This window comes from Pyrus communis, chromosome 10 (assembly GCF_963583255.1).
Source record: "Pyrus communis chromosome 10, drPyrComm1.1, whole genome shotgun sequence".
Taxonomy (NCBI): domain Eukaryota; kingdom Viridiplantae; phylum Streptophyta; class Magnoliopsida; order Rosales; family Rosaceae; genus Pyrus; species Pyrus communis.
In genome coordinates this window covers 11,199,327-11,270,265 of record NC_084812.1, presented here as the reverse complement: position 1 = coordinate 11,270,265, position 70,939 = coordinate 11,199,327, and the positions used below count along the sequence as shown (strand labels likewise).

At 36.5% G+C, this 70,939-nt stretch overlaps 6 protein-coding genes across 9 annotated transcripts; 4 read left to right on the top strand and 2 right to left on the bottom strand.

Moving 5' to 3' along the window:
• Window positions 1-2,314: 2,314 nt before the first annotated feature.
• On the top strand, window positions 2,315-5,140 carry LOC137747571 (SUMO-conjugating enzyme SCE1). The gene is made up of 5 exons (XM_068487701.1): window positions 2,315-2,509; window positions 2,603-2,686; window positions 3,976-4,128; window positions 4,241-4,354; window positions 4,785-5,140. Exons 1-5 carry the CDS (start codon window positions 2,441-2,443, stop codon window positions 4,845-4,847), a joined length of 483 nt encoding a protein of 160 aa, XP_068343802.1. The 5' UTR covers window positions 2,315-2,440; the 3' UTR covers window positions 4,848-5,140.
• Window positions 5,141-15,456: 10,316 nt separating this feature from the next.
• On the top strand, window positions 15,457-18,883 carry LOC137747702 (RNA-binding protein L-like). 2 transcript variants are annotated; one of them, XM_068487862.1, is made up of 10 exons: window positions 15,457-15,805; window positions 15,959-16,021; window positions 16,446-16,530; window positions 16,637-16,705; window positions 16,951-17,023; window positions 17,268-17,319; window positions 17,778-17,890; window positions 17,975-18,044; window positions 18,347-18,432; window positions 18,535-18,883. In XM_068487862.1, exons 1-10 carry the CDS (start codon window positions 15,473-15,475, stop codon window positions 18,575-18,577), a joined length of 987 nt encoding a protein of 328 aa, XP_068343963.1. In that variant the 5' UTR covers window positions 15,457-15,472; the 3' UTR covers window positions 18,578-18,883. The 2 variants fall into 2 exon arrangements, with proteins under 2 accessions (XP_068343963.1, XP_068343962.1); XM_068487861.1 differs by having other exon boundaries at window positions 16,948-17,023.
• A 9,359-nt stretch (window positions 18,884-28,242) lies between these two features.
• On the top strand, window positions 28,243-29,148 carry LOC137749018 (ethylene-responsive transcription factor ERF008-like). Its single transcript, XM_068489197.1, has 2 exons — window positions 28,243-28,808; window positions 28,888-29,148. The coding sequence occupies exons 1-2, from the start codon at window positions 28,346-28,348 to the stop codon at window positions 28,905-28,907; spliced, it is 483 nt and encodes a 160-aa protein (XP_068345298.1). The 5' UTR covers window positions 28,243-28,345; the 3' UTR covers window positions 28,908-29,148.
• Window positions 29,149-33,821: 4,673 nt separating this feature from the next.
• Window positions 33,822-34,462, bottom strand: LOC137747850 (uncharacterized). Its single transcript, XM_068487990.1, has 2 exons — window positions 34,211-34,462; window positions 33,822-34,145 (listed from the first exon to the last, which is right to left on the bottom strand). The coding sequence occupies exons 1-2, from the start codon at window positions 34,460-34,462 to the stop codon at window positions 33,822-33,824; spliced, it is 576 nt and encodes a 191-aa protein (XP_068344091.1).
• A 2,704-nt stretch (window positions 34,463-37,166) lies between these two features.
• On the bottom strand, window positions 37,167-40,921 carry LOC137748599 (CBS domain-containing protein CBSX1, chloroplastic-like). The gene is made up of 8 exons (XM_068488768.1): window positions 40,582-40,921; window positions 40,235-40,322; window positions 40,077-40,141; window positions 39,772-39,820; window positions 38,177-38,229; window positions 37,755-37,870; window positions 37,620-37,677; window positions 37,167-37,538 (listed from the first exon to the last, which is right to left on the bottom strand). Exons 1-8 carry the CDS (start codon window positions 40,780-40,782, stop codon window positions 37,464-37,466), a joined length of 705 nt encoding a protein of 234 aa, XP_068344869.1. The 5' UTR covers window positions 40,783-40,921; the 3' UTR covers window positions 37,167-37,463.
• A 20,811-nt stretch (window positions 40,922-61,732) lies between these two features.
• LOC137747604 (floral homeotic protein APETALA 2-like) lies at window positions 61,733-65,540 on the top strand. 3 transcript variants are annotated; one of them, XM_068487744.1, is made up of 10 exons: window positions 61,733-62,680; window positions 62,827-62,852; window positions 62,974-63,004; window positions 63,096-63,183; window positions 63,662-63,810; window positions 64,003-64,047; window positions 64,142-64,233; window positions 64,343-64,524; window positions 64,647-64,868; window positions 64,988-65,540. In XM_068487744.1, the coding sequence occupies exons 1-10, from the start codon at window positions 62,082-62,084 to the stop codon at window positions 65,198-65,200; spliced, it is 1,647 nt and encodes a 548-aa protein (XP_068343845.1). In that variant the 5' UTR covers window positions 61,733-62,081; the 3' UTR covers window positions 65,201-65,540. The 3 variants fall into 3 exon arrangements, with proteins under 3 accessions (XP_068343845.1, XP_068343843.1, XP_068343844.1); XM_068487742.1 differs by having other exon boundaries at window positions 61,736-62,680; window positions 64,982-65,540; XM_068487743.1 differs by having other exon boundaries at window positions 61,737-62,680; window positions 63,665-63,810; window positions 64,982-65,540.
• Window positions 65,541-70,939: the final 5,399 nt, after the last annotated feature.

Below are 70,939 nucleotides of genomic sequence, written 5' to 3'. Positions count from 1 at the left end.
AAATTGTGTTTCAACACGTCATGAGCGAGATAATTAGTCTAGATTACATTGATCTAAATCTAATTGATTAAAGCAAACTAAGACCGCTAAAAATCTAATTCTTTTGTTAGGGGGTCTCCATTGCAATAATAGTGTAGGCTTCATCCCCTTCCATATCTGATTGCCCTACTTTGAAAATGGTACTTCTATTCAACCCAATTAATATCTTGAAATTTCTTACTGGTTAACACCAGTTACTATTATTTTTCATCACACATATTGATTTAAACTCTTTTAAAGTAAAAATAAAAAAATAAAATTTCTCAACATTCGAATTTGACCCTCTCTCTCTTTCTTAAAATTTTGCCGGCTTCAATATTGTTCAATTCCGGTACCAAGTTCCCTTTGATAAATGTAAGAGGACATAGAATATGTGCTTGAGAGCTTACGAAGGGAAATGGCTAAACTACAAAAGTATAATTGAGTTATACTACCAATTTGAGAACCAAACCGAACCAATACAAAGTATGATGTTAAATAGGGACTGGATACGATAGATACATTTACTTAGTACAATAATCTAACGGTCAAATATGCAATATAACATAGCAAAGTCCAATACGTTATTTTCCAGAAGGGGAGTTTGCTCGACCCATTCCCTAGTTTCCCACATTGCTCAAGTAAGTTTGAGACTCCGAATGAGAACCTCCTTCCCTTCCGGCCACTCTCCGTTCACACAATTCTCGAAGCAAAGGAAGAAGGGTGGGCATCAGGTGCCACAAGCCCTTTGTCCCACACATCTATCCAGAAGCAAGTGTAGTTCACTGGTTCCACTGAATGCTCCTACCCCTATACTCGTATATAATAGAACATGTTGAGGCAAATCTTCTTCATGTACATCCTACTTTATTTAGATCGGGAAAATTTTACAGTTTTCTAAAGCCATGTGTTGTGGCTCTAATCCATAGCCAATTCTATTTTCGTATAATTTGTCTGTTTGAGGCCTAACCTAAATCGAATCGGATGGATCGCACCCCTGACGTACAAGGGAAACAAAAAATAAATAAAAAATAACGGGCCTGTAACTATAGTCCAATCATTAAGTCCATGTAAAATTCCGCAAGAGATCATATGATCTTAGTCTAATGGGCTTTTAATTCATAACAAGGCCCAACCCATTCTGGTAGGAGCCTTGGTTACGGCAACAATGTTACGTCGTACAAAAGCTGCTGCACAGAATTTGACAATCAAAGCACTTACAGCGTGGATCACGTGAACAATATACCATGGCGTGGTTCTCACGCGAGAATTTGACACGTAAATAAATTTAAAATGCCACCAGATGTGATTCCCTTTATTTGTAAATAAGAATAGCACTTCGATACGAATTCTGCTATTTCTTAAGATTATTTTTAAAAGAGATGTTAAATACGTCAATTAAGATTAGAAGGCACCATATTGTTCTTTAAAGGAGATGTCATATAATAAGTTATTTGACTTCCTTACTTTTTAACTGTCTTCTTTTTACGGTAAATAAAGACAAAATTAAACTCCGTCAGTGGTTAATTTAACATCTAATCTAACAAAATTTATCGTTTGACAAAAAAAAAAGTTTTTTTTTTAACGTAAGTCTTATTGACAACCAATAAGATGAAAACAAAAATTACTTTTAATTATTTTTATTAGTTAATACAACTGGATTGAAAATTTAATAAAATAAATATTTGACATATCAATTAGAAAAGAAGAAGATATAACATCTATATTTAATTTGCCACATAAATAATAAAATAAAATTTGAGAAATGCTAATAGAACTTTCTCAAAAGTGAGACCATCTCAAAAATGGGACTCTCAACTACCTCATTTGTTGACACAGTGATGTTAAATTGTGAAGTGTTGCGACTTAGTATTACGGTCTAACAGTATTCTTCTTCTCTTGTAAGTGAGATATTTTAGGTTCGATTTTCGACAAATGTGAATTTGAACCATATTTTTGCTGGCCTATTGTGAAGCTTAGTATACTCCCCCACCCTTTTAGCGTAAATAATAAAAAAATAAAAAAAAATAAAACCATAAAGCGTCAGAGAGTGTATGAAAGTTTCACTTTTGAGAGAAATTTTTTTAACGTTTTGCCTAAAATTTTGTTGAATTATTTAATATCTTTTTTCGAGATGCTCTGATGAGCCCGCTATTAACAAAGAAATAGCATACTTTTGTATTTAAAAAATAAGGAATTTCATTGACTTTGGGGACCAATACTTCGAAAAAAAAAATGTAAAAATTACATAATTGATTGGAAGCCCCACAAACCATAAAACGAGAATCGCACCTCCCTGGCAATCCATTCGATGTTTCGTACTACCAAAATATAAAAACACCAAAAAAGTCTTCGATTTTCGCCCTCTAAAAGAACCCCAAAGGAGACGACTCGGAGACCCACAACCACAAGCGACGACGCCATGTCTGGAGGTATAGCTCGCGGCCGTCTGGCGGAGGAGCGCAAGGCCTGGCGGAAGAACCACCCTCACGTCCGTACACCCACCCCCCCTCTCTCTCTTTGCGTCGTGAATTACTGTTTAAATTGGGTTCTGATTTTTGTGGGTTAGTTTTTGTGTTTGTAGGGTTTTGTTGCGAAGCCGGAGACTTTACCAGATGGGACGGTTAATTTGATGGTTTGGCATTGCACGATTCCTGGCAAGACCGGCGTAAGCTCTCTGACTTATCGGGCACTTTTAATTTCACTGTTTTTATGTATTTCTTTTGTCCTGATGAAATTTTGGGTTTCTTATTTCATATGGATTATTGGGTTAGAGGAAATGAACTGTTTGAGATGGGTTTTTTTCTCAATTTTGTTTGAAGTTTATAGAAACTACTTTTTTATTAATCTATCATACGATTACAACTGAGAAACTTTCCCGGAAAACTTTTGTAGCCGAAATTGTTTCCCGGAAAACCGTAGGTTAGTCGTTTCACTTGTTGGGTAATGTTGTATTGGCACTTAGTTTGGTACAGTCTTATACTCTTATTTGCGAAATTTTCAATTAGTATCATTAATGAGGTGAAATCATGTTTGAGTGCACGATATCGATGTATGCCACACCAAATTCTCTGACGAAGGAAGAGCATTAGTATATATTTTGTTGAGAATACTTGCGTGCGACTTGATGTGTTATGTTACTTGCGTGATTTTAATTGGATTTAGTTTGCATATTGAGCACTTTCATCTATTACTTGGTTCATGGATTATAATGAAAATTTATATTTACTACTTTTTTCTTACTCAATTTGTGAGCAAATCCATGTTTTATGCTGGATCTGGTCCCTGAAGAATGGTGTTGCAAAATATTTGAGCCATTTCATGCATGTTTAAAAGATTTGTAGGGATAAATCACATACGTACTTTAGGATGGAATTAATGACGTTCTCAATCCTATTTAACTTTTGGCTAAATCACTTGTGCATGAATCAAGGCCTTTTTGTTTATTAACCAGTGAGATGGAATGCTTATGCATCTTCGTGTTATATTATGCTTCTGTCATTTTGTACCATAATGCAGAAGCTTGTTTTTATTTTAGGGGAAGACTCGGCACAAATGTCCTTCTTTGAGGGCTTTTTTTCTTCTAATATCTCCAAATCATTTTATCTCAATTTTTAATTGTGGATTCTTATTTCCTTTATCCTTTTCAAACTCAGGTGTTTTGTTTATTGTTTTTATGTCATTCAACATGTTTGTAGTAATTATATACTCGGTAGTTATATCAAGAGTTTGTCTACTTCAGAGAAAGTTACGACAAGAAGAAGATTTGTTCAGGCAATATGCAAGAGACATTTTGGTTATTTATTAACAGAAGGATGCCTTTACTGTCCTCCATTTTTTTTTTTTTAACCAGATTTTAAAGTGAAATTTGAAATGGACACTGGATAGTAGATATGAAGAAATAAAATTTGATGTTTTCTTTAGGTATTCACTTGTCTTCGTAATCTTTTGTTGCAGACTGACTGGGAGGGGGGTTTCTTTCCACTTACACTTCACTTCAGTGAAGACTACCCTAGCAAGCCTCCAAAATGTAAATTCCCGCCAGGTTTCTTCCATCCCAATGTATATCCATCTGGAACTGTCTGTCTGTCAATTCTTAATGAGGACAGTGTAAGTGCCTTTGTCTTGTTTAAACTCTTTAAACATAAGGAGGCCACTTCTTTGGCATGGAGAGTTTAGATTTTAATCTTATGGTACTAAGCATTCTTCGTCTTCCATGTAGGGTTGGAGACCAGCAATAACTGTGAAGCAAATTCTCGTGGGAATTCAGGATTTGCTGGACCAGCCAAATCCTGCTGATCCTGCACAGACAGAAGGGTATCACCTCTTCATTCAGGTATTCTTCTACTTAACAACTTTGTGTTTAACCATTGCTCCACAGATTTTGAGGTAAGGTTCTATGTTTATGTAATGAATGTAAAGAAAGAATAATTGTAGTATGCATGTATGTAACTTTGACGGTTGCATTCGCGCATTTTCTGAGGTTATGCAATATCTTGGGCCGTCCACTAGGCAAAGGATTCAGTATCTTCTTATTTGTTTATAAAATATACGCTTGCTTCACTAGTCCTGGAAGTGGGAATTAATTTGCATCAGAATTCACCCTGCGTGACTGCAACTCAAGGGTTGCCATTGTTGTGCTATCTATTGGGGGCCATAGGATTGATTAAATGCCGAGAAGTGACCACCTGTTACGAATTTAACCGGGTTTAATTTATGTTTGCTTAAGTTTCTGTTCTTATACTCTTCAATTTGGCTTAATGCAGGATGCCACAGAATACAAGAAGAGGGTTCGGCAGCAGTCGAAGCAATACCCACCTCTTGTCTAATGCAAAATTGGCCTTCTAGTCCAAGAAAGTTCCGGTACTTTGGAAACTGTTGGTTGCTGCCTTTTGTTTAATGTTAAAACTGCTTATGTCAACAGTTGTTTGGAAGTTATAAGCAGTTTTAGTTAGCATCACACAAGGTTGAATTTATTTTCTGCCATCATTTGGATTAACTTGTGTTAATGAATGACACTAGTACGAGTGGTCTGGTGATACTCATGTCAATGAGAAACACAATCGTAAGTGTTGAGACTATGTCATTTGTGTTAATTTATGACAATCGTGGTTCATGGTTTTGATTGCGTGTATATCTTGAGTAAAGCTACAAGCACCCAATGTTTCTCGAAATTTATGATACCAGTTGATGTTGATCCGATGGTTTTTCATTTGTACGTTTTTGCTCACTTTTGATCTCATTTGTCTAGCAATTAAAGTTTAATGGACGATCGGTTACACCAGTTGGTGTCAAGAAATCAGAAACGCTTTTGGTGCGTGTAATACGTGCGTTATGTCGAAGTAGTTGGCACCAGATTCATGGAAAACTGAATGAAGTGCATCCAGTGTTGTTATATCCTGTCTTTCCAGGGACCATGGAAATCTGGCACTCAACAGTTTTAGGGATGTAAATCAGTCGCTTATTTCTGCAGTCTTTCTTCTCTCATGGTTTTCAGTTCACCAAATTTCGTTAATATTTTTATATGAAGTCGCCTATTTTTATTGAACTTCTTATACATCTTAATTTGATTCAAAACTACCATTTAAGTTAAATTCTTTAATCAACAACTTGGTGGATCCAACAAATGGTCACACTTTGTTTCTTTCAACCAAAACTTTAAAGAAACTGTCACTTTGTATTTGTACGTGAAAGGTATGAGGTTCAGATTTCGTTAGTTATAAGTTTGATATCAATTTATTTATTCACCACTTTGTCAAATACATTGTTATGTGAAAGATAAATATGTACTTTGACGTGTGTACCTTTTCTCTCGTCTATCTGATCTCTATATGTAATTTGTATTTTCTAATGGACATTTAACATAGAGAGAAACTCGAGTGATATTTGCTGTAGTTGCGCCTCCACCACTCTAAAAGCTGAGTAAGAAGTTTCCAGGGCTGAAAAATCACTTTCGTACTAAAACTTACCAACGTATTACATCACCATGGCTTAATCCTAATTTAAAATTTTTGGGTAAATTACAAAAAACTACCTCAACTATTGGGTTAACTACAGTTTCATATCTCATCTTTTAAACATATCAATGTCATACCTTATCTTACGAATTTGTTGCAATGTCATACCTCCATCACTTTGTCTGTCAATTTATCTGTTAAATGCTGACATAGCTTATGCTAGGTCTCACCCTCTCCACATATGGACTTCCACGTTGTACTGCCACGTAGATTTCCCGCCAAAAAAAATTCCACGTCATTTTTAAAAATAACTTTTGATTTTTTTTTTTTTGAAATTTTAAACACTATTTTTTCCTGCTAAAACTATTCCACGTCAGCAAAAAAAATATTTAAAAATAATTCATTTTTTAAAGGGTCCAATTTTGGAAGATAATACAACCTAAAATATCCAAATCCCACGTCAACACATGATGTAACCTAAAGATGAACACAAATCCCACATAAACACATGATATAACCAAAAGATGAACACAAAATCCACTTCAAAATTAACAACTCAAAACATTTGCAAAGACCAAAATATGAACTGCAATTCATATAGCATCCTTAATCCATCTAACATTTACAAAGATATGCATTAGACATCCTTAAATATCCAAAAATGCACAGTGCACTGATTCAAAAAATCTACTGAAATCCATCTAGTAAAACAGTGCAAAACAGTGCATTTCCAAGGTTACAAATCAGTTCAAAAAACCAAAAGAAATTCAATGTTTGTGATGTCTAATTCCAGAACCTAGGTACCATAATTTTAGTTCCTATTGCACATAAAACATGATGCAAAAAACAGTAATTTGTTACAATTTATGGCTTCTTTAGGTCTTGGTTTGCCTTGTCTTTCTCTACTTGGTGGCTCTCGGTGAATGAGCTTCAAGATTTGCAGATGAACCATCCTCTATTTGTGATGCCTAATTTCAATGTTCATTACAAAAGGTCAAATGCATAACAAGGTTTTAAACTAAACTTGATGTTGTACACTACAAAGGAGAGGATTAGGTTTTTACCTTAGATTTCCTTTGTCCTCTTTCTAGGTGCAGCTTAGGCTGATGATGATGCTCTCCCTTGTGTTGATGTGGATGCCTAGAACAAAATGTAAAATCATTAAAGGATTAAAGGATTAAAGAAAGTACAAAATGTTACATGTTTGTCCTTTGGAGGAAGATGTCGATGATGAGTCTTTGAATTATGTCCTTCTTGCTTGCATATAATACACTTCAAAACACCTTGCCATTTCTTTCCTAGCTTAAGTGGCTTAGGAGGACCTTCAGGATTATTTGGTGGGTTTGTGGAAGTTTGTTCAACATATTTCTCCAATTCACCAGCTTCTTTGTTTATCTTCTTCATTGGTCTTCCAGGTTGCCTTGTATATAATGGAGGCAAGATTGGTGGGTTTTTAGTATCCTCCCATAATGACATACCATTCATTGGCATTATTAAGTGAGAATAAACTTCCAAGTATTGTGCCTTTGAATAGTAAGTGTACACATAATCCCCAGTTTTTCTCTCTTGAAATGGATGGCAGCATTTGCATGGTTGCAAGGTATTCCCGTCAAGCCATACTTCCTACAAGAGCATGTCTTCTCAACTAAGTCCACCACATATTGTTCCCCACCTCCAGCACCCATTTGAAATTTGGTCCATCCTGACCATTTTGCAATGCACCTGCCACTTAAGAGTTTGGCTTCCTCAAATTTCTTCTTAATCTTAGGGCAGTGATCTCTTACTTGCTTCATCATTATACCTCGCCTCATTTGAATTTTCTTCATCAACATAGTGTGAATCATTTGTAGCACAGTTATAATAATCTTTTGCCTTGACACTAGTATGACTGCATTGAAGGATTCACATAAATTATTCAGCAACATGTCACACTGTGGATAGGTTTCAAAGTGTGACTGGCTCCATTGAGTTACAAGCCTCTTCACTAGCCAATTGTAGGTCTTCTCATCTAGCTTATTCACATCCTCCATTGTCTTTTTGAAGTGTGGAACCATTGTTGTTTTGGCAACTGCCCATAAAGCATCATTCAAAGTTTTTTCCTTGAACAAATTCCTATAGTTTGTGTACAAATGCCTCACACAAAATCTGTGGTGGCATTTGGGGATAACCTTTTGAAATGCTGGAATTAGCCCCTTTTACTTGTCACTGATAAATGTCCACCCATTTTGGTTTGCAATACCTACATCATCAGCTAAGAGTTTTAAGAACCAAATCCAAGCTGCTTTATTTTCCATTTCCACCACTACATAAGCAATAACTCATGCCTCATCGTTTAGATTAATGCCCACAACACATAGCAACTACCCTCCATGTAAAACCTGTAAGTGGCATCCATCTAAACCTATCAAAGGTCTAAATCATGTCTTAAAGCCTTTTTTGCATGCCCCCAAGCAAACATATATCCTCTGAAACCTTTGCCCATCCAATTTTAACTTCATAGTGCTTCCAGGGTTAGTCATCCTTACTTCTTCAGCAAAATTCCACAGTTTTGTATATTTCTTTGCATGTTTCCCTTCAATAATCTTCAAAGCCCTATCCAATGCCCCATAAGCCTTCATCCTTGCGCACCCATGATTCTTCTTGGATTCCACAGTGGCTAAAAAAGAATCCATAAGCCATGTGGGACTAAACTTTATCCGATCTAAGTACAAATCTGTGAGTAAAAGAGAAGTCATGTTCTTATTTGCCTAAGTCCTCATCTTTAGAGTTTACACTTTCCAGATCATCATAATTATAATTTGGTTCATGAACTAGATTCACCTCCCCATCTCCAGCTTCTTTAACCTCTTCTTGTATTTCCTCTTTTGTCTTCTATTACTTTGCCCACTTCTCCTTCATTTAGCTGCTCTTCTTCTCCTTCAGTGCTCTCCTCAGTTTGCCTTTTGTTTTCTTTTCTTAGATTGCCTTCCTTTTCTTTGCTCATATTGCACCTCATCTGCGTGCTGAATCCCATCAAACTTGACAAATTTTGGGTTATCTTCATCACTTCTATATTCACTTTCTACAAAGTCACTGTCTTCTTCAGCATCTTCTTCATCACTTTCTTCATTGTCTCCTTCAAAATCGACAAGTGCATCAAAGAAAATACCACCGTCTTCCCCAACACCTTCTTCATTGTAATCTTCAACATGTACATCTTCTAAACCTATTTCTAATCAAAGAAGATATCACCGTCTTCCCCAACACCTTCTTTATTGTAATCTTCAACATGTACATCTTCTAAACCTATTTCTCAAGCAACTTGTACATCTTCAACCTCAACAACACTTGTACCAGCCACTTCTTCTTGGTGTAAATCATCTTCCGAGCATATCAACCACCTCTTCTTTAACAGACACCCCCTTATTATCCGGGGGCATTCAATAGCTAGCAATCCTTTTCTTTTTCTTGGTTTACAAGTTATTGCCCTAATACCCCTTTGTTTATCACTTAATTCCTCAATAACCACTATGCTTGGACCTGTGCACTCCATAGGCTCCATAAATTGTTGTTCCTTGGTGAAGGCTGTTAGGAATCTTGTAGTAGTAGTTCATGAACATCTCACTATATCTTAGAACTTTCACCATATCATCTATCATAGGGAGTGACATTTTGTCCTTGTCACAATAATCTATATATGATATATAATAGGACTTCAACCATTAAATTACTTGGAATTTAATTGGCAAAACAGGCTTTTGTTTGACATATACTTGAAATTGTATATGATATATATTAAGGATCCTGTGAATGGAGAAAAATGTTTATGTTTGTTGTTGCACATATTGAAAAAAGAAAAATTTTGGTTTTTGTGATTTTTTTAGTTTATTTTATTTTAATATTTGTAGCAAAGGTCTGTGTTTGAAAAATAATTTAATACAGAAAGGTTCATGGTTGTGGTTTAATGGGTGTAGGTTTATTGATTGTAGGTTTTTGTTTAGACACATAGCTTGGATAGTTGAAGCTATTCTTTTGGTTTTTTTGTTAAAGTTTTATAGGTGAGGTTTTGTGGGTGAAGCCTTTAGGTTGAAGCTTTGTAGGTGAAGTTTTATTGTTGAAACTTTGTAGGTGAAGCTTTTAGGGTGAAGCTTGGTTGAAGTTTTGTAGGTGAAGTTGTTTGGTTGAAATTTTGTAGGTGAAGCTTTTAGGTTGAAGCTAATTGTTGGGCACAATAAAATGATTTTGCTTCACACTATCTTGATCAAGAGTGTGTGAAGCTTTTACATGTAGTTTGGACACCATGAATTGATTTTGCTTCACACTATCTTGATCAAAAGTGTGTGAAGCTTTTTACATTTATAGTTGCCTCCTATGTGTTGAAGTTTTGTTGGCCTTCTTCACCTGTCATAATTAACAATTAATTAATTGCTTAATTAATAATTATCAAAAATAATTATTAATTAATTACTTTCTGATTTTTTTTGTTAACATAATTTTTTTTTTTGGCAAACTTTTTTTTAGCCCCCTTCCTTTTTTTTTTATTTTTTTGAACTAGGGATAAGAAAATGTGGGAGAAACATATATAGATTTTGCTTCCACACTCTTGAGCAAGAGTGTGCGAGGCAAACCACACATTGTAGCAGTTGAAGGTTCGAAGGAACCATATAAATTGATTTTGCTTCGCACATTCTTGATTAAGAGTGTGCAAAGCTTTCTATGAGTTGTAGTTTTTGCATTGTTATAGAGGGGAAATGTCTGGAGCAGATGCAAGAGGGTTGAAGAGCTTGATCTTTGTATACCATGTAGTGAAGCCCTTTTTGGCTTGTAATAAGATTTGTTGGTGACTATAACCTTTGTTGGGCATAAATGCTCCCCCAATTGGGTTGAGTTAAGCTTGCTTATCCCTTTTTTAAGCTGTAAAGCTTGAGGGTTTTTGATTATTTGTGAATGCCAAGAGTTCACATGTACAAGTTGTACCACTCCTCATCTAGTTAGTGGGAAGAATGGTGAGTTGCTAAGGCAAAAATGTTTATCAATAGTACTAGTTGTACTCTTCATCGCTTGGTTGGTGATATGAAGGTGAGTTCTTTCATCACCTAGTTGGTGATAAGAGTGGCAAGTTGCTGAATGATATTAGAGTACGAGTTGTACCTTTCATTACCTGGTTGGTGAGAATAAGGGCAAGGTGTCGAGGCACATTGTAGCAAGTGTCGAATGACAAAAAGTATGTTGACACCCTTTTGAAGCTTAGTTGGATTATGTATAAATGTGTTGAAATGTATAATGTTTATGTTGATTGACATGAGTGATGCTTATGAATGTTTTGCTATGCATGAACATGCTTTCGATATGTGAACCATGTTAGTTGTAACACTTAATTTCACTTACTTTGTGTTAAAGTACGCATGTTGAAGCTCTGAGTTAGAGTATAGAGGTAGGCCAACATAGACCAAGTGTTCAGTGCCAGGAATGTAAAAGACTTAGATGAAGTTGTCTGAGTTCCCTTTTCATTAAATATTTGCTGAATGGCTTAGGTTACAAAAGATCTTAAACGGTTGATGGTCAAAACATTTGTAATGTATATGCCTTCTTATAATAGTGTTTCCTTCAGCACCTAGTCCCCCTATTTTGAAAGAGTGAGGCTTGACCCTACGGTCATAATAGTTGAAGCTACGTTCACCCCTGGTTGTCTTGATACGAACCTTTATCCCTCTTGTTGTAATGAACTTGTTGAAAGTAAAAATCCTTCCTCTTACCAAGAGATGAATATGTTTGGTGACTTAGCGAGTAGCTAAATAAAGCAGGAGAGGATGCAATGAGTGTCTGAATGGTCAAAACCTCCTCACTTGGCAGAACTTGACTTTCACTCCCTACTAATTTATAGGGGTAGGGTTCCATTGGCATGTCCTTGCCTCGGCAAATGCATGATTGTAAGCTTGCATCATTACGTCAGAGTAAGTCTTCCAAGTGTTAACATTGACTATGTACTTGAAGAAGCATTCACGCATGCCTACCATGAAGGCCCTGAGTGTTGTTTTATCATTTGGCTCAGTGCAACGAGAGTACTTGTGGCTGGAACGATCGGCATATTCACGCAATGACTCATCTGATTTCTAACGAATGATGTATAATTCATCAATGGAGTGTAAGCGATCAGCTTGGAAGATGTGTTGAGCCACGAAGAGTCTTCTTAGCTCAGCGAATGAATCCACAGTACTAGGTTGAAGACAACAATACCATTGAAAGCTCCACCATAAAGAGTTGAGGGGAATATGAGACATCGTTCTTCATCATTGTGTCTTCAGTATGTCATGGTAGATTCAAAGACGTGGATATGCTCAATTAGATCTTCCCTCCTGGTATATGATTGTAAGCCAAGTTTTTGTTTAGTTTTTTCTTGTAAAGGGGTGTAAATGATCATCCTTGTTAGTGGGCCTGGACTTGGCTGATTCCAGTAAGGTATTTTGGCCTGACGATCGATCTTCAGCCTGTTCAATTCTTCGATGAGCTGCAAGATAAGGGGGTCATGAGTGGAGTCAGGCATAATTAGAACTTTTCTTCATAAGTCTCATTTATTCTTTGGAAGTATGGAAGTTTGGTTAAAGGCATGTGGCCTTTCCCTGAATTCACCATACTCGTTTTCGGGACGTGTTTGTTGGAAGTCCCCCGAGTCTCCTACATCTTCTTGTCCCTCAAAGACTTGTCGTTCTTTTCCTTGATTAGGGGTTAGCCTACATTGTGGTAGGAGACTGAGCCATTTGATGACCTTTGGGTTTTTGATCCTTGAGCTTATGTGAATGAGGTTTTCTCGACGCTGCCTCAAGAAGTCTCGATAATCGCAATAAACAGTTTTTGATCCTTCCACCATTTCTACAAAGAGGCACCTTCCTCCACTTTTCCTGCTTCGGTTCAAAGCAGTTGGGTTGAGAGAAGTCTTACGTTGATCAACACATTGATGAGTAGCTCGCTTCTTATTAAGAGTATCCATGTTGAAGATCAGTGACCCCCCTTTTGGGGGGTACCCAGGTGATAATTGACGTCCACAGAGGCAATGGGCTTGTGTGACCGAGTATGCTTAGCCTCATGGAGCATTTCGAAGAGCTTCTCATACTGCTCTAAGAGGATTTCATTTTTCATTGCTATCTTGTTGTTCTGAACCTTTAGCTCTTTGACTTTAGCTTGAAGAGCAAACTTTTTTCGTTCCTTCCTTCACTGCTTCACACTAGGCATAAGGGGAGTGTCATTCTGTGTGCTATGGCTTGCTTCGCTTCTCATGTTGGAGAGGGATGCCTGATCAAAGGAGAGTGTGTACGAACGATGGAAACTAGCTTACAAAGCTGGAGATAGTAGGAATAAGTGTCGTTTCCCACAGACGACACCAAATGTTGATGCACAAAATCAGTAAAGACTTTAGAACAGCGTAAAATGTCAAGTTTGTCACCTTCGCTCGGTTGCTTCGGTCACCTGGTGCCGATAATATGTAAATAGATAGATATAAGGAAGCAAACACAAGATGTACGTGGTTCACCGTAAGTTTGGCTATGTCCACGGAGTAGAGGAGTTCTCATTAATAGTGAATGATTTGCACAAATACATAAGTTTAAGCATAATTATCGTCAGTGGGTTCTAATGACTAGTTTAAGTACAATAATGACATTCGGGATTAATTGTAGGAGAATGGTCTTCTTTTATAGTTGAGAAGAGCCTCTAGATTTTGTTCGCGGTCGATGTGGGACTATATGAGATTTATTATGATGTTGACATGTGTCGTGCTATGATTGACCTCTTGGTTGAAGGGAAACTTTTGTGCTTCGGTAGGGGTGCCTCAGCATGAACCCCTCAGCGGGTCCTTGAAGGTATGAAGTTAACCGATGCTTGGTAGTTTCGGGATTGGTCAAGTATGGTACAAACATGCAACTTCCCCCCCCCCCCCCCCCATAGTAGTATTCATGACCGAGCTCCCCACCATGATGCAAATGAATGGAAAATAAGTCTGGATAACCTGAAATTCACTAAAAAAACAAAAAAAAAAAAAAAAAAAAACCTAGTTAAAACCCTAGTTAGTGAAGCCAACAAACCCTAGGACCACACATCACAGAAAAAAGCATAAGAAGACCCAAAATGATCCCCATTTTCTAACAAATCAGTAAGCATTTTGAATAAACAAAGAAAAGACTACATCTTCTTCACCAACAAACAAAGCACCAAAAAGACCATATTTAGTGCAGCCAACAAACCTTAAGACCACACTCACCCCAAATGTAAACAATTGCAATTCAACATATTCAACAGTCAACAACAAAGCAAAGGACAAAGCAGATCACAGAAAAAAGCACAAGAAGACCTAAAAAGACCCCATTATCCAACAAATAAGTAAGCATTTTGAATAAACAAAGAAAACAACCCACCCATCTCCATCAAACAAAGCACCAAAAGGATCCACCATTATCCAACATTGGAATAAACAAAACAAAAATTAGAACAAGCACCAAATTTCTTTTTAAAACAATTATCCAAAGCACAGTAAACAAACTACCTTTTTCTCGACAATAATAAACAAAACACCTAATGGACCCCCATTCTCCAACATATCAGTAAGCATTTCGAATAAACAATCAACAGAACCCACCCATCGCCAACAAAGATTTTGGAATCAACAGACCCAAAAGAACCTGAATAAAAAAAGGGAAGTAACAAAGCACAAAACGAACTAAAATTTGTATTTACAGTAGGTAGGCGTCATTTCCTCAGGATCCTCGTGCACATTCCACCCCATTTCGAATCTTTCAAATACTGTTAAATCCTTTGAAAACCAGTGGAGCTTAGGGTTTTCAACAAAAATGAACAAAGGGAAGGTAGGTGACGATGAAACGAACTTAAGGTTTTCGCTGAACAGACTATTGATTGCAATTTGGTGTGAGTGATAGGAAATTAGGGTTAGGGTTCTTCTTTGATTTGGGAATTGGAGCGAAATAATGGAATTGCACGGTTGGGGCTTTAGGCTTCAATTCAAATTGCATGGTTTACAAGGCAATTTTTTTTTTGTAAAATTTTTAAATTTTATTAAATTTATTTTATTATTATAATATACACGTGTCATCCTTTTAGATGATCCACATGTTTCAGAAACCAACGTGGAAGTCCATATGTGGAGGTAGTGGGACCCAGCATAAGCCAAGTCAGCATTTAACAGAGGAATTGACGGACAAAGTAACAGAGGTATAACATTGCAACAAATTCGTAAGATAAGGTATGACATTAAAATGTTTTAAAGATGAGATATGAAATTGTGGTTGGCCCAATAATTGAGGTAGTCCTTTTTAATTTACCCTAAATTTTTTTATGACGAAGTTATCTTTCGATTACCTTATCATCACCGTTTATTCAATTAGGCCAAAATATAAATATCATAATGGGCTACAAATTTTCTGGCCCAGCCCACCTTTGCAACTTAAAAGTACTGTCGCTGCTATATTACAATAAAAAAAACGGAAGCCAATTTTTTTCTAGGGCTTCAAATGGACGACATGGCTCCCTATTACCCGCCACCGCCTCCACCACCAGGCTCGGTTCACTACCCCTACTACCAACAACCTCCGCCCTCTCAGCCACCTCCAGTGGTGGCGCCACCGCCACAGCACCACTTGGTTCAGCCCTACTTCCCTCAACAGCCACCACCTTTCGCTTCCTACGCTGCCCCTCTTATCCCCCAACCCTCATACGACGAGCTCCGAACTCTATTCGTCGCCGGTCTCCCAGAAGATGTCAAGCCTCGCGAAATCTATAACCTCTTCCGCGAGTTTCCGGGTTACGAGTCCTCCCACCTCCGAACCCCCAACGGAAAATCTCAGGTACGTCGTTACCAATTGAAATTCGATAAATTTAATGCCTAATTTTTAAATTTTTTTTATTGGGAAGTTGGGGAATTTTGGATTGGATTTGAATGTGTGGTATTTATTGACGCTGAAGTTTATGTGAGCTGACACGGTGTTTTGGTGATGCAGCCTTTTGCTTTTGCGGTGTTCTTGGATCAGCAGTCTGCCATTGGAGCAATGCACGCGCTGAATGTAAGTATCTTGCATTGTTTAGTGATGTAAAATTTGGATATCTATAAATAAATACTGTATTTGTACTATGTTGGTTGCACTGCTGTGTTGACATTGTGAAAATCGGGCTAGTATTGGTTGGTATTTGTGGTTTAAATAGGGCGATCATTTGGCTTGTAAGTCTTTTGCAATTTGCAATTATGATAATGTAGTCAATATTTATCCATTTTTATCTCCTTGGCTGAAGAGCCTATCATAGGGTTGAATCACTTATACCTATTTGTGCGTGGAGGATGGAGGTTCTATAGTAGCGGTTTGCAAATGTGTTGGTTGATTATATGCCTTTTAGTCGGCAAGTTTTCCTCTTTTTATGTGAAATTTAGTTGCACGAAGAAAGATGTGAAAGCATTAACTGAGAGCTCTTGATTTTGAACCTTATTTGCAGGGGATGGTGTTTGATCTTGAGAAAGGTTCAACATTATATATTGATCTAGCTAAATCTAATTCTAGGTCTAAGCGTTCAAGAACAGGTTGATTGCTTTGTGCTTTCTTCACTTTCTTGGTCCGTTCTTTATTTATTTCGGTAATAACTGGCATGGAACTGCAATATGTGCTATTGTTGATCATTGTTTGCAGATGATGAAAGATCTGGCTCAGATAAGAGAGCTAGAAGTTCATCATATTCAAGGGGAACTCCTGATTCTGGTAAGAGGATTGTCTGTAACTTAACGGATTAGCTCATGTGAATTCCCTTGTCTGCAGTTGTTTGTATATTAATCATCCTGATGTACATTATGCGATCTCCATTCTCTATATGATCAATTTTCTTGATGATATCTGTTTGATGATTGCCTGGTCTCTGAGACCAGAAACTATTACTTAGTCACATGGAGGACACATTTATCTAATAGCTCACATTGCACATGTTTTGCACGCTTGGACACTAGCAGGAGTTGGCAGCATTCACATGCCTGGAATGGGTAATTCTGCTTACAACATGACTGGTTATCCATCTGCACCAAGGTCATCTGCACTGCTTGAGCACACGTTTTTTTTACATGGAAGTGACTACAATTAGTTCAATAATCAGCACATATTTTATTTTAAAGTATATCACTTCTAGCTGAAAGGCCAAGGGCATAGTTAAAGAAGTTTCTGGATGCCCTGTTCCACAAAGTTGGAGTATAGTATTTCCTTTCTGAAATAACCTCTTTAGTAAATCTAATTGAACTTTTTGTACTCATTTATTGTTTTCTTTACTATTCAGTCATGGCAACTTCAATGGCAGAGCTGTACACGAGACAATATCCCCAAATGCGGTATGGTTTCTCTTCATTAGTTATACTTGGTTTCTCTGTGTATTTTCATTTTCAAGTCGATTTTAAATTCTTGAAGATGGTCATGCAATATTTTCTTTGATATTCTTTTTTTGCTTTTAAAAGATATATGTTCGATTCTTTAAGCATTATGATATTTATCTTGTCAGGCGTTTTACCATAGGGCTGCACTAGGGACATTGTTTTATGGAATAAAAGGCCACCTTAAAACTAATATTGAGCACATCCTATCGCAATTTGTGTTTTAGTGAAAGAAACTTCCATTGTAGTCTCAGAATTTTAAATACTGGATTCCTAACGTGGATTTTGTGCATCATTTTGTATTTTTTCAATTTGCGTGTTTTCTTCTGGAATCCTACTCTCTTCATCGTAGGTGTTACATAAATTGCATTAAATGCAATCTAATTGTGAACATTGTTGGCTCTTATTTACATTGGCAGAATAATTCTTCTGTACAGCATTTTCCACAAAATAATACTCCATGTCCAACGCTTTTTGTGGCTAACTTGGGGCCAACATGTACGGAGCAAGAGCTAATTCAAGTGTTTTCAAGGTTAATAGCTATAATTTCTTTTCATTTACATTCGTCTGTATAGTCTGTAACACTGACGAGGCTTTTCTAATTTGTTTTTGTTAGGTGCCCTGGGTTCATAAAATTGAAGATGCAAAGCACATATGGAGCTCCAGTTGCATTTGTTGATTTTCAGGTACTTATTGGTGCTATCATTCAGCTTAAAAATAACAGTAAACATGTGGTGTTTCCAAGAGGGAGCTTAGATGTAGATAGCACTGATATGAGCATTTGTAGAAAACAATCGAGAATCGAAAGTAAAGTTATCCATTACTTATTCTATTGCTGCCTTTTGTGTCGGAGTCTTGGGCGTTATCGATTTTATGTTATGGAAGCCTTGCTTACCAGTACAATGTCTGAATTTCCTTATTGCAACGCTTCCTAGACCTGCTTTGTGGTTCTAAATTTCTAATTATATGCTTTGCCCTATATTTGTAGGACACTGCCTGCTCAACTGGAGCGCTGAGTCATCTGCAAGGCACATTTCTCTACTCGTCAACAGCTGGCGAAGGCATGAGATTAGAGTATCCTTTAGTAGTTGGCCTGTTGCTTTGTTTGCTTTTGTCCTTTCCTCTCCTTGGATTTGTTGGTTTTATGTTACAAGTTTTGCTTAACAAGAATCCCAGATACGCCAGATCACGAATGGGAATGCGTAAGAAGCCGAAGTAGTTTGAATAGAAGATTGTAGCTTTTCGCTCGTTTCCATGCCCGCGCAAGGCGATCCACATCTTACATTAGTTGTACCAACAGTAGGTAGATTTGCCATCCAGGCAGGGGTGTCCATTTATGTTCATTTTCCTTGATGGTGCCCTCGTCGTCATTGTCAACATTCAATAATGGAAAATATTTGTGGGTTTTCAAATTATAAACATTTAATTCTTTGACAAAAGTATGATATTTTGTTGACTTAAAACATATTTTGTTGTACGTGCACTCGATGGATACAATAATTGCAAATTACGGTAAAAAAACAAATATTTATTTGCACATGTCAATTTAAATATAAGAAAACATTTATTTATACGAAATACAATAGATTTACTTAAATCCGTTCAGTCTGCTTAGGCGCTAGATCTTAGCCCACCGTTTGATTAGTATCTAACGTTTTTAGGACCTTGTCCATACCTTCACTAAAGTTTCCAACCCTACTGTGCAAGAAAGATGGTGAGAAAAGCGATCACTAAAATGAAGATGAGGATTTATTTAACTTTTCAAAAAATTGCTGGATGTTTTTTTTTATTTAGACGAAACTTACTTTAATCAGTTGCTTACGTGTACAAATCATTGATATTTACAAAGCTCACAATACATCAACATTCAAATTAACCGATTGACCATAATGCTAATCCAGTTCAATGCAAGTAGACAGATACATAAAAATAATAATAGCTAATCAAGCATCGTCAATTACTATGTGTGTGTGCGCGAGAGACTTGTTCAAAGGAAAATAAAAAATTGTCAAAGACAATGACTTGTCACATTTTCCACACGCTTGACTTTTTGTTTGTTTTTTTGGTTTTTCTTTTCTGCAGAGACACTCAGACACGACCTCCTCCTCAATCTGAAATGATATATAAATGGACGTGGAACAGTTAGACATGTGCATGAAATTTATTATTTTCCTTTTTCATTTTTTTTTGGATTTATGTAGAAAGGTCAACGTGAATCCTTTAACTCCTACATCTAAGGACCAACTGCCCTCGGGTTTGTCACACTTTGTCACACTGCCATTGCCTGCCACGTCACGGCATTCATGGGGATGATGACCATCGTATCGTATGCTTGACTTGCTACTTCTCATTTTCTGACCGAATTCTTAGTCTGCATGCCTGATCAATGTTTTTGGTACAATAATGGAGATGAATAATAGGAGAATGGAACGTAGAAATAGATATTTGCGACGTATGGGCAATCGCAAGCTCAATTATTCAACTAAAATTCAGTTTATTACCAAATACAATAGACTTAGACAGTGATATAGTTAGGATTTTCAAATAATGAGATTATGATATCAACAAAAAAAGCTTTATTGACTCATTTCATTGAGCACTTAGTAGACATCTGCCAATTCTTGTCAACATATGCCGAAAATTTATGCCAACATGTGGCGACAACTACTATTATTTGTAGAGGCTTGTCGAGGGTGGATGCAAGATACTGTAACGAAATGTTGAAGGTTGTCAAGGCTTTTCAACTAAAGAAATTCATATAAAAAGAGAGAAAAGGAAGACAAATATGATAAAAGAAAATAAAAGAAGCATAAGGAGAAGGTTGTAATTTAATTTATCTTAGTTGTTAATAGGGGTTAAATACAATATACAAACAAATATACATAGAACTTTTGAAATTGTTGGGATCAAGAACAATCAATAACTCTATGTTGGTTCCGCCAGTAGATGTATGTTCTCACTTTTTTTTTCTCTTTTGTGTGATGAGAGATACAGAAAAGATAACATATTCACTGTTACACCTAAAGTTTTTCTTTCATCGATGCTCGCCCTCTGGTTTCTCTTGGTGAAATCATCTATTGGTGCTAATAGGCAAGTCACGTGACTAAATAGTAGTCTTACGCTTGACTAAAGTATGATTAGTTTGATAAGTGGAAATTTAGTTCTTAATCCTTTTGTTTAGACTAAAGAAGTCAACAAGATTGATGGATATATAATTCTACTCCACTTTTGGGGACCCCCCCTCCGGCAAAATTTGCTTTAAATGCAACCTAATACCTTTCTTCTTTTATTTTCTTTTTCTTCCAAGAATTCAATTTTATTTCAAGAATTTAAAGTTACCTGACATTCATCTTCAAACTACAGATTCATCAAGTTACCTAGCATGGTTGGCTAGGCAATATGGAAGACTGAAGCAATAAAAATGTAATTCTTACTCTCTATTTGTACTATTTATTTAATAGAAAAAGGACTCACATTATGTTGGTGGGTGTTATCTCTAGAGAAATTGTACAAATAGCTAGTAAGTGAAACACTAATCCTGATGCAATATCAGCCACCCAAATCTCTCTTGACGCCAATGAAATTCGGTTGATAAGACGCCGATGAGTTGGTTTGTAAACACATATATCAATCAATCGATAAACCTTGATGTAACCCTTACATTGAGTCGTGGAGTCGGTTATGTAATAAGGCGTTACCTCTATTAAAGAGATTATAGATATAGATGGTAAATGAAGCACTAATCCTGATGCAATATCAGCCACCCAAACCTCTGTTGACGCCAGTGAGATTTGGTTGATAAGACGCCGAAGAGATTGATTGTAAACACAAATATCAATCAATCGATAAACCTTGACGTAACCCTTACATTGAGTCGTGGAGTTGGTTATGTAGTAAGGGGTTTGCTTTCGTCCTCTGTGGTGAGTCGTGTGCACTAACTTTGTAATTGCTCGAGAATGTAGAGTAAGATTGGAGGATTTATTACCCTCGATATAGCAAAAAAAAAAAAAGCTACAACTGATATTCACTACATGAAACAAAATTACAAATCACTTCCTCTAGTCTCTAGCTAGCCCCATTATTGCTGTCATCCCTACACAAATTATTTCTACCCCCACTCTATCTAGCTTGGTGCAAAAGCTAAAATAAAAAATAAAAAATAAAACCTCGTGATTGTTTTCTTAATTTTGCAACCTACCCACCCACTTTCTTCAATATTTCAATCACAAAGCAACAAAACCTTAAAAGAAGCCCCTTCTTTTCAGGGCTATAAAGTTCGGCTTCCTTTTATTATTTATATTTGCATGGTAAGTAATATAATTGAGTCACAATACCAAAAATTACAATACAACACAACTAGCCATGCATTTGCAAGCTGTACACCCATAATCTATATATACCAAACAATCATTATACATATGTGTCTATACATACATACATACATACATACATACATACATACATACATACATATAGGGAATTGTTATTAGCACTCCAAAAATCTCATTTGACACTCCAAATTTTCTATAATTAGAAAGAAAAATACATTTGTGAGGGGTATAGAATGAGATTTCTGGAGTGCTAATAACAATTATATATATATATATATATGGGATATGTTCAAGGAACAAACATTTTGACAAATATTTTTACACTCTTTTTGAGCTTTTAGATCACATGACATCCAAGGGCTCTTATTTATTCATTAAATGACATAAATGCTTATGTGAATTTTAACTAACATTACAGGGAAAAAAAAAAAAAAATCTGAAAGGAATTAAAAATAAAATTAAATGGGAAGCCCCCAAGACTTTGCCTTCGCTGTCTTTCCCCATGATCTACCTGCACTTCATCTCCAAAGTTGCTTTCCCCACCTTTAGTTCCTCTAAAGACCGCACAATTTTCAACCTTCGAAACAAAATTCTCCGCCTCTACGTCCTAACAGGCGCCATCATCGACCTTCTGCTCCTCATTGCCTACCTTTTTTAGGGCATTTTCGAAGGCGATAAAGAAGGGGGAGACGGAGGTTGCAGACCTGTCGATCCTTTCTTCTTCTTTTATTTTATTTTTTATTTTTTATTTTTAACGATTACAACTAGGGTTTTCGAAGTAATTATTTGTTTTCACGACTACATGGGTGTGAATCCAAATCCTGATATGCGGCAGAGCAATGGAGATCAGGAAGGGTATTTTTTTTTACCAAAGATCAAGAAAAAACAATGCGGCAGAGGGGATGACGTTGAGGGCGTTAAGATGCCAGAGGTTGCAGACCCATCGGCAAAGAGAAGATGCAATGGAGCTCTACTCCTTTCTTGTTTGCACGCTCATAGGGTTTCTTCCCATTTAATTTTATTTTTAATTCCTTTCAGATTTTGTGGCTTTTCATTTTATTTTTTCTTTAATATTAGTTAAAATCCACATAAGCATCTATGTCATTTAATGAATAAATAAGAGCGCTTGGATGTCATGTGATCTAAAGGCTTAAAAAGAGTGTAAAAATATTTGTCAAAATGGTCGTTCCTTGATCTTATCCCTATATTATACACACACACACACACACAACCTTTAAGAGAAGGTATTCCTGTTTTTTTAAATGGGAATTAGTTGAGGTGCAAACGACATTAAACTTCAGTCATCCAAATCGTCTATTTTTCACGTTGTACCTCATAGATCATCATTACTAAAAATTAATCAAATTAGAAATATTTGAGGTATCTAATTGAGCTCAAAAAAATTGACGAATAATATGGTCTAGGAAATATTGAAATTTCATCGTGTCAATTGAATAGGCAAATGATTTTGATTGAATTGAATGTTTGCAAGGATGATCCAATAATCGATGTTTACAACATAGACGATTCAGATCATTGAAGTTCGATGTGGAATGGGTCCCATAACTAATCCTCAATTTTTTTTTTTCTAAAATAGGGATCCCTCCCCATAAAGGATATATATATATATATATATAACGAGTTTAGCGCCACTATATTGTTTCAAGAATACATTGTTATTTAAAAACAAATTTGCATATAACATTGCATTGTATTATTAGAATAGAAATGTAATGTTGCAAAGAATTTGTTTTCTCTAAGTCATAGTGGTTAAACATCTTGAAGAGTCGCTACATAGCAGTGAACTTTTTCTTGGTAGACGACAACCATAGTGGTTGAGCATCTTTGATGCATACTTTTTCAACAATCCAAAATAGAAAAGGAAATCAAGTACAATTGTCGTTGTTTTTTAAACGTTTGCAGTTGTATCTCTCACTCAGTGAGTTATGGCATTATGGGCAAACTTTTAATAGGGAAATTGTGGAGAGCGATAATACTTGGTACAATCCCAGTGTATCCAACAAATACAATGCAAATTGCAAAAGTATGGGGAACAAGAACCAACCACATCCGAATTTAGTAATGTCTTTTTATATATGAAGTTCCATATATAGTTTCGATTCGTCAGTGCTCATAACCCTAATGTAGTTAAAATACATGGAAACAAAAATGTGGTTGAAGACAAGCACAAACGATCTGTCCTTGTAGTATATAAAAATGGAACATTTACTCCAACCACATTATTTGTGGCTCCTATCGTATGGGAAAGAGTACTCCTCAATTACCAGTGATTTTGATACTCCTGATTTAATTTTTCATGCAACGTTTACGTAAAACTGTAAATAATTGTGATAACGTAATTAGAAGTTCGAGAATTGTTACCTTATAATTTATGACTTGAGCAAACAATTTAGTGACATAACATAGAATGGCAATATATCCTTTTGGGGAGTGGTGTTTTATTTATAGGCTTATCAAAATAACTGCTAAACCATATTTTAAGAATCACTTTACATCATGTTTTGTGCAATCACTCCATAGACTTTTACTTTGTGTTTTGTATTGCCTCATTTCGTCAATTTTATATATTAGCTCGTTAACTTTTGATATAGGGTACTCGAGGTGCCGTCAATATGTCATTCATTTTATTGATATCATGTTAATACCAAAGAGCAAAGCTAATGCTAAATGATGACATTTTTATTTAATTTTTATGTTAAATGGAGAAAGATTATGCCAAGTTAACTCTTCGACAATGATCGCCCATTACACTCAAAAATTCTCCGCCGATCCCTCCACCAATTTTACTAATAATATAAGAAAGTAAATGAAAAAGATACAAACGTGGGGTGGGAGGAGAACTAGGTCAAGACCCAAAAAGACAAAATGATCAACAAAATGGTAATAAAGACAAAACATAATGTTAAGACCATGAACAGAGGCTGCAAAGTCCGGAACCGTAGACCACCAATACTAAGCATAACTATCTAATCCAAATGAAGCTAAATCATCTGCAATTTGATTTCATTCTCAATAAACACGTGTACAAATAAATCGTATTCGACGAAGTTGTTATAGACAATTCTTCCAATCTACCATAAGAAATCAAAAGATCGCATTTGGAGCCTCGAAAAGATACATGGAATCTGTTTCAATCCATAAATGCTTCCTATCTCTTACCCAAGCTATACGCACAACCTCAATGAAAGTAAGATTATGTAGCAACTGGAATTACAAATTCTGTGTTTGATACACAAGCTAGCACCCCACCCTCCAATGAGCGAAGATCTTACCAAATCCAGCACGTCCATCGGCATAAGACACATCAATATTGAGCCTGAGCCACCCAGCCATCGACGACTTCCAAATTACTGAAATGAAGGATGGAGCCGTAATATAAAGCGGCAAGATACACAATAATGAGAAAATAGGCAATGCAGAAGAGAATGAGCTACATCTTGAGAAACACACTAGAGCAAGTCACGAAACCGAGCCACTAGCCATAACTTGGCATAATCCAGGAAAGCAGACTTGCCCTTAAACCGAATTTGATTCTAAAGGAATCAAATGTTCCATATAATGTACAAGCCGCTATAATCGAAAGTTTTCAAGTAGAACCAGAAAAAGTTATAAGAAAGGTTTCCGAAAAAACTTGTCATACTGATTCTACTATTAGAGAGGGACAACGAAAAAGCTCCAACAACTAAGACCAAAGATCCATGGTCCAAGGACAATCCAAAAACGTGTAAGAGAGAGACACAACAGCTGAATTACAAAAGGATCAACGAGAAATCAAAATTCCCGTTTGCTGAAGTACTACATCAGTAAGGAGACCCTTGTAAGACTTTTCAAACAGTTTTGCCTTGATTGAATCCGGTGGAACCAAATAATTTTCCTCCAAAACACCTAAATCATAGTTAAACAAGTGAGAATAAGCCTCTTGTAACAGTTAGGTGCCTTGGTAGTAATGAAATCCACCATTTGTTTCAAATATGAAGTTTTTGTTCTTGATAATCGATGTTTGTGTTTTGTACTTTCTTCTTCTTCTTTTTTTTCTTTTTTTTTTTTTTTTTTTTTTTTTTAGCGTTTTAAGAAAACTTATATCCAAAAAGAAAAAAAACGATATTTTTTATTTTTCTACTTTCTATGTACAGCAGAAAAGACATGATCCTTCAACTTTAGAGTGGTCTAATCTTCCAAATTCATGTGTGGTCCTACTAGTCATGGTATGACTTCTTATAAATACAAGCAAATGTGATTTTATTCCACCGACAAAAGGTCGCTCTCAATCAACTTTGTGGCGGTAAATTCAGGGAATCAAACCCAACTGCAGAAAAATGGAAGTAAAAAACAAAAGATAATAACCATTTTTGCGGATAAAATAATAAGGCCGGCCCAATAATAAGATCAGCAGGTATTTTCAACCTTACTTATGGGGCCATTGGGATTGCATAATGTCAATATTATCCCTTTCCAAAGGAGAGATTTTTTTAGTACGCTGAAAACGTAGTTTAGATTAAGTAATTAGTTGAATGATATTTTTTTTTTAAATTTTTAATCAATTGTATTAAGATATTTGATGTGTCGACTGTGTTTCAGGTACAATGAAAAAATTCTTCAAACAAAGATAAGAGAAGGTATGCCGTTTGCTTGGAGGGAAAAGTCAATCCCTAACGGTATAGAAAATTAAATAAGAAGCAACGAAATAATAAAACCCACAGAAGCAACAACTGAATTAGGTTGGGTTTGGAGTGCTTTTTACATTTGCCAAAACACTCTTCCAAAACAAAAATATTTGATTTTTGTAGTGTTTGGTTGGATACATTTTTGGGTCGGAGCTCTCATGTCACTTCACCCAACCCCAATAAAATAAAAAAAGAGTACCTCATGCATTATTGCATTTTGATGTAGAAGTTCTTCTTGTGTTATCTTGGTTGAGTTAAATGAAGATGTATTTTTTAATTGATTCGCTTAGTAAAAAAGATGTATCTTCGATCACAAAAATTATTTCACCTTTTTAAATTAGTTAATTTCACATTTAGTTCAACGTGTTTTCAAGCAAAAAGCACTGCTTTTCTTTAATGAAATGGTAACAGATGTTTACAACATACAACTTAATCAGAGTGATTCATCTTAAAATCAACATTACCAAAATCATCGTTTACAAACTTCTAATGTCAAATAGAGTTGTAGGCTTAATAGTGGCAATGATCCCTGAACTTTACTCATAGTTTAATTTTAGTCCATGAATTCTCATATTAGTTTCTTTAGTCCTCGAATACAAAAATGTGTTGTACAATTGATCATTTTCACTAACTCTGTCTGTTTTTTTATTAAATTTAGGGGTATATTAAGAATTTCATCTCACATCACTGAAAATAAATTGAAAAATGAGAAAGACAAAAACCTAAAAAAAGATCTTTTTTGTGTAAGAAAATTGAATAAATAGGAACCTTTTTTCACAGTTTAATATGTGATGTGTTAGTTGTTTAAGGGCTAGTTTGGGGTTGTTGTACTGTGAAAAAAAAAAAAAAAAAAAAAAAGAAGCGTTGCTTTCAAAAGCAAGGGTAGAACTACTTCTGCTTTCTGTTGTTATTATGATTTTGACAAAAATCACTTCGGTTTTTCATTTACCAAACAAAATTTTACCCCCAACTTTTTTAAAAAACTACTTTTAAAACAATTTCAGCAATGTCAAACTAGCCTTAGGTCCAGTCACATTCGATTTCCTATCAACTTTGAAATCGCATTGCCTAATATTTACAAGTTGCCAAATCCAACTATTTTCATTTTGTATTTATAGTTTAAAATTTCATTTTGTTTTAAATTGAAGTTTCTAATATATCCCTAGTTTTAATTAAAAAAAAAAAAAAGAGGTTAGAGAAAATAACCAGCGGTGTAACACATCGTTAAGTTGAAAGATTAATGATGCAATATATTTTTAAGTTCGTGAACTAATTAAAGTATAATTTTCAACATTGGCACATAATAAATTATAGTCTAATCATAACAAAAGAATAAACCACTCTTTCCTCACTATTTTAAACAAGAAAATAGAATTATTATTATTTTCTTCACAACCTTTGAATTCCACTTGAATTTTCCACACAAACAGACACCTCCCATCACTTCACTACCTCCTCTACCTCCTCTACCTCCACCACCCACTACATATTTTTATTTATTTATTTATAATTCTAAATTGTATAAAACCCAACCAATTTTTTGAAAAATATGCAAAGATGAAAAATAAATAAAGCATCTCCCCACTGCAAAAAAAAGTGCCCTGTATTTTAGGACAGGGTCCTCTGGGTCTGACTGACCCCATCTCTTAATTAGGCAAGACCTCCCCAAAAAATAAAAAAACCCAAAAAAAGAGAAAAAGAAAAAGAAAATCGGTGGGATTTGTTGTGTCGGTGAATTTGGATTTATTTCGGGGAATAAAATGTTTTAGTTTGTTGGGTTTCAGAGACGTGGAAGCCTACCCAGATACAACCTTAGTGGCCAAGGAGCATGCAAAAAACCCCCTCCCACCTTTCTCTCTCTCTCTCTCTCTCTCTCTCTCTCTCTCTCTTTCTCTCCCTCTCTTCCAAAAAGCAGAGCACCCCTTTCGCACTCTCAGACCGACATCAACAATTGAAGGAGAACAATTGAAGATGGAGGGCGGCGGCGGAGAGGCGGCGAATAGGAAGAGAGCTGGGGTGGACAACGACAAGCCGTACAAGGGGATACGGATGAGAAAGTGGGGCAAGTGGGTGGCCGAAATTCGAGAACCCAACAAGCGCTCTAGAATCTGGCTTGGTTCCTACTCCACTCCCGTCGCCGCCGCTCGGGCGTACGACACGGCAGTTTTTTACTTGCGGGGCCCCTCCGCGCGGCTCAATTTTCCAGAGGCTTTGCCGGTCGAAGGTGGCTGCGGGTGCGGTGACATGTCGGCAGCTTTGATACGCAAGCGGGCCACCGAGGTCGGAGCCCGGGTAGACGCGGTCGAGACGGCTCTGCGACACCACCGCGGTTCCGCGGCAGGGAACGGAGACGGCGATGAGATTAAGCCCTGCTTCGCCGGATGCGTGGATCGGGTCGACCTGAACAAGATGCCCGACCCGGAGAATTCGGAAGGTGAGTGGAATTAGAGAGAGGTTGTCTTAATCTCTTTCGGTTTTAAAAATTGAGGGGTGGCCTTTGCTAACGTGCGCAGGGGAGGTATGTGACTGCTGAAGCAATGATGAAGCTTTCGTCCTGGTCCTGGAAATTAGAATTTCGCCTACTGTATCTCTTTTTTTTTTCAGAAAATTTTTGCTTTGGATGGAGAAATTTTGGCCCTTTATAAAAACGTGATGTAAGATGTAAATTATGCTACTAATTAGCTTAATTTCCCCCTTTTTCTGTATTTATTCCTTTTAATTTTGGGTAATTAACATTTCCTCGTACAAGGAAATGTTCGGTCTTGTAGTTCAGCTGGTTAAGAGCAGCACCGAGTTTTCGTGTTCGATTCCCTCCCTTTATATTGCTTTGTATTAAAACTTTGCTCTTCCATAAGTGGTAGTTTGGTGGTGAGGTAGGAGATGGGGGAATTGAAGGAATAGAGCAAAAATGTAAAGGAAAGGGTGGATTTAAGTGGAAAAAATGAAAAAGAAAGAGGAGGGAATGTTTTTACTTGTTAGCTGTGAAGGAGGGAGCAAAAACTAGAAAGGGTCCTACAGTTGGGGGACACAACAGGGACCAGGCTAACCACTGAAGTTATAACTACTAGTTGTCCTAGTACAAGAAAGCAATTGGGATTTGGAAGAGTTAGGTATATCCGGTTCTCTGCACTGTTGCTGGTTAAGTGTGGTTATGGGGATTATATATGGTTGTGATGGTGCTGGTGCGGTTTTGGATGACGGAGGAGCAAGAGGGCAAATGGGATGCACTATGCCCTTTATCGGTTTTGTCCCCCCCCTCTAGGCCGTTCACTCTCGGTCTTAGATTCTATTTGTGGTCTTGCAATGGCTACATGATCCCTCTCCGACAAGGACAAGAGAGTGTTAAGATGGCGTGAGCGTGCTAGAAAGAAGGGTGTCACGACCAATTGCATACACGCACGTGTGCGTACAATAATGATGCAAGTGCGTAAGTTGAAGAGGACCATAGACCATAGATATGATCGTGTACACGTGTTGATGATGGACGTGCCTGCTTTGTTGGTTCCAATTTTGATTAGCAATAGCTGATTGCATAGTAATGTTGCATAGAGATTAGAGATTAGCTACAAACACTGTTTTATAGGCGGATGAACTTTGAACAATACATGAGCTGTGATCCAATCCATGTTCTGGTTAAACAATTTTTACCCACTTTTGAGTAAAGACAATGATTAATCCACGATTAACGGAGAAATCGGTGTTTACTATTTGCTAATTTGAGTAATTAATTATTATAAACTTTCTCAAATCTCAATGATTTAGATGTCTATAGGTGTCCTATTTACCTCTTTCCCCTCAAAGATTTGATTGACTGCAGTTCCACATGTTTAATTCCATCTTGTGATCAAAGGAAAATAAAATCTTTAATTTCAGTGTGACAATCAGTTTGACTCCGATACATTTCCTATTTTCAAAGGCATAAATTTAAATTGCACAATAATTGAAGCCGAATAAAGTCAACAAACCACATTTCAAATATATTGTTCAACAACCGGTACATCATGAATCAATCCGATGGCCGATTCAGCTCAACAAACACCGGTTATGGATAAGATGGCAAACCACACTCGCACGGACGAGGTAAATTCGCAAGGAGACACGATAGCCATTGGACTAAGTTTTCGCCAAGGTCAGTTGCACTCACGTGCGTGAAGTGTATTTCTAACTGGTATACATGTGGACTGTGGGGCCACATGCATCTACATTGGAAATTACCCACTTGCACGTGAGTGAAATGACGTAGGCATTCTGTTGGAACCTAAAACTTGTAAATAAATGTTTGTATGTGCACTCAATAGCTGGGAGAATATCTGTTATTCTATTGAAAGAGCAACAATGGCGTTAAATAACCTTGCAAGAAAACTAAAAGCTAGAAATAAGCAACCCACATTTTAACAAACCTAATAACATGGTACACGACTAAAATAAGAAGCAAACTAAACAACTTGTCCCTAAAGAATAGGGATTATTAACAACTACTAAAAACAATCCTACAAACTAGGAAACCTAACCCTAACAACTAGGAAATCTTAACAACTTCAACATCCTCCCTTAAACTGAACGTTATCAGCAATCAGTTTACATCCATGAGTAAGCAAACACACATTAACCCCCGCAGTTTCAGAAACACATCCAGCTTCAATGGTTTGGTCATGATATTCGCTACCTGCTCTTGCATAGAACATTTAACCAATTCCACAACTTCATTCTTGGTGAGCTCTCCAAGAAAATGGAAATGAACATCTGTGTGTTTGCTGTGACCATGCATCACTGGATTCTTTGAAAGCTTAATAGTAGAACTATTATCGCAATAAACCCTTGTGGATTTGCACTGTTCATGACTGAGTTGCTGTAAAATCCTTCTTAACCAAACTGCTTGACACGCACTCGATACTGCAGCTATAAACGATGCTTCAGCGGTAGATAAAGTAACCACATGTTGTTTCTTCGAAGACCATGAGATTGCCCCTGAACTCGACATAAAAACATACATTGAAGTACTCTTCCTATCATCCTGATTTCGAGCATAATCACTGTCTGTGTACCCAATGAGTTCTTCATTTCCTCTTTTCTTATAGAACAACCCAAAACTCACTGTGCCCTTCAAGTACCTCAACACTCTCTTCGCTGCTTTAAGATACAGCTCAGTAGGTCGTTCCATAAACCTGCTAATTAAACTGATAACATACATAATATCAGGTCGTGTGGCAGTCAAGTACATGAGACTTCCCACAATTTGTTTGTACAGAGTGCTATCAATTTTTATGCCTCCTTCATCTTTCATCATTTTGAAGCCAGGAACAATAGGATTATGAATTGCATTACACTGGTCCATGTTAAACCTCTCCAACACTTCTTGAGCATATTTGTTTTGGCTAACATAGATACCTTCTGGCCTTTGCAACACTTCTAAGCCAAGAAAATAGGTCATTCTTCAAAGATCAGTCATATCAAACTCAATCATCATAGAATGCTTGAACTCTTTAAACATAGACTCTTCATTCCCAGTAAATATGAGATCATCAACATAAAGGCAAACAACTTACATTTTACCTCCATTCATTCTTTTGACAAACAAGGTGTGTTTATGTGGGCACTTCTAGAAACCTTCATTCATGAAATAAGTCTCAATGCAGTTATACCAAGCCTGAGGAGCTTGTTTAAGACCATATAAAGCATTTTAAAGCTTATATACCTTGTGCTCCTACCCTTTTTGTTCATAGCCAGGAGGTTATGCAACAAAAACTTCTTCATCTAAATCTTCATGGAGGAATGCCGACTTGACTTCCAATTGGTAAACTGTCCAATTATTCTGAGTTGCAAGTGATAATATGACATGAACTATATCCAAACGAGCTACAAGTGCAAACACTTCGGCATAATACACGCCATATTGTTGATTATACCCTTTTGCAACAAGCAAGCCTTGTATTTGTCCACTTCACCTTTCTCGTTAAGCTTTGTTTTGTAGATCCATTTTACCCCAATCACTTTTCCTCCTGATGGCATCTCTATCAACTCCCACATATTATTTCTTTCTCTGGCCACAATTTTTGAATCCATAGCCTTCTTCCACTTGTCACTTTTCACAACTTCCTCATAAGATATGAGATCAATATCAGCAAACAAAGCTAAGTGAGCCATGTCTTCTTCCTTGGAGAAACCTTTTCCGCTTACATAGTTTCTCATCTAAGTGGGTCATCTTCTGACTCGTCCTTCAATGGTAGTGTTTTCTGGCTGGTCATCTTGATCAGATTCCCCACTTTCTAGTACTGCTTCATCATTCTTGGATTCCTTTACATTGTTATCATCTCCTGGACCTTCTTCTTCATCTTTTTCCCATTCAAGATCAGCCATGATTGCTTCTCTATGATTGTCGCTCCAATCCCAAGCTTTATCTTCTTCAAAAATCACATCTCAGCTTGTCATTATTTTCTTAGAAACTGGATCAAATAGTCGATAAGCCTTGGATTCTTCACTGACTCCTAGTAAAATGCATTTCATACTCTTGTCATCAAGTCTAATCCTCTTACTGTCAGGAACATGTACATGTGATAAACACCCAAAAACCCTGAAGTGTTTTACTGATGGTTTGGAATCACTCCAAGCTTCTTCTAGCGTCATGTTTCTCACTACTAGTGTTGGACTTTTGTTGAGTACATGGATGGTCCAATTGACTGCTTCTGGCCATAAAGCTCTTGATTTTTTTTTTTAAAGCTCTTGAATTTTTTTTTCTCTGAAGGCATGCTTTGAACCATATTCATAATGGTCCGATTTTTTCTCTCCTTGACACCATTCTGTTGGGAAGTATAGGTAGCAATCAACTACCTTTGAATTGCATGTTGCAAAAATTTGTGAACTCGAGTGATGTGAATTCACCCCCACGATCTGTACATAGACTCCTTATGCTTGAACCTATTTCTTTTTCAACCCTAACCTTGAAGCTTTTGAAAGTACTAAAAGCTTCTAGTTTGTCAACCAAGAAATATACCCACATCTTTCTAGTGTAATCATCAATAAAGGTAATGAGATACATTTTCTTACTGTTGAAGATCCGATTAATGGGCCCACATATGTCAGCATGCACAAGTTCAAGAGTCTAAGATGCCCTCTATGTACTCTTCTTCGAGAATGGATCTCTCTGCTGCTTCCCTACCAAACACTTTTCACAAACCTTCGCGTGAGCCTTAAACTTTGGTAAGCCCTTCACCATATTCTTTTGTTGAAGAATTTTTAGGCCGCTCCAACTCAGATGTCCATATCTACAATGCCACAATTAGGGTTGATCTTCTGCAACAGTGTTGAAACACTTCTGTTCTTGTGGTTGTGTGCGAGCAAGCAAGATGAACATTCTATTCATTGCCATTGATGTTTCCTAGATCAGTCATGTCTCAGGCTGATAAATCTTGCACTTGCCACCTTTTATAAAAATGGCAAGACCCTTCTCTTACAGCTGCCTAATGCTAAGTAAGTTGTTCTTTAAATCCGGCAAATAAAATACCCCAGTGATGACCTGCATGATCCCATTGACTTCTATACGCACATTTCCCTTCCCTAACACAGCCAAGCTTGAATTGTTCCCTAACTTCACAGATTTCCTAAAGGTTTCATCAAGGTATGTGAATATCACCTTCTTGCCACACATATGGTTGTTGCATCCCGAATTCATGAACCATAATTCCTCGATATCCATATAAGCCATCAACAACATTTCTTCACTTGTCTCTACGTAGAAACCTTTTGAATCATTCCCTTTCTTAGGGCATTCCCACTGGAAATTCCCAAGTTCATGACAATTGTAACATTCAAGGGTAGACTTGTCAGGTCTATTCCTACCCATCTCTTGTCCTCTTCTTTGAAACCGTTGTGTCCACCTCTCCCACCTGGCTGGATTTCATGAGTCACCTTCAGAACTTGTTTATCCACCGTGTGCCTGCTTATTCTCTGCTCGTGCATTAACAAGCTACTTTGGAGTTCATCGATGGACAAGATGTCGAGATCATTAAACTCTTCAATAGAGCACACCACATAGTTATATTTAAGAGTCATTGATCTCATAATATTTTCGATGACCACCACATATCCCATCTTTTCCCCATGAATCCTCATCTTGTTAGCTATGGTGAGAGTCCGTGCGAAGTACTCATTCACTGATTCTCTTTCCTTCACATGCAGCACTTCAAACTCTTTCAAAAAGCTTGTAGTTGTGCATGCTTGACTCGTGTTGTACCTTGGTACTTCTACCTTAAGGGGGTGTTTGTTTGCCCTCACTAAACTTCCTTGGATTGGACTGGCTTAACTGGGATTGCTAGCCGGTGTTTGATGCGAACAAGGATTAACATGAATGAGACCAGGTCGGACTCGCATCGACTAAGTCTTTCACTAGGTAGTCTTAGTGAGGACCCCCAATATGTATGGGATTGCTAATCCCGTCCTCAAACATGCTCTATTTGCCTGTTGCATCGTCTGCAAGCGTACCTTTGCAAAACCCTTTAATCACCACTCAAATTTGAAACAAAGTTCCAGCTACTGCCCAAACCTCAAAATCCAACCACAAAAAAAAAAAAAAAAAAGGCGAAAAAAATAACAACAAAAAAATCCAACCTGAAATTCAAAATCCACCCATTGCCAGAAATTTATGAGATGACTTTGTAGGTGGAAAAGCCAACGCATGTATCAGAGGAAGGAGAGAGATCTGAAAAAATTTTGGGAAAAAAAAAGATGAGGAAGGTGGAAATGCTTAATAGCGGCAAGAGAATGAAGAGGATGAGCTTGTTTTGAAGGATTTGCAATGAACTTTACACTTGCGTTTTGCAGGAAAAGTATGGAGGAAAGAAGAAATGGGGCGGAGCCAGAGGGAGAAGAAAAGAAAAGATAGTTCTAGAGGGTAGTCTCTTTGGAGTAAAGTAAAAGGGGAATAAATATGCATGAAAAACATAAAATATTATTATATAAACATTAAATAATATAAAATATTACTATATATGCATTAATTAATATAATATTATAGTTTATTAATTATCCTGTTTTTTAGTCCGACACTGCACCAAACATTTTACTAAGTTAGTCCAGCTTAGTCTATTCTAAGTCAATCCAGCTTAGTCCCTGAAGCTAATACAGTCCAAGATAGTCCGGTGCAACAAACACACCCTAAGACCATCTCCAATGGTTGGGCTAAAGGCCAAATTTTTTAGCCCGGAAAATTTAACTTTTAGCACAGAAACAGCTTTTCTGTTCCAACCATTCTAGCCTAAAATTTTAGCCCGAGATTATTAAAGAATGAAATTAGGTTATTTTTTTTGTTAAATTAAATTTAAAAAAAAAATAAATATGCAGACTATCGTAAATTAATTTTATGAACATTTTAATCTAAAAAAATTTAAATTCCGATAAGTATTGGGTAGAGTCCACTCCGATTTCTGGGCTAAATTTTGGGGGGAATTTGGCATTGGTTTAGCATTTAGCATTTAGCACAAAATTTTCCCTTGGGTTGGAGTGGGTTTGGGGGGAAATTTTGGGGGATAATTTGGCTTTTAGCCCATCATTGGAGTTGGTCTAAGGAGTCCCAAATGTCCTTCACAATATCTTTCTTTAGTATCATCTCCAGAATTGATCGAACAATAGCCTGGAACAAATAGTTATTAGCCTTCAAATCTTTCAGCCCATGATCATCAATGGTCTTCTTCTGTGCATCAGCGAGATCCTCCTCGTCTGCTACTGCAGGAATCCCAGTCTCCACCAAGCTCCAATATTCTTTGAAGCACAAGAAATCTCCATGAGCATACTCCAGTGGTCATAGTGTCCATCAAACCTCGGAATTGCATGTTGCACAAAGCTACTTTCAGTGGCCATGGCGTTGTTGTCAAACGATGAAACTAGCTTCGATCAGGCCCTGTGATGGGGCTCTGATACCAGATGTTGGAACCCGAGGATGAACACTCAAGAAAACTTGTAAATAAATGTTTGTTTGTGCACTCAATACCTGGGAGAATATCTATTATTCAATTGAAAGAGCAACAATGGCGTTAAATAGCCTTATAAGAAAACTGAAAGCAAGAAATAAGCGGCCCACGTTTTAACAAACCTAATGTCACATCCCGACCCGGGCCTCCACCACATCCCAGACTCAACTTCACCGTAGCACGATATTATCCACTTTGGGCCCCGACCACGCCCTCACGGTTTTGTTTATGAGAACTCACACGAGAACTTCCCAATAGGTCACCCATCATGGGATTACTCTCGCGCGAACTCGCTTAACTTCGGAGTTCTGATGGAACCCGAAGCCAGTGAGATCCCAAAAAGCCTTGTGCTAGGTAGAGATGAGAATATACATATAAGGCTTACATGATCCACTCCTTTGGGCGATGTGGGATGTTACAATCTACCCCCTTTAGGGACCCGATGTCCTTGTCGACACACCACCGGCCATGGATTGGCTCTGATACCATATTGTCACATCCCAACCTGAGCCCCACCACATCCCAAGCTTGACTCCACCATAGCACAATATTGTCCGCTTTAGGACCCGACCATGCCCTCACGATTTTGTTTCTAGGAACTCAAACGAGAACTTCCCAGTGGGTCACCCATCATGGAATTACTCTTGTGCAAACTCACTTAACTTCGAAGTTCCAATGGAACCTGAAGCCAATGAGCTCCCAAAATACCTCGTGCTAGGTAAAGATGGAAATATACATATAAGGCTTACCTGATCCACTTCCCTGGGCGATATGGGATGTTACACCTAATAACGTGAAACACGACTAAAATAAGAAGCAAACTAAACAACTTGTCCCTAAAGAATAGGGATTATTAACAACAACTGAAAACAATCATACAAACTAAGAAACCTAATCCTAACGGCTAGGAAATCTTAACAACTTCAACACATTCCTCCTATACTAAAACGTACGCATCGTTATTTTCTTTCTGATCTCGTGTTATTTATTATTATTACAATTTCATTGCTGATTTATACAAATCCTTTGTCGAAATTGAACCTAAAAAGCAGACCAATTCCTCCGACGTCTTCTGTGATTCCACCATAAACATCTGGAAATGATATTGATCCGAATGTGTCTGCGTGCTATGTTTTCGATTCACTAGCATGTTTCATTTGAAGGGCAGCTCTTATGATGTTTCCTCTTGTAATAATTCCAATCTTCAGATAACAAACAATGGCATATCAGAGATACTGTTGAAAGATCATTACGAAGACGGAGAAAAAGAATGCATCTCTTACCAGCTTGCCGCTTTCATTTACAACTGGAAGTCTGCGATATTTTGTCTCGAGCAACATTCTGCCATCATATAACAGAAGTTAATTGTTTCCGGGTAGAGACCGATAATGGGAAAAAGTAGAGCAGGAAAAGCATACCTAGCAACACCCTCAAGATTAGTGGTTTCACTAACAACAACTGGGGCTGGTGTCATCACATCACCCACCACCTGACCATTGGTTTTACTGAGCAATTTCTGTACCTCGTTAAAAGTCTGCAACCACAATGCAGTTATATAAGCATTTTTATAAGACAAATTATTGTTGCAGAAAAAGGAAAACTACTGGTTAGACTTCAAAGATGCTTCGCAATGCGCCAATTTGAAATTCTAGAGCAAAAAGCACCATGCCTTTTGATATATCAATTGCCACTATGGGGATATACAAGTTTGAGAAACTATTAAACCCCTCCTCTCAAATTCATTCCCATTACCGAGATCATATGTTAATTCTACTAAAATTCATATAAAATTATAAGACAAATATCGAGAAAGGTAAAAGATAAATAAAATCTCACATACTTTCCAAGTGCTGTCAACTTCTGGAAACATGCTGTTGTCAGTTCTTCCGCTACCTATCAGGTGAAATATTCGAATGATTTGTATTATCAACTATGTAAGAGATGACCAACCCGATCATTGGACATAGAAGAAGTTAATCCACAACCTAACACATCATTTGTGAGCAATTCTATCTAAAACTGAATTGAGGTCAATCAAATAAACTTGAGTATAATTGATTTTCACTTCATGTTATCTGTTTGAAACTAAATTGAATAATTAAGTTGATTTCACTATTGTTTAAAACAGAGGAAACAAATGAATATGGTCCCAATATTACACCTCTTGAACTACATAACAGTTGCCCACTAGAGCTGTTGTAGCACGCAACAGTATCACAGACTGGAACTTTTAATTTAAATTTCCAAACACCAACAGATATTAAGCAAAAACAAATAATTTTGTTCAATAGCCATATATTCTTACGTCTTTGACATCAAGTAGACGCAATAATGCAAGCAAAATTCATTCGATTTCAATGAGAAAAATGAAAACCAATAGATTATTGAAGAACCTAGAGAGCTCTGTGGAGAATGAAGATAAAAGTGCAGAAACAAGAGGGAATGCAGGGCCACCTTTGGAATGAGAGAAAGTGTGAGAGAAAATTAAATTGAATCCTTGACAAATCAAATCTAATTTGGTTGGACTGGTATCTGTATGAACATCCAAATCTTTCCCTACCAAATAAATTGAATTCTAATGGCAAAGGCGGTTCCAGATAGTAATGCTTAATATAGAACTCAGATGAAGCTGAACTGAAGCAGAGAATTCCTTATTCTGATGAAGTTCCAAATAGGTTGTAAAAGAAATTAAACGAACCTTTGCATCTCGAGTAAATTTGATATACAAATTATACAGGTAAATTTAACATTTTGACCCTCTTCCAAGAGATTTGTACTAATATAAGATTCATGCCCAAGATTCCATTTTTTATTCACACAATATTGATTCACCCCCTTTAAAACCACTTTTTTCCTCAACAAAAGTTAAAATTAATTCTTTACTTGCCAAAGCCAGTACAACATGATTCGCATTTACATTTCCGTATATTAAACTTAACAATAATCCCAACCTCCTTTTGAGTTTGATTACATGGATCCTAATCGCATACTTGTTGGGACTCGTCACATGAATTTTCGTTTTCTATTCTACACTCAGTATCTTTATACCACTCATCCCCCTCAACATCATCATCTCCGCCTTTGCTCCCTTTTATGGAAGAAAATCTCATCATATTTTAATTAGCTTCAAAGTTGAAAAACAAATAAATAACGTATACTTCAATTTCCTCAAAAAGCTAATCTATACTTACAATGCGTACCAGCCAAAACAATACTTCTCTGCTAAGCAAATAAATTTGTCAAACAAACTTAGTTCACAAGATTCAGATTACCCTTTTTCAAGGGGTAGCCTAGCACTATCAAGTACGGTAATTAATCAAATGAATGTGAAATTGAGAGAAAAGAAGGCCGTGAAATCTTTAAGAAAAAAAATGAATTATACAGCTTAATTCCATAAAGAAACAAAAATGAAGATCAACGAACATATTTAGTTACCTGAAATAGTGTCCAGTGCTAACAAGTCATAATCTGAGACAAGACCAACCTGCGTCAACAGAGTACCATTATACATCAGTTGCACAATGTAACTACACTAAGCTCACATCAGATCATTTGGGGTAACGCTTGTTTTAAGTAAGACAAGATTTGGCCACATGAATTTCAAACGTCATAAATTGGCAATCATTGGTAAGTCTGGTTCTGGAATTTAAATAAATACATGGAAACTTGAAGTTAGTTTAATTAGACAATCATTTATAAATGTGACAAAGAAACTCAATGATATATAAGTGAGCACCTACCAGTGTCCAGTCATCGTCGATCACCGGAAAACCAGTGATTCTGTTTTCGACAAGAAGCTCTATAGCTGTAGGCACAGATCCATCACAAGAAACGAAAAACCTATAAAAACAAGTATTACACGCGACGAAGCGTCACCTCATGCAAATACAACAAATACCTTCGTCGACAGTCGTTGTAGGCTTCACCACGTGCAAATCCTCTCTTCTCGTCATAAAATCGCCAACAGTAAGAACTCCATTTTTCTCCTGCACAACAATATCAAGCAAAAGAGCGGCAATTCGATCATAAATTATCCAGTTCTAATCAGACATACCAATGCAGTAAACAAATTCTGATCAAATTAATTAGATGAACAAGTGCGCAAGCTTGACAGCAATCACATTTCCAAAAATTTCATCCTCCTGTTCATAACTACAAAGGAATCAATCACCCTAATATATTACAAATTCTGATCAAATTAATCAGATGAAAATTCGAATTGCATAACGGGAACGAAGAAGATACCGGTACGGAATTAGGCACGAAGGTGGCGGAGGATGCGACATTGAAGGACCTCCGAACCCCCAAAGTGGCGACGGATACCAGGAAGAGCCTCTGACCGGGACGGGTTACCAGCGGCAAGCACGGCGTCCGATCGCCCGGAGTAGAAGCCGAAGGCTTGGAGCGATGGAGGAGCGGAGGTTGTGGAACGAAAATCGAGGCCATGGATGATGGTTTGGGGTGTATACTGATGCAGTGGACTGACTACTGGTGGTGGTGTTGGCAAATTGTTTTGGTTTTTCAGCTGCGGGCCTGCGGAGATTTATATATTTTAATTCTGCAGAGAAACCGCCCTGGTCATCCCGACCGCGCTACATGATAAATAACAACAGATTTAAAAATTTATTGGGTAAATTACATAAAAGTACCTCAATTATAATCGAACTACAATCTCATATTTCATGTTTAAAATATGACAATGTTATACCTCAACTTATGATTTCATTACAATGTCATACCTCCGTTAACTTTTCTGTTAATTTTTCTGTTAAATACTGACGTGTCATGAGCTTGGCCCATTATTTTACTAATTAGAATAAAAAATTAATTAATTAATAATTAATTATTTTTTATTTATTTAACAATTAATATTCATTATAAACAAATAATTTTTGGGCCCCCTCATCCCAATCTCTCTCCTTCAAACTCTCCCTTCTCTCCTAACGCGCCCCAAAAAAGAGGCACCGGCATTTCTGCTCCGTTCATCCTAAAATCTCTACCAAAACACAGGAAATTTATCTCAAAACGAAGATCACAGATCAAAGAGTAGAAATATACCCTTTGTACACCAAGTCGTGGCCGGATAATGGCCTGAGAACGGCCTAAGGTTGTCAGCCCAAAATTGGGCTTTTGGTTTCTCGCAAAATCGAGGCAAATTCAAGTCTCCCATGCTCGAATTCGAACCTCAAGATGAAGGGGAAGTGATCTGTGGTCCAAATCTCGTCCAATTTGACCAGGAATTGATGGATTTTCATCTGAAAACTACGAGGTAGTTTAGGGTTTAGTCCATCTATGTTGTTGTACAAAGAAGATGAGAGGTTAGAGAAACTGGGGAGTTGAGCGTTGAGGGAGAAAATAAGAGAGAGTGAAACGGTTATGGTGGTGGTCTAGTGATGGCCTTTCTCTGGAACTCGGCGTCTTTGTGAACACAGAGAAGAAAAGATGGTGAGCATTGGGAGAGAAAGGGAGAGTTTGAGGGAAAAGATGGCCGTTCTCTGGGTCAGTTGAAGCGGGCTAGAAAAGATCAGAAACCTGTGTTTAAAGAGGAGGATGAAGGGGACGGAGGAGGAAGAAGGGGGTGGAGGAGGACGAAGGGGAGCTGAGGAGAAAGCACGGTTTCTGGGGGGAAAAAAAAAAAAAAAAAGGTAGAGAAAGGTTTATTTGTTTTAAATATTTTTTAATTGTTAAATAAATAACAAATAATTTATTATTAATTAATTAATTTTTTATTCTAATTAGCAAAATAGTGGGTCCCCCTCATGTCACGTCAGCATTTAATAGAAAAATTAACAGAAAAGTTAACGAAGGCATGACATTGCAACAAAATCATAAGTTGAGGTATGACATTGTCATGTTTTAAACATGAGGTATGAGATTGTAGTTCGACCTATAATTGAGGTAGTTTTGTATAATTTACCCAAACTAATTTGACTGAGTGTGCGAGGCATTTATGATTTCATGGCGAGGCGATAGGGGAACATGATGTATTAAATAAGAGAGTAATCTACTTGAAATAAGTTATCAATATGATATTGTTATTGGATCGAAGCACCATTTTGATGATGGGCATGTTTCGTGCATGTAAGTTTTTATGAAATAGAGATTACAAGATGGTATTGTTTCAAATCAATTATGTTGCATGTAATTAAGATACTGGCGAGGTGTGATTGAGGGGCCGTTACCTTGTTGTGCTTATTTCATATAAGTCTATCTAAGAGTCAGAGAGACGGTTGAGAGTGAAATTTTTTCATTTTTTGATTGATCGATGGTGACTGGTGGGGATCAATTTGTTTTTTATTTTAGTAAAGAGAGCATTTCATTACCTAGAAGAACAGTACACGAGGGGACCAAGATATAACATTACAAGTTAAGCTGTCTTCTAAAAGAGCATCAGATAAGAGAGTGTTTAGGGAAAACCGGGCTAGACGATGCGCTGCTCCGTTTGCTTGGCGACGGACGCGTTGCAATAGAAGCTTCAGTGATCACAGAGACAGCAATGCCTTGAAATCCTCCACAATGTGCCCGATAGGATAGACGTTGACAGAGGTGCCCTTTAGCGCTGCGAAGCCTGAGATGATCTGAAGTGAGTCACTCTCAACTGAACTATTTGTGAAAGTCCCTTGTCGAAGCCAGCAAAAGATCTTCTTTGAAAGCCAGAGCTTCAGCGCCTTTGCAGCAACAAACTTTCCGGTAGAATCCCGGATAATGATACCACCCCTCCAACAGCATTCTCCTTACTCCAAGCTCCGCCGATATTCATTTTGAGACGGCCTGGAGGAGGAGACTTCCATTTGAGAAGCTCCGGGGAAAGGGATTCCAAATGGTGTTGCAAGCCAAACACAGCAAGCAAAAGGGCTGTCCCTTATTTGATGGAGTGCAGATTCCAAGTTCGAACCACGCATCAAACGCGACAGATCGTTGGTGAGATGGCGGCTTTGCTAAGTTTTCTCTTGTAGCGAATCAAGTTATCAGTTTTAGTCTTTTAGACGTTTGGTGAGAAACTAGGGATGTTAAGCTCAGCTCGGTTCATTGTGGATTGAACTCGAACTCATAAATGGTTGGTTCGACTCGGCTCTTTTTTTTGAATGAGCTCGGACTTTAAGTTTAGCTCGAGTTAATAAAAATTAAAATAATTATGCAAACATAAATCAACATAAAATCATGCCATGCATCGAGAAAAAAGTGCATTTATTAAGTTTTGGAAAAAAAGAAGTCAATTTCACTATCCACCTGTTTATCCATCAATCGAAAAAAAAACCCTCAAAACTTGTACAGTTAATTGCGTCAATAGTTCTTCTAGCTGCCTAAATGGACATGATCGGTCTTTCAATGTAGACTGCAACATTAATTTTGTTCAAACTTTCAGTAAACAACTTATTTCTTATTATTTGGCTCGATGCCTTCAACCTTTTGGTCACATAAAGGTTGAGGAGGCTGGTTCTTAATTTTCTCTGCGCTTATAATCTGATTTCTCATGTGCCTTAGCCTCAGATTTAAACTAGCAACCACTTCTTCCAACTCTTTGAACCTTTTCGAACTGCAAACGATACATCTATCAAGAGAACTGAGACGACGATGCAGTTGGTCGATCACAAGAGCAAGAAATAGGGCAAACGCAATGAGAGTGGCTTCGAGGATGAAATTGTCCGTCGTGCGCTTCTGGATCATTGTGTAGAAGATTGTATTGGCTAGGAACTTAACCGCAGCAGACCAAAGACCGCAGCGTCGCCGTCTTCCTCAAGGGGGTCTCGAGCAAGATGGAGAGTATGAAAACCATCTCGAAGAAAATCACCGCGAATAGTGCTAACAGAATCATGATGTTGAATGTGAGTGAGTAGCGAGTGTGTGCGGAAGTTGACAGCCTTAGAGTGTTATGTTGTCTGAATTTGCAGGATGGGGGCAGCAACGTTTTATACCATCGATATCGAGTCCTGGCATAATTAGGAGTCTGGAGTCCTATCAAAATAAGGAATTAGGGGGTTAAAAGCTTTAAACAAACCTTTCCTCGTCACTGAAGGAATGTGTGTGTGGAAATAAACAAACCTTTTATAAGATGATTTCGATCGTTAAGATACAACTTACAATTGAAGATCATGTATTTCAAGTGGCTATAGTTTAAGGTACATTTAAAACCCTTTTTTTTTTTTTTTTTTTTTTTTTAAATAAGACAGTTCGATTTGATAAAATGTATAGTACAATGTAAGATTGTGTATTAGGAGGCTTTGTTCGCTTATGTTTGATCATCTTTTCAAATGGTGGTACAATTTAAAGAACATTTTTAAAAATTAAAGACTGAAAACTTAGGAACCGTTTGATAATCATTTCGTTTTCAGTTTTTTCTTTTAAAAAATAAATAAAAAATAAAAAATAAATAAAAAAACTAAAATCTTGTTTAGTAAATATTTTCAGCTTTTGGTTTTAAAAAAAATGAAAACTGAAAATCAAAAAATGAAACTCAAAGCCAAATTTTAAAAATTCAAGGAATTCATTTATCTTCATGTCATGATCTTTTATATGATATAATCTTTATCATATAATACTGTGTCATCACATGCATTTAACATACATAAATAAATCTAAGATTAGCAGCGGAGAAACACTAATAATTTGGGTATATAACGTCAGTTGGGACTAATTAAATTGATCACTAAAACACAATTATATCAATCCGGCTATGTACACAACTTGAATGTGAAAACATGTACATTAATGATGAATCTCACATCCTTGATCCGTTTACAACATCTAAATCCTAACTTAACTACACCCTTTTTTTAGGAATCTGCTATCCACACATCCTTTTTACATTTCACATACCTTTTTAATTTTTAGTCATTGGATCGGATGGATTGGAAAATATCAAAAGACATAAATTAACAAAAGGTGTGTGAGAAGTAAAAAAAAAAATGTTGGATAGCACACCCCCTTTTTTAAGGGTAATGCTAGGGAGACCAAATTTATAAACCAAATTATGTAAACCAACTAATGTGGTTGTTTACGATTGGATTATTATTTTAAGTATCAATTAACGTACTTATTTCCTATTGGTGACATATCATTTGGTCTGCAAATTTGGTTTAAAATTTTAGTCTCCCTAATGTTATCCATTTGTCAAGAGTCTCAACAGTCGACACCACCCACTTACACCGTTACATACTTGCACTAATAAATTCAAAATTTTAAAAGTGAGGTGTTTATAGTTCAAGGGTCTCTTCTTACCTTACTGGCAGCCCTTTTCCTCCTTCATCTAAGGCCATCTCCAACCGAATGAGGGTCAGAGGGCTCTCTTTGACCCTATAGCCCTCTAAGAAATTAATATTTTAATCAACAATGTCAGGTTATTTTTCTTACCATCTCCAACTAAGGGGCTACAAGACCATAGGCCAAACATAGTCCTATGACAAAAAACCATCTCCAACCGAGGGGGCCAAAAGGTCATAGGACCAAACATAATTTATTATTTTAATTGAATTAATATAGTTACTTAAATTAAACTACCTCAATAATTTTACGTTATGGATTGTCAATAATTTTATGTCTCGGAATCTCAATAATTTTACGTTAATGTTACTTAATGTTATTTAATGTTGTTTAATATTGTTTAATGTCGTTTAATGTTACTTAATGTTATTTAATGTTGTTTAATGGCTTAGGTAATTACAGGAAAAAAAAAATTAAAAAAAAAAATTCAAATATAACAGTTAGCTGACATCAGCAAGTAGCTGTTGGTTTCAAACATTTGGCCCGGCCCAGGGCTGGCTAGGTTGGGCCAGCCGATTGGCCCTTTTATCCTTTTTTGGCAGCCAACTGATTTCTTTCAATTGTGGCTATACTCGAAGAGCATATCGAGGTTGGAAGACGAGATTGGCGAGACAATGTTCAGTGGTGGGCGTGGATTTGTGCAGGCCGAGATGCACTTTTCCGACGGAGGCGATAGCAACGGATTCTTGATAATATTTTTTTTTCTGTTTTTGGGCCTCAGTTGTCTAGTTAGGGTCTTGCGGGTTTGTTTAGTTGGCCCCTTTTTTGCTTGTTTATGTTTTTCTATTTCTGGGGCTTTCGTTTGTAAATCTGTTTCTTTGCTAGTGGTATTCCTCCTCACTTGTAAGTGTGAGGTTTTAGGTTTGATTCTCCCCAATGGTGAATTAGAGCCACATTATTACTAATCTATTGTGAGGCTTAGCCCACTCTGACACTCCCCACTCCCTTAGTGTAGCTAATATCGTTTGCTAAAAAAATTGATAATAATTTCCTTGAAGAAAAAAAAACAATGTTGAGGTTTATTTCATGCTACTAATAATCTCTCTTTATTTAGCTAAAAAATTATTTTGTTACCGTTAAGAATTGAACCAAAATTCTCTTACTCAATTATTATAAACTACAACTAGGACTAAAGGATTTAATTTGTTGGGAAAAAAAAAATTACTTGTAGGGTAATGTTAGGGAGATCAAAATTTTTAAACCAAATGATGTGGTTGTAAATGATTGGATTATGAATAAAGTATCGATTAACGTGTTTGTTTCTTATTGGTAATATATCATTTGGTTTACGATTTATTTTAAAATTTTTGATTGCCCTAACATTATCCATAGATAAATAGTCTACACCAAATTTATTAGTTACATCGGGCCAAACAGGGTCCAACTCTTAGGACTGGGCCATGGACCGACCCAGCCTATTAAGGAAGGCCCAAACTCTATTCATTTAAAAATGGGCCAAATAAAGGATAACCCTACAATCGAGCTGGACTGCTCACACCTCAAAAAATGGGGCCAAATTCGAACCAGCCCATAAGTCCTTGGCCATTTTTAGCCTAGGAGTCGATAGCATAGGTTTTAAAATACAGTCATTTTCTTTAATAACTTGGCGTTGGACATTTTTTTTTGCACCATACGTATATGAAATGTGATAAAAATGATTCAACTGTTCTTAACGAAATAGAATTTACTACGAATTCAAGCCATATAGATGGATATACAAAACCATGAGACATAACATAATTGTTTAATTTAGATGAACCCATATAGATGGATATACAAAACCATAAGACGTAGCATACTTGTTTAATTTAGATGAACCGTGTCAACACAAACAAAACAAAAACAGGATAAACCTCGTCAACATAACACTAGTATTTTCCGCCTAAAAATAGTTCTACATAAGTATGCAGAAATTACAAATATCCTAATTAAGAAAATTTTCGTAGGTATAGATATACACGATTATTTAGAAATGCAGGTATACATAAACTTATGTCAAGTATATGTTGTAGTTAAGGCACCTTAAATTTCATTAAAATTATTTATAGTAACCATAACTTAAATTAGTTAATTACTAAATCTTCATAGTAGTTTGGTAGCAATGACATCTCTAAATTTAACAAATATGCCTTTGCTCTCATTGGCACTCTCTTCACCTTAAGTCTATCTTTTGTGTTTGTTTGTTTAAGTAATCCCAAAATTAGCTTTAAAATCAAGTGTAGGACCATCAATGTGATATGGGTTCCTTGATTGATAATCCACATTTAATGAAGGCCATGTTCTAGAAGAGGAAGTGGGTACCAATTACCAAAGTTATACATAAGTTCAAGCTTTTGTACAATAAGGTAATACACAATTGAGATCGGAAATTGCTATTTGGGACCTGTGGTGGGTAGTGGGTATCATCTTGTTTTGTTTTTGTTACCAAGACAAAAAAAAAAAAAAAAAAAAAAAAATAGAGGGACGAAAGGAGACAACACCATGCTTGTCTACTAGTAGTCGTATTTTATTTTTATGGTGTGTATATCTAACAAATTGTCACATGAACTCATTTCTACATACGTAAACCACCCAATTTTGCAAAATTAAAGTTGTGGTTAGACCTTGGTAATCAAAGAAGAAGCTGTGGGATCGGTGCAAGAAAAAATATAGAAACAATTTTCCTATCCGGATCTCATTGTCTGAAGCTCAAGAATCAAGCAAGCTAGACAATTCAAATTGAATCCAATGATCTCCAATAACTCATTTTGCTAACCCACCTCACACAAACCAAGGGCTCTGATTTCTCTTTCACACAAATCAAGGGCCCCAAATTTCTTGGTCCTTAAGTTCTGAATGCTAAAATCCAGAGAAGATCCAAATTCCAATTTGTGGCGCTTTCCTTGTCACATGAGAAGATGAGTGACATGCATTGACTAATGAATACATAACACTTGTGATTATAGGAAGAGGATTCGGTTTGGATCTCTCCCATCAAAGGTCCAGGATCAAGTGATCTAGGCCGTTGAAATTTAATTCAACGGCTACAATTATTATAACTTTTAGAGAGGCCCCCTATTTGTAGTCGTTGAATTAAATTTCAACGATCCGGATCACTTGATCCTAGGCCTTTGATTAGAAAGATCCGGACTGGATCCTCTTCCGTGATTATAAGTCCTTGTAGACTCTTCAACACAAACTATGCATTTATAAGAATTCCTACTCAAGTTTTCTCCAAAATTTTGAAAAATAATCAGGAGTGAAAACCGCCATGGTGTTAGTGGACGCATAGTACTATTTTAAAAATATAACTATTATTAATTTACACATGTTACAATATTTGTAGATCAGTAACGGCAATTTCTGGTAAGCTTTTGCTACGCAATCAAGCCCTAAACTCTTTTTCTTTTAAGTAAAATTGACTTAGGCATCAAAGATTCATTGGCTGACCTTGCCTCGTGGGCACGTGGCTTTGTCCTTGATCAAAGATGCTTAATTGTTTTGTAGGTACAATCTTGTCAAGACTGAAGACATCGTATTTTTGCTATCACAACGGTGTTATGATCACACTGAGAAATTGCTCAAATGATGAAGGGGTAGGTTTGAAACAAAGAAAAGACGTTAAGAATAATAAAAGGAGTTTACAGTGAAACCTCAACTCTTTTTATGGTATCAGAACAGGTTGTCTTACGTGTACAACCAACAGCCACACGTGCTCCAAGTCGTGTTGTCCACATGTTAAACTTAAAAATTTGTCACACGTGAGCAGTGTGTGAGGATATGAAGGTAAAATAATCTCACATTGATAAAAGTAATAATCTTGCAATGACTTATAAAACTATCTCTGAAGAAGAGTCAAAAGTGCCAAATAGGATGAAAAGACGGTAAGTTTCTTCCAACCGACGAGTTGTATGTGAGATGGAAGCTTTTTTTATTTTTATTTTATAACATAGCCCAATGACTTCAAATCAAATACAGTGCCCAAACTAATTTACACAATTTTTAACAATTTCTATAACATTAGGTCCTATAATATATAATAAAAAATAATTTGACTCATCCTTTAAGAAAAATAAATAAATAAACATCAAACTTCAAATTATCATGTCTCATCAAATGAAATTTAACATTATAGTTTAATATCTTCATTAGATGTGTTTTAAGAAGTTAAACAACTCTTCGTACTACAAATTAATTTAATTGTGGAAACCAAACTTTTTAGTGGGCTCCCTTCTAGAGGGTACACCTGTTTGCACTTGAGGAAGACAACATCGTCAAATGACAGCCTCGTCCCACTTCCATTATTGGAAGGTTAGCATTTTGCAAATGGCACGTTTGCACCCACTCATTACTTACATTTGTGTTTTTGGTAGTAGGGATTGGATAGGATTGTTGAGGACGAGATTCGATGTGTTTATGCATTTTATTGTGTTTGGATTCGTTCAGAATTTCGTCTTGTGCTCTGTGACGTGACGACCTTTTTTCACCTCTCCTGTCGTGCATCCTACCCTCTTCAGACTTTTTTATTTTTTGAAATTTTAATAAATTTTTTTTGATACTGTTTACTTTAATGAAAAATCATATTTTTATATTAAAAAATTAATCTTGATACTATTCACTTTACATTTTATTTTATCCTTATCATTAAAACTTAAAGTTTTCTTGCTCTTTGCATTCGTTTTCATTTTTTTTGTTTGTTTTTGTTTCTCTTTCTCACACACACACATCCTCTCCTCCCTACGGTGAAAAAAAAAATTAATTAAGATGAATCTTTTAAAATGGAACCCTCTATGGATTCTCTGTTAGAGGTGGTAAATCAACTTATTAGATTGTTAATGGGTATTGTTAAGAACTATTTAATTTGATATCACTATAATATAGAGGTAGTTTAGTAGGGGTGATAATAGTGTAAGGTGAAATCACACTAAATGGATCTTAATAGGTATCTATTAACAACCTAATAAGTTGATTTGGCACATCTACTCTCTGTCACCTTATAGTTTAACGTCAATTTTCGTACTAACATTACTAAACATTGCGTAAAAAACATGAGGCGACAGAGAATTCATGAAGAATTCTACTTTTGAGAGATTCCCCTTGACATTTCTCAAAAAAATATATATGATGTTGGTAAATAAAAATTGGAAAATTTTGCACCTATATATACCGTAACTGAACTTGAAATTACATTTTAAGAGAGTAATTAAAAATTAAGAAATTTGAATTTGGTTAAAAAGTAATTTTATATGTAACACTAGTTTTGTCAACAACAAAAAACACTAATTTTTAAATACTCCCTCTGACAATGTAACCTCAGAGAGTCAACAACGATGTTTCGCTATGAAGCCAGGCACCATCGACAAAAAAAAAAAAAAAAAAAAAAAAACAATTTAAACCACAAATCTCACAAAAAACTCATGTAGAATGCTCCAACTAAAAATAATAAAAATTAAAAGATTTTAAGTTCGATTCTTACTAAAGGCGAATTTGAATCACATTATTGTTAGCACATTGTAAAACTAAGCTCACCCTCATCTCCCTTAATATAAATAATATAGTTTATTCAAAAAGAAATAAAAAATAATTAAAGAAATATCACTATTATTCTATCACTATATTTTTTGTTTTGTTCAAATAAGGCTTTATTGAGGAACAAGGTACGATAACCACGAGTTGGTGATCCAATGGTAAATGGCAGATAACGAGGCTTTCTTAAAACTAAAAACTGAAGGTCTCGGGTTTGAAACATGATGTTGTTGTGAAAGCCAGACTTGTGGCTATGAGGAGGTTAAAATATTTATGTGAGTCTTTCCGACCTCCAAAAGGGGTGGATAACCGTGACTTGCCACCAGTTGTCCCCCTTTTTTTCTTAAAAAGGAGAAAAAGAAAGGAACAAGGTATGATAATTGTGATGATTAAGAGTCCAAGGGATTACTTATATACAAAGAGATTATGTTCTATGTACATAAAACATCTTGAAATACTTTATCTTCTAGGAGATTAAATGACACACCCCGACCGAAATCGGAGCGTGCTGGCCGTCACACAAAGGTGACGTAGCCATGTGCACGTGCGGAAGCTAATAAAATAGTAATATAAAAGTACGAACAATTAAAAACTAGCATACAAAGTACTAGAATAAGTGCTAGTAAGTGAGATACAAGTTCAGAGCAGGTCTATAGCAGCCCAAATAAAACGATAACAGTAGCACGCCCGAAGGCAGCCCTACAATATGGAGTGTCTGTCAGAACGCCGAAGAGCTCTCAAAGGAAACCACCGCAACGGCTAAGCAACTAGAACCTGGAGGGGCGCAAAACAAAAGCGTGAGTGGGCAAAACAAAGCTCTTTGAAAACCATTTAGCAAAATACATTCTAACCCCTCGCCGTAAAACCTGTATACTTCCCAGAAAATAAACATATATACGTATGTATAGGTATGCCCAATATGCTCAAGGGTATGCCAAACATGCTCAAGATATGCCATGCCAAAGCCATAATATGAATGTAAGTGCCCAGGTATAAAATCATATCAACGTCATAACATCTGGCAGCCGGAGTCACCTAACGTGACCTGTACGGCTGCATCTAGAGCTCAAATCTCAACTCTAAAACTGAACCTGCCCACGAGTCGGAACCACTCAAGGTGGTCTGTACGACAGGCCTGGGTGTAACATATATACGCTCTAGTGCTACGATCACGTGAAGACTGTGCGACTAATCGCGGGTCACCTACGAGTCGGAACCACCTAATGTGGTCTGTACGACAGGCCTATGCACCTAACTTGAATCCCAAGCTGAGCGTGTGGTGCGGGAGGTGAACATCACGTGAAGGACTGTGCCCTACTCTGGGCGGGAGCACTAACACCGGGGGTGCAGGTTATGAGCTCTCTAGGCATCTCAAACCACTACTGAAACATAAACGTGAATGTCACTTACCTGGCACTTACCTGTGCGTCCACAGCACCCAATATGCATATGTATATGTATGCCACTAATAAAGCATGCAATGATGCATAAACGATAATAATAAAGTGCATGGCATAAATCAATTACCCTTTTTAATCTATTTCTGGGAATATAAATGTATATAGGTATATACGGAAAACAAAAGCCCACTCACTGGTATGTAGAAGGGTCGTAGCCCCCCTGCCTCGCGTGACCACGCTCGTCCTCGGGGTACGTGTCACCTATATGCGAAATAACTACAAAAACGTCAACTTTAAAGCACATAACCAACTTCTCGAAATAACTTCTCATACATTGCTCAAAATGGACAATCGAATCTACCAACGTGCTCTACATAACCTCAGGATCACAACCATATTTTTAAAATAATTTTTGGACCCCGCACGCGCCAGGACAGGCACGGACCCACGCGCCCCCACGCGCGGCCACGTGCCAGGCATACTGACGGTGTCAACAGACGCCGTCAGGAATATTCCGTCAAACTGACGGAATATTCCGTTAAACTTAACCCCTGCCGTCAGGAATATTCCGTTAAACTTAACGGAATATTCCTGCTTCTTCTCCGGCCAGCCCCCGACGCCGGCGCCGTCGCCGTCGCCGGAAAACCTGCAACTCGAGTTTTCTCACTCATTTTTCAACCATTTTTCACGTTTCTTACACCAAATTAAAGCCCTAGACTAGTAGAACACATCCATACAAGTTTTAAGGGCTAAAACTCACTAAATCATACCTGTGCAACCTTTCCAAAACCGGCCAACTTCGAACAGGACGATCCCGACGTCCAAATTCACCCAACGAACCACTCCCAAGCTCCTGGGAACCTCACAAACACAACCACAAGCTCAGAAATCCCTAAAACTCAATGCATAATTATTGCATGAACAGTACTCAAATCGGCCATCGTCGAAACGACGTGAAAACGATGTGTTTCTCACCTGAAAAGGGTATGGCTGAGCTTGCCTCGACCTCACGAGCTCAATGGTACCCTTAGTTTCTTCGATCTGTGAGGTTTTGAGGGTCCTTGGTGTGCGTTCGTACACCTACAGAAGGAAGAAGAAGAAAGAAGAAAGGGAGAGAGAGAGACACGGGACAGGGACAGAGGAAGAGGGAGAGTGTGACAGTGTGTGTGTGGTCCAACACATGACACACCACACAAACAACCAAAAACGTGATAAAAACGAACTAGGGGCAATAATGTAATTTCACACGTACGTTTAAATAATCCCGGGACGGGATGTCACATTAAATTTTTAAAACACTTGATCTTCTTGTTCTTAGTTTATCTTAAAAGTTTTAAAACCCTAAAAGATACATTATCTTTGTTTTTTATTTACAAATACATGTATCTCATCACAAAAATGAACAAAACATTTTTTTAATTAATAAATATTCATTCATCGAGAATTAATAAATTAGTCATTTTATTGGTATAATAATAATTTTTCTTGGTCTCAATATTATTTAATTATAGAGATTTTACTGTGTTTTTTTTTTATACATAATAATTGACATCTAAAATGACAAAACATACATAACCAAAAGAAATATAAAATCTTTTTTCCTATTCCACTCCTGCGGGCTGCAGTCCACTTAATTTTCTTTAATTTCTTTTGGATTATGTTGCTGCTCTTATCTTTTATCTATTTCTATTCTATTAAGAGAAGAGCTCTTGTTAACTTTTTTCCTCATTTTTTTCAATTTTGTCCTCATTTTTTAATATATAATATTGACATGAGGAGGGAAAAATAGTAATTTTGTACATTTTGACAAAATGACAATCATATCCCTATTTTTCCTATTTTTCCTATTTTGCCTTTTTTTTAATTTATAAAATGACAATCATATCCCTATTTTTCCTATTTTATCCTCACTTTTGATACACAATATTTACATAAGGAGGACAAAAAACAGTAATTATGTAATATTAAGATAAAATATGCATTTATTAAGAGAAATTGCCCCACGGTCATTTTTTCATACTTTTTTAAAAATTTTAAAAACTAATCACACTCCTTAATAAAAAAAAAAAAAAAAATGAAATTATTCACACACACACACAAAGTGTGTGCTTATCGATAAGTGCTGTTTAAAGTAAATGAATTTTGTTGAAGTTCGTTTTGTTATTAAGTCCAATATTTTGTATGTTAGAATTTCTCTGTTTTACATAAAGAAAGTGGAGAGTTTAGTGTTGTTGGAGAAATTATAAAATGGTTTAGTGTTGATGATGTCAAGCATGATGTTACCTCTTAAACCACGAATCTAGCTATCCCCTTTTTTTTTTTTTCCCTAACAAAAGCAATAGAGTTTTCATTACTAAGAATAATGAGATCAATAGGTATGGATACATAACTTTTAGTGATAAAATTTTTTGATTTGGAGATAATTAGCGCAAAACACAAATGAATTTAATGCCTATATGACCACCGCAAAAAAAGCGCTAAAATCAAGAGTTTTCCAAAGTAAATTTATAATAAAAGACGATAAACGTGACAAACCTTAACACCAAGACCCTCACCTAAAGCCACCACAAAAAGCTAGGCCACCACAGATCACCGAGGCAACACATACCCGTTTTAGGTGGCACAAACATGAAACATAAAATTGAACTAAAAAAGTAAGCTAAAGTTATGAAGTGTCTGGGGAGGAGATGCGGGTACAGAGATGGCAGAAGGCGTAGATAGCAGGGGAAGGTGGGTCGCCAATTTTAGCAAGGATAAGGCAAAGAGAGGTGGGTGGCAGGGGGATTCCAGCCAAAGTCACCGGCTTCAACCTCAACACAATTCCACCACAACGAACCATAAACCTACATAAATCTGTTAGCACTGCCATTAGAATTTCAAGTCGGTCAGCGCGAGGCGCAATTGTAGCAAGGACAATAACAATGGCGTGTGTGGCAGAAGGATTGCCCAGTTAAAGCTATTGACACGTGCGAATGCCCAAGTCGCCGAGAAGAAATCGTTCTTTCTGATCTCTGCACAAAACCACCTCGAGCACTCCATCGAACCACCGTCGAGAAAACCCCTTGGGCAATACCCTTGAGAGTTAAGGAGCAATAAAATTGGCACATTATCGTTAAGAACGATAATATCCTGTCATGTTATAAATAGGAAAGGAAATATAATGAGATGCATGAAATAGTGCGTTGCACTGAACACCTTATGACACAAGAATTCTCTCAAAAACTCTGTGATTTACTGCAACATTATGAATGTGGCTAGCATTTCTCCATGGGGATATTGATACGGAGATTTACATGTAAGTTTCTGAAGAATTACATAGACTGGTCCAAATAGTTAGGACCACATAACACCCTCTCAATTCAAATGAGGTGTTCACTTTATGGATTGAAGCAATTTGAGCAGATGTGGCATATCTATTTAAGTGGTTATTTAATCAGTCACGATATGAGAATAAATTATGCCATTGCCTATTAGCTAAGAAGTATTCTGAATTGTTAGAGTTGCAGTCTATGCTGATAACAAAAATCTCACTAAGACTCTAGAAGAGCTTGAGAAAACTGTCTTGTTCTTGAAGACGGAGTTTGAGATGAAGGATTTTGAAAAAAACTCGTTTATGCCTTGATGTGAAGTCCAAATGTTGTTCTGACTGTATTCTGGTTCATCAGTCGAATTATATCCCAAAGATGTTATATTTTGAGAATACCCATGATCATTATACGCTAGATGCAAGCAAGACCCTTGAAGAGGTTGTGAAATCCGAAGTTCCATATCTAAGTTCAACTTTGCGCTAGATTGTACTTAGCTCATTGCATTAGCTAGGACGTCTACTTCAATGTTGATTTGTTGGTAAAGATACATCACTGCGCATGCACACAGCTACTAAATTGGCATTAATGATGTTTGTTCACTACCTTGAAGGTACTACGAATGTGGTATATCTAAATTGGTTAGATATACCACAATATCTTGGATGTCCATGAAATAGACTTTAGTTGTGAAATCTTTGAATCATTTCAAAGCTCACCATGCCACACTATGCCACACGTCAGAAATAAGGTTGAGAGCTCTTGGTGAGCATATTCGAAGTGCCTACGGTTTTTCATCCATCGTTGAGCCTCAATGATGATCCATGAAAATAATGTCGAATGTATTGACCATACTATGACATGATACATCCACAAAATCAACACGAAGCATGTTACAATATTCTCAAATCAGCAAAGGATCAGAAAATTGAAGTCAAGAAAATTCGATCCCATGAAAACCTTGCCGATCTCTTCATGAAGTCACAGTCGAAGTCAACCTTCCATAAGCTTGTATGAGGAATTGATTTGTGTAACTATCTCATTTGCAATGCTTGTAGTTCTCTATTTCCCTACATTAGGAGCATTTTTCCCACTGTGCTACTAGCGAGGTTTTAACGAAGCACCTATCATGGGTTAGTCATACCTATGTGTGCATTCTACTTGCGTCCTGAAGGCGTTTCGTTTTTACTTACTGCAACTTCTCACTTTTCCACTTAGACTATGAGTTTTATCCTATTTGCGTTTTACGTTTTGTAAATTTTACTACTTATGCATTCTTCCGTTTATTTTTTAGATCACATTCGCTCATTGTGATGACTAGACGAGACGACTTCATCAACTATTTCTATATTGTCATATGAAGATCTGATGCTATTTACTTGAATATTTTATACACTCAAGGGGGAATGTTGCAGATTACCTAAGGATTGTGTTGTGTAAATCCGAGTAGATTATGTGTAGGATTTTGCAATATTTTTGAGGTAGTTTCCTAGTTATAATTGTATTACTTAGAGATCTAGTTTCTCTCTCCCTTATTAGTATAAATAAAGACACAATGTATAAGGAATAATACACATAATTCTTCAAGCTCTTTTCTCTCTTTTATTTGCCTCAAGTTTTCTCTCTGTTTTTTCCTAAGTAAAATAGGTTCACAAAATTTTTTATATACTTGGCGAGATTGTTAGGACTTTTCCTTAATTTTCTTTTTGGTTATTTATGTTGTTGCTTTAATTGCAAGTTTGGCAGTTTAAGTATTTTGTGTTGGACCAAGCTTCGGAACTAGATTGATTAGAAACCATGTTGCTCTTTCTGCAAGTTCATTTGTCATGGATTTTTTTTTTTTCGGGCATATAACATTTTTCATGGCTCAAGCTTCTGTATCTACCATTTGGATTAATTAAATAGCTAGTTACCAATACTTTTGAAAAAGTATTATATATATTTTTTATGAGTACATTGATATTTTTACACTAAAAGAAGAAGGAGTTCAGCTAAGCCACACAATGAGCAGCCTAATTTGGTATCGAATTCGTCATCCACAAGATTCGAACCTAAGGCCTCTCATTTCCAAATGAAGAGGAACACCACTAGACCGTAGTACTGAGTGACAATATTATATTTTATTTAGGATTTATTAAAAATGGAATTATAAAGACACACTCACGAAGAATTCAACTCTAAAAAGTTTTTGCAAACTAGAACTAACAAAATTATAATAAAGTATGGTTAATTACAAAGCAATGAGCAGATTTCAAGAACTTTGAAGCTAAACTCATCAGGAAACTGCATGATTAGAAAGAACAATTGAAGAGTCGTTAAACCACTTATTACACGAGATCGTGTGAGAATAAAAACTCTCAGATTATATATTAGGAGTTAGATACTCATGGGTCTAAATGCACCACCTAATTATTGTTATAACTCCAAAACACTAAGTGAAATAGCTCTAACAAATCAAACAGCTTCACCCCTTCAGACATAGGTCTAAAAGATATCTAGCATACCAAGGCAAAAACTAAAATGAAATATCTCTCCTAAAGAGAGAAATCAAAATCATCAAGCTCCAAATGACTTCGCAGAAATTCTTAAAACATAATCAAACTGAAGAGAAAAAACCAAACAACGCATATCCTAACAATTATAAGTTTTTATCCACTATTGATGTTTTGATTGATTCCTAGTTAAAAAATTCATTTAGGACCTTCCATTGCAAAGTGAGAACGTGATATTCTCAAGTAATGTGGGAAGGTGTTGCGAATTCAAAACCCTAATTCAAAGTATAAGGGCTTATGTGGTATGAAATTTTTTTAAAAGCAATATTTTTTTTTTAAGTTGGTTAAAATTGTGTTTGGTAAATAAAAAATAAAAAAAACCAAAATTATGGATCTAAAACAACGGAAAGTAAAAGCAACTCTACTCCTACTTCTGAAAGCAACACTTGTTCTCACAGCACATGAACGCCAAACTAGGCCTAAGTCTAGTGTTAATGATTGTACAAACATTGTTTTGACTTAAGCACCACCGCGTTTACATAATACAGTCACATTATTCAAATGAAGGACCACATGTTGAAAAGGTATAACATGGAGGAGAGGTTATCTTGTTCTAAAAGTTGTTTGAGAAATTAAACATATGAATAATTAACAAGGGAAGGTGGAGAGGACGCGGGAAAGAGGGAGGGTGAGGGGGGGACTTGGAGAGAAAGGGCCAGAAAAATACGAGGTACAGCAAATGGGAAGGGGGCCAAGGAGGAGGCCATTGGTTGCTGGCTGGCTAAACAAGAACGAAAGAGGCAAAGGTGGTCCTCTTCCCGTACTCTTGGATTCGACATTTTTAGAAAGACCTTCCTTTTCCTACCATTATTCCCATTCCTTTTTCTAATACCAAACCAAACCCAGTAATAACAACCAACCTCTCTCTCTCCTTGTCTCTCCTCTCCTTCTGCCATTTCTTTTTCTGAGGTCCTTGAGTCACACACAATAATTATACCCCTTTTTGGTTTCCCAAAATACCCCTTTTGTCCATCCACTATTTACTGCCCTCTCTCTCTTATGGTAAAAACCTGGTGAAATATGAGAAAACCTGAATTTGTGAATTAACATTTTGTTTAGATGAGGAAATTTAAGATTATTTAAAGAATTTTAAAAGATGGAATTGAAATGACAGAATTTTATTTTTTGGATTTTGTGATTTTTTTGTTTAGTTAATCTAAAAGAACAATGAGACTTGAATACGGAATTTGCTATTTTTAAACTCTCCCCAACTCCAAGTATTTTTTTTAACATGGAAATTTTAAATTTTTATGTTTATAAATTCAAACAAAAAAATTGCTAGATGTCAAATTATAAATTTTGACTTTTATCAAAATTCTAAATTTATTTACATCATCCAAACATATTGTAAGTAGCTAACAAAGGCAACTGAGTAATTAGTCATCTTATTTAATCTTTGGGTTGTCTATTTCCATTAGTGGGTGAGAAGAGAGGGAGCGAGAAAAGAAGAGACCATGCTTTTCGATTTGGTTAACGTGGGAAAGTTTGGTGAAAAAAAAAGGAGACGATTCTTTCTTTTTTCACCATTTCCCCGTCTGATCTATACTCCACGCGCCTTAATTTGATCAATCCCACCAATCAAATTCAAAATAAGAAACAAAAATTATTGTGTTTCATATTGTCGTCTAATGACAAGTACCTATTTACCACAGTGATGAAAATGAGTTGAACCCTTGCATGACGGCATGGGTTCAAATCTCGTCGGTGACTACTCTAACATCTAATTTAACAAGATTTATCATCTGACAAAAAAAAAAAAAAAACCATTGTGGTCTAATGATATGATTTTCAACTTAATTATAAGTGGGATCAAAGTTCTAAAAGATGTTAAACGCTAGTTGATCATAGATTGGAGCCTAACGCTTACAAGCCTAGACGGACTAAACGGATTTAAGTAAATTTATTATATATATACTAGCCCAAGTCGACACCCTTTGTGTGAAGCAATTTTTTATTGGGAAAATATATGGGAGAGACTAGAGAGAGAGAAGTTTGAGAGAAATTTGAAAGCGATGTTGAGAGTGATATGAAGAGAAAAAATCATGGAAGTGAAGAGAGGTTTATATTTATATTTTATATTTCCAAAAATTAGAGATATATTATGATGACGCGGGTGAGAGAAAAAAAAAACAACAAAATTTGGTTTGTGCAAAATTATATTATTACTCATGATTTTATTTTGTGATATAAAATCAAATTATTTTTTCACTCTCTTTTGATAAACAAAGAGAATTTTATTAATAGATAATTTAGATATGTATATGTATATATACAAACGAATGAGTGCCTATTAATATTTAAAAATAATTAGTTTACTTAAATATAAATATGTATTATAAACAATTAATGGGCCTTATTTTCACATAAATAAAAGAGTATTGGGCTTCCTTTATTTATTTATTTTTTATGAAATCATATTTGTACGACCCTTATTAATTAGGATTTCAAAAAAAAGACAACAGGGTGGCGCATCCTTATTAATCTGCGTTTCTCCTCGTTTTGCAGATTGAAAACAGAAAAAATTTGAAATTATGATCTCACTTTTCTGAATTCCAAAGTGTTATCAACCAAGTCTAGGCCTCCCAATGCCCGCCTAATCTTTTTCTTGTTTTGCCTCCTGACTTAGGCTAAATTGTGGTGGATGACCATAGCGTAGCGCTTAAACGTCATCGAGGCTGATTTTTAGAACATAAAGTGGGGTAGAGTGTGTAAATGACACTTATGCTACTAAATTATTATTATTAACTTATTTGACTCAAATCTCCACATCTCTAACGTAAAATATCACTGTATATAATAAACAAAACAAAAAACAGTGTAATTGACACAAAGCATGCAACTTGTCACTCTCTCTCCTAAACTAATTTATTCCCCCACAACAATTGTAAATATATCTATGTATTTATAAGAATAAAAAATAAATAAATAAAAAACTTGCGAAAATGTATCAAAAGTCTAAAATAACGAGAGATTTTTCAGTGTAACTGGAACACAGAGTGATACATATCATCATATAATTGGTGGGATATGTGTGTTAAAAAGTTAATGACTTAAAAAATAAATTTCTCATCATTTGTATAAAAACACGTGTCATATTATCTGTGTTTCGGTCATAGTAAATTTTTTTTTAAAATAACTCTAAACACAAGTAATGCATATTTCATACTTATTTTAAATGAAAAACTTCAACATAATTAAGTGCAAATATAAACTAGTGATTTTTAAAATTAATATAACAAGTTAAAAAAAAAAAAAACAAATTGTATAACTTCGTACGACATTTGAAAGATCTTTTCGAAACAAAAATAGAAAAGAAAGGGTTCACCAAAAAAAAATAAAAATAAAAAAAGAAAGAGAGAGAAAACCATGAGTCATTGAAAAGAAAGGAAGGCAAGTGGTTAGAGAGACGTATTAAGATGAGTGTGGTGGGATTCTTGAGCTAAAGCTTTGCTGAAAACTGGCCTCGTCTATGCTGTATTGGGCAGTTTAGGCGCCACTCCAACACAGGATCCTGCATCACCTCCACTCTCTCTCTCTCTAGCTCCATAGCTCGTCCTTATAGCTCTCCTCTCTTTCTCTCTCTAACTTTTTTCCTCTTCGCGTTTCCTTGTTCAAGTTGATGCCTTTTTGCCACGCTGAATTCTGAGTTTGATGTAAAAAACGAAACCGACACCTAACCAGACAGCTGATAGGCAAGGGAGAGACAGGGAAGACAAAAAAAAATGTGGGATCTCAATGACTCGCCTGATCAGCGGCCACGTGGCGAGGAATCTGAAGGCTGCTCCTCCCAGAGGACCTCCGCCGACGGAGACGAGGAAAAGAGGAAACGGGTCGGATCCGTGTCCAATTCAAGCTCGTCGGCGGTGGTCATCGAGGAGGGCGGATCAGACGAAGAAGAAGATCAGGACGACGGGCCCACCAAGCTCGCCAAGAAGCAAGGAGGAGGTGGGGGAAAGATATTTGGGTTCTCCGTGGCCCACGAGGAGTCCATGGATGGTGATCCGCCCGCGACCGTCACCAGACAGTTCTTTCCGGTAGAGCTAGACTCTTCCTCCTCCTCTAATCTTGACGTAATGGGGCCCGCAGGGGGCGGCGGTAGCATCCCACCACCTCCTTCTACATCGTCGTCGTTTCCCCGAGCCCACTGGGTCGGGGTCAATTTCGGGCAGTCGGATTCGGGCAGCCTCGGAAATCCACCGCCCGCCGGGGAGGCCTCCCACCAGCCCATGAAGAAGAGCCGGCGTGGGCCCCGCTCCAGGAGCTCCCAGTACCGGGGTGTTACGTTTTACCGGAGGACTGGCCGTTGGGAGTCTCATATTTGGTTAGTTAATTAGTTAAAACTTGTTGTACTTCCATTCCTATATCGTACTTCAACATTTCTCCATATTATTTAGCCAATCACAAATTTTCGTTTTCTATTTTTAATTTTTCCTTTTTGGGGTTTTGATTTGTTCTTTGGATATACAGGGATTGTGGGAAGCAAGTTTATCTTGGTAAGAATTTCGTACTTTTGTTTGGTACCTTTTTTCTTTTTTGCAAAAATTTCGTACTTTGGATATATATTCTGACGAAATGAGATGGGTTTTTTCTTTTCTGCAAAATTTGATTTTATAGGTGGATTTGACACAGCTCATGCAGCTGCTCGGTGAGCCCTTTGTTTCCCAATAATAATTAATATTATTATTATCCCACATTTTGTTTATCATAATTAATTTGGGGAATTAATTAAAATGCAGGGCGTACGATAGGGCGGCGATCAAGTTCCGGGGAGTGGAGGCGGACATAAATTTTAGCATAGAGGATTATGAAGAAGACTTGAAGCAGGTGAGTTCATGAGTGAGAGTGTGTGGTGCGTACGGCCTCCGAGAAACACAGAAAGGATTTTGTACTTATCTTCAACAGTTTTAATTTTATTATACCTTATCTTAAGGGGTGTGATATCTAAATATCATTTTTTTACTTCTCACACACTATTTTAATTTTCGATCATCGAATTAGATGAATTGAAGAAGATCAACAGACAGAAATTAACAAAAAATGTGTGAGAAGTAAACATAGGTGTGTGGATAGCATACCCTATCTTACACCGTAGCAGCAAATACATATTTTTAATAAAAACTATACTAGCGATATTCTACGTTGAATTCATTCAAACAATGAAACGAAGATTTGAACTTGAACATGAAAGTTTAAAATCGATTATTTTGAGCATGGGAAATTAAGATTCAGAATTTTGGTATTCTAGGGATGAAGTATGATGTTAATGTTTTTTGTTGCATGGAATGGAACACACAACCACAAGAAGATGAGGAATTTAACGAAGGAGGAATTTGTGCATGTACTTCGCCGACAAAGCACCGGGTTCCCGAGAGGGAGCTCTAAATATAGAGGGGTCACCTTGCACAAGTGTGGCAGATGGGAGGCCAGGATGGGCCAATTTTTAGGCAAAAAGTACGCACACAAATAATAGCGCTATTGCCACCACCTTTGGTCCTTCTGTTATTATTATTAATTGATTAAACTGTTTAATTAGCTTCCATCCTTCTCACTAATTTCTCACTGTTTTTGTTTGTTTATTTTACTATTTTTCTTCATTAATTTTGCTACAATATTTATAACATTTTAAGCTAAATGGTTTGGCAGATACGTTTATCTGGGATTGTTTGACACTGAGGTTGATGCTGCAAGGTGTGTATGTGTGTGTGTGTGTGTGTGTGTGTTTGTATATGTGTATGTAGGTATATTTGTAGTCTTTAGTAATTTTATTTTTCGATTCTTGTAGGGCTTATGACAAAGCAGCAATCAAGTGTAATGGCAAAGAAGCTGTCACAAACTTTGATCCCAGCATCTACGATAACGAGCTCAACTCCTCTGGTAAATTTAATTAAATTGGAAAACATTGATGCATTGTAGTTTGATGATGATTATATTCTCAATCTTGATTTAATTAGTATAATTATTCATTTCGATATGATTTGTGTAGAATCATCGGGTGTTAATGCTGCGGATCACAATCTCGATTTGAGTTTGGGAAGCACAAACTCAAAGAAAAACAATCAAGCATTAGGGAATGATCATCATAGCCAAAATGTTGCAATGCAACACCAGCATTCTGTCCCGATGCAACTCGATGCCGATTGGAGGAGTCAAGGACTTCGGCCTAAGGTATCTTATGTTGCCACATTATGAATGTAGACCATAATTAATTAGGTTACTATAAGTCTGATTAGAAAACATTTCATACGTTATTAACCATTCCTGAAGTTTTTGTTTCCTTCGTTTAATAGCTTAACATACAGCGAGATCGATCAAGAGACGACATTGATGCTCAGAGAAGAGACGGGAACTTGGAGAGTGAAGCCATGCAGCTTCTACTCCGAACAAACCTTCAATCCCAAGCCCCAGCTGAAATACATAAATATGGGCAGTTCAGTAGGAGGCCTACTGCTGGAGACATTCAAATGTCTCGCAATTTCCCACCAAATTTCAACTCATCAAATTATCATCATGTGAGGATATTTAATATTTAATTATACTCATAATTTCGTATGGTACATTGTGAAGTTAATGGTGATAATTGTGTATTATAAATTTTTATTTTTATTTTTAATTTTTTATGTAGATTCAGTTTCCGAGCAGCAGCGAAGGAGGCGGCCGCATTGGCAGTGATCTTTCACTGTCAACGAGCGACCACCAACAACAATGGCAATCCGCAACTCCGACCTCCAATTTATTTGCAACTGCTGCAGCATCATCAGGATTCCCACCGCAAATTAGACCGTCGCCCACGCAAAACAGCTGGCTGCAGAAAAATGGGTTCCACTCCCTCACCAGACGCTAATTAAGCTAGCTTAGCTCTTTGATCATGACCTCTTAATCAAGATTTTTCTGCATCTCCACGTCCCCGATTCTTGTTAATTACGATCAGTCCTCTTGATTATGTTTATTTTGTAAGCACCAAATCGGCAGGTTCAGTTCTTTCAGAGCCCCAAGTCAAGGATTTTAGAACAAGGACGGGAAATTCTCCTAGTTTGTGGGAAATGAAATCAAATGCATGCTCTCATTGGTGTTTTACCAAAAACAAGATGTATGGTCATTTTGTCCAACTAACAAATGAACGAAGTAGATCTTCAACTAGATTTTCTGAGTTCTGACAACAATAATTGATTTGTTCTTTTTTTTATTTTTTATAGGTTTTTTATATTATTTGCTTAAAGCCTAGAGTACTATTTATTACAGAGTACTACTACTACATTTTTATAATAATTCAATTATTAACAATTAAGTTATATTTTAAATAGTTATTCGTCTCTCTAACACATTATTCTAAAAATTTCCGTATGGACGTCAGGTGGCTAGTCAGCTTGGATTAATTCTAAAACGTTTGAAAATTAAGAAATGACGCATAGATTTGGTTAGTGTTAGCCTAACTCGCTCAGCTGCGAAGCTCGAAACTCCAATCCGCTGTCCGACTAACGCCTAGCGTCTTTTAGAATATTTCTTTTACTCTTTACTACGGTATCTATCATTTTTAATAAATGAAAGTTTGGCCACAAAAGTTGGGGTTGGAGTGTTGATTCTTTAGTTACCTAATGGGGTAATGCGTGACATAATTTAGGTGAAAAACGTAGTGGAGGAAAATATAGGGTTAAAAATTTCTATTAAAAGAGGGGTGGAGACACAAAAAAAAAAAAAGAGCTATACGAAAAGGGGGTGTTTTGTAAATGTGTTGGAAATATAAACGCGATGGTGATGAATAGTCGCTATCATCGGTGTCCTTTGAATCAGTTCTCTCCGCCAAAAGCAGTCAGACACTGCTATTATGACGAGAGGGACCTTTCATTCTAGCCTCAAAGGACATAAACAAATAAAGCAAGATATTTTATAAATTAATTAATATATTTTATATTTAAAAAGTTGATGACCAAAGGGGTACAGGGTTAGGGTTTCAAATTAGAGAAATGATAGTAACTACAGAGTCGTTTTCATTTTTCACATATTTTTGCGTAATTTTATGTCGTGTTTCTAATTATAAATAAAGAGGAGTTTAGAGTTAATTTGTGCACTGTTTCTGTCTGTCCTTTAAATCTAATGACTATAAGTCTATAAATAAAAAATAATGTGCGGAAAAAGAAAAAATGCATGTGTTTAACGGTTTTCTAAAGTTAATTGTTAGTTTTGAAAAACAAAATGTGATTTTTTTTTAGAAGTTACCAATACTATTAAATTTTAAACTGTTCAAATCTAACGGTCAGTATGTGTTGGTATTGAGTAAGGTACTAAAAACAAATTTAATGGAATGAGATCAAGCTTAATGAGTGGGTTAGACCTAGAACATGAATAAAGAAAGGAAAAAAGAAACTAAATATATTAAAAAAGAAACAAACACAAAAAGTTAGTGACCAAATGCGTAGAAGGGTTAGGGTTCCACTTGGCCGTTTTGCAAATTAAAAAACACCGGGGCCAAGATCGATGAGTGGGTTAGACCTAGAACATGCGACAATACGAAGAAAACGTTTTCAACTTTTTATTTTTTATTCATAAAAATGGTACACAATAATATGTTAATTATCCACCACATTTAGATAGTGTAAGTTGGGTAGATGCGAATAAAAAACAAGAGTTGCTTCCATCATCCTGCGCGTCACACCAAAGGTTTTTTTATAGGCTCATGCAAATATATTCTCCTCTCTTTCGCCATCGATCTTCACATTTTTTCGAAGTCTTCATCGGATTACATGTTATACAAATGTACACGAAAAACTTTAGGAGTGGGATTTCGTTTTGCGGGATATGAAAAAACCAATCGAGGCAGACCTATGAATATAAATATACGAAAGGTACTTTGTAAATATCCCTGGCTTCGTAGCTGTAAAATATTCTACGTACTTACGTTTTGGGGATGGCATACATGTTGATTAATTAGTTGTAATCATGGATTAAGCATTGTAAGTAGGCATCTGATCAACCATAGAGCAAAAGATTCTGTCCCTTGCATGTGAGAGCGGTAGACAAGGCCTGCGAAGCAAAGAATCGTACGCAACCCCTCTCATTTTTACTGCCACTTTTCTTCATTGTTCTTTTGACTTCGAAGTAGAAGCCAAATGTAGTGCTTCTAAATCATTTGAAGAACATAAAACTGTTTGTGCGTAATTTAGAATATTTAAAGAACATAAAATTTGAGAAAATTTCACAATTCCTTGATAAACTTATTAGTGAAGATTATGGAATTGTATTCTTTGCTTTAATTTCACATTTCCTTATTGTTATTTACTTTTAGGCTTCATATTTTCACATTTATCAGTGTTATAAGATGACATTATTGCTCAATGTCTAAATTACAAAAAAAAAAGAAAAAAGAAGAAGATATGTTACACTATTAGAATGAAATTGCTATTACTATAACTCGTTAGTGTTTACATTTAGAACTTCTTATTACACATGCGTCAACATGATTGTATTTCAAAATACAAGGTACCTTAGACCAAGGGCAAATCCACATAGGGACCAAGGTCTCTTGAGCCCATAGGGTATTTGACTATTTGATAAATATTTCAACAGTATTTAACAGCTTGCATTGACATATGTCTACATTTGTCATGTGCACAACATGGCTTGATAGACGACAACATACTGCACCAATTATTTGATGAAACGTCTAATTGAAATATTGTGCGATGTTTCCCCGGTTCCATCTAAAAGACTTGGATCTGTTACACTGGATCTTCCTTGAATCCCTTGATTTGCTAACCCTAAATTTTGAGGTTAAAGAAGTAATTTTCTCACATGTTTTTATTTGCTTTGCATAGAATGAATAATACAAAATTTTTGTGTGCCGTAGATTTCTTTATCAGTGTTATGTGTGAAGTGGTCCAAAGCACCAACTTTTGCACGGGGCTTTATATAATTTAGGTTTGAATTGACTGAAGGAAAAACTGCAATTTCCAAAAGGGAACAAAGCGATACCGTCCTCTACTAGCTTAAAGCCCCTCGCCTAAGATCCTTTCCTGTGCATCGGATCTACGAAGCACTGCCATTTCTCAGACAAACAGATCATTTATCCCACTCTCTATATACATTTCTCATTATATGCTTTCTACCATTAAATTTTGGTGAAAAAAAAAATAAAACAAAAAGGTGAAGGCTAATAACTGGTAACACAGCTATATGAATTAATGTTATTATTGCTTATGTGTGTGTACTAGGAGTGTGGGGACCAATTGGAAAATGAAACAGAAAACTAAAAGAAAGAAAGTGCGATTGATTGTCTTGTTACATTCTTGTAACCGTTGGTTCTAAAAATTACGCAGCTTGCGTGGTACGCATGCCGAAATAACTAAGAGCTAATTACGTTACTCAGTATGTGAATGTGCCAATTTCTACCGAGCTTGGCCGGGCAAATGTCTTGAATGTGGTGGATATGGTGAAATGTGTTGTTGTACTTCTGAATCGAGCGACTTCAGCGGAGAAAGGAACACTCTTGGACTTGGGTTCTATAACTTGAATTCAAAGTTCTGCCAATTGTTGTGAAGTTCAATACTGCTTCGACTACCTATGTGTCGAAATCTAAAAGTAACCTAAAAGTAACACCTCACTTCATAAAGAAAGGTGATGAAGTGACCTCTTTCGGCAAAAGAATAAAAAATTCTTCACCGGCTTAGACTTGAGATAAATAATTAGTCGGACCTTAGAGAGTCCCCGTCTAACTAGACAATCGAGACTCCGAAGACAAATTGACTCTAAAACTCTGCCCTCTTTTATCCAATCGCTTGCCTTTGTTGGTTCCTTCTAGAAAACCTTGTCTATCCAGTTAGTCGTTGTTCGTCGGCTGGTAGCCCAAACCCGTCTATCTAGTCGAAATTTGTGCTGACGGTTAGTGAAAAAGTTAGTTTTCTCAAAAAGTGTGATAGGTTTCGCGTAGATCATTGATTTATGTGTTGAGTTGAAGGTCCTCTCTACGTTGCAAATCCTTTTGTATTTATAAGGATAATTTACTTGATGCCCAAGATTGTCGAGTTGCACAGTTCTGATAGTATTGCATTTCGTCAGCATTATCTGAAAACAAGTGGAATTATCTCCATAAATCTTTCTTCCGCCGAAACTCTATCACAGCCGAGTCTTGGCCTCTTCTACTTGAACTAGGACTCTGCACCTAGACCTCTTATGTGATTAATTCATTTCTTATCCAGACACAAGTTTTGATCCTTAAGCAATTTCATCCAAATCTTATCAAAACCAATCTCGATCCCCCAAAAATCCTACTTTGTTTGGGATTTGACCGAGCCATAATCCAACCTTAAGACCATCTCCAATGGTGACCTAAAACCTAAAAATATTTAACCCAGAAACAGTTTTTCTACTCCAACCATTCTGGCCTAAAATTTTAGCCCCAGATTATCAAAGAATGAATTAAGGCTAATTTTTTTTAAAACAAAATTATGTAGACTATCTTAAATTAATTTTATGAACGCTTTAACCTAAAAATATTTAAATTCCGATAAATTTTGAAAAATCACTAAATCAATACATGAAAATCATGATAAACCACATAAACTTAAAAAAAAAAAAAAAAAGACAATTAATAAATCACATAAACTTAATACAATCGAAAACTCATAGACTATATAAATTTAATAATGATATCCATCATCTTGACTTGGTGATGGACTTGGGTGATAGTCTTGAGATGAATCATCATCTTGAAATATACTCCTTGTGGCATTCCTTCATAAAATTTCCTTTTGTTTACCACGTAAGTATTTCTTCCTCTCTGGAGTGTATTTGTCAAGGTCCTCCATTATCAAATTAGTTTCGTACCTTTCTTGCTCCCTATCCCCTTCTTCCTTCATGGCCAAAAACATTTGGGCCGATTCTTCTTGCCGACGACATTGGTTTTCGTTCATTCTTGCCATTTCGCTAGCAAATTGTGCACGTATCGGATCTTGGGACTTCCCTTTTTCTCTTTGCTTCCTTTTGCTTATCTCTACCTGGGGGCCTTGGAAAAGAAGAAGTTTGGCTCATTTGGTCGACACCTTCATTGTCAGAAAAATTCACACCTTCATTGACATCATTTGGGGGTGGGGCTTCATTATGAAATAATCTTCCACATTGTTGATTCGCATCGGTTCCCCACCTCGGACAATCCTTGAGGATGTTCCAAGCATGATGCAACTTAAAAGCTTGATTTTTTGGTGTAGTTCTTGTCTTATAAATTGTCATTGCTTTGTTACCCTATGCAACAAATACATAAAAACAATTAGTTGCAAAATACTATTATGTACATGACAACTAAAATATCAACAAAGAAACTCACAATTTCTGAGGCGCCCCTTCCACTAGGCATGTCAACCATGGCTCTCTCCAAGCTTCCCTTCCACAAAGTGCACGCTTTGTTGATAATCTTTCACCGATCATAAACACCACCAACTTCCCTTCGACCGGCGTTGGAGTTTTCATGGAACTTATCAACGATTTTACCCCACAAAACCTTTCTATTTTGATTGGTGCCGACGGCACCATCTTCGCTAACAGAAATCCATGCCAAACATAAAGCAATATCTTCGTCAAAGGTCCAATTACG

What these genes read in the sequence shown, in the direction of transcription:
- LOC137747571 (XM_068487701.1), top strand. Translation starts at nt 2,441, where the DNA reads ATGTCTGGAGGTATAGCTCGCGGCCGTCTGGCGGAGGAGCGCAAGGCC. An exon ending in CAATTCTTAATGAGGACAGT is followed by an intron (nt 4,129 to 4,240) that starts GTAAGTGCCTTT and finishes TCTTCCATGTAG; the next exon opens with GGTTGGAGACCAGCAATAAC. An exon ending in GGTATCACCTCTTCATTCAG is followed by an intron (nt 4,355 to 4,784) that starts GTATTCTTCTAC and finishes GGCTTAATGCAG; the next exon opens with GATGCCACAGAATACAAGAA.
- LOC137747702 (XM_068487861.1), top strand. Translation starts at nt 15,473, where the DNA reads ATGGACGACATGGCTCCCTATTACCCGCCACCGCCTCCACCACCAGGC. An exon ending in CCCCCAACGGAAAATCTCAG is followed by an intron (nt 15,806 to 15,958) that starts GTACGTCGTTAC and finishes TTGGTGATGCAG; the next exon opens with CCTTTTGCTTTTGCGGTGTT. An exon ending in GAGCAATGCACGCGCTGAAT is followed by an intron (nt 16,022 to 16,445) that starts GTAAGTATCTTG and finishes CCTTATTTGCAG; the next exon opens with GGGATGGTGTTTGATCTTGA.
- LOC137749018 (XM_068489197.1), top strand. Translation starts at nt 28,346, where the DNA reads ATGGAGGGCGGCGGCGGAGAGGCGGCGAATAGGAAGAGAGCTGGGGTG. An exon ending in CGACCCGGAGAATTCGGAAG is followed by an intron (nt 28,809 to 28,887) that starts GTGAGTGGAATT and finishes TAACGTGCGCAG; the next exon opens with GGGAGGTATGTGACTGCTGA.
- LOC137747850 (XM_068487990.1), bottom strand. Translation starts at nt 34,462, where the DNA reads ATGGGATATGTGGTGGTCATCGAAAATATTATGAGATCAATGACTCTT. An exon ending in AAGAAGAGGACAAGAGATGG is followed by an intron (nt 34,146 to 34,210) that starts GTAGGAATAGAC and finishes GGGAATTTCCAG; the next exon opens with TGGGAATGCCCTAAGAAAGG.
- LOC137748599 (XM_068488768.1), bottom strand. Translation starts at nt 40,782, where the DNA reads ATGGCCTCGATTTTCGTTCCACAACCTCCGCTCCTCCATCGCTCCAAG. An exon ending in TCGTGCCTAATTCCGTACCG is followed by an intron (nt 40,323 to 40,581) that starts GTATCTTCTTCG and finishes ATTGTTGTGCAG; the next exon opens with GAGAAAAATGGAGTTCTTAC. An exon ending in AGCACTGGACACTATTTCAG is followed by an intron (nt 38,230 to 39,771) that starts GTAACTAAATAT and finishes TTCACCTGATAG; the next exon opens with GTAGCGGAAGAACTGACAAC.
- LOC137747604 (XM_068487742.1), top strand. Translation starts at nt 62,082, where the DNA reads ATGTGGGATCTCAATGACTCGCCTGATCAGCGGCCACGTGGCGAGGAA. An exon ending in CGTTGGGAGTCTCATATTTG is followed by an intron (nt 62,681 to 62,826) that starts GTTAGTTAATTA and finishes TTGGATATACAG; the next exon opens with GGATTGTGGGAAGCAAGTTT. An exon ending in ATGAAGAAGACTTGAAGCAG is followed by an intron (nt 63,184 to 63,661) that starts GTGAGTTCATGA and finishes CACAACCACAAG; the next exon opens with AAGATGAGGAATTTAACGAA.